Source organism: Hyperoodon ampullatus (assembly GCF_949752795.1).
Source record: "Hyperoodon ampullatus genome assembly, chromosome: 9".
NCBI classification, from domain to species: Eukaryota; Metazoa; Chordata; class Mammalia; order Artiodactyla; family Ziphiidae; genus Hyperoodon; species Hyperoodon ampullatus.
This window is the reverse complement of record NC_136922.1, coordinates 58,092,477-58,164,565: the sequence shown is the minus strand read 5'-3', so window position 1 is coordinate 58,164,565 and position 72,089 is coordinate 58,092,477. Positions and strand designations below refer to the sequence as shown.

Sequence of the window (72,089 nt, the reverse complement as noted above, 5' to 3'; positions counted from 1 at the left end):
GGCATTCGCAGTAGGGTAACAATGCTCCCCAAAGAAATCTCTTCATAAACCCAAATCTTATCCTTTCATGGTCTCCACGTGGGTGAGAAAATTGAGGACTTAGTGGAACCACTTTCCAACCATTTCCTTTAAAAAGTCTGCACACAGTGATCTGGCTTTGGAATTTTACATCTGTCAGATTTTGGTGTTTTGATTAAAACTTCACTTTTGATATTCTTTGCAACAAAGATGGATCTCTACTTGTAAAGAATGCCTACAGCTGCTAAAAATGACATTGTCTCTGTGTCATTACACATATATGTGCATTTTTCTGGGGGAAGAGTTCAGAGTTCTAGGGTAAATTCTCAGTGGAGTTTGTACCCCATAAAGTTTAAGAATTACTGCCACAGAAGATTTCTATTTCTAGAATTATTTTAAATTAACATCTAATTCAATTTATAAATGAATATTGTTATCTGACTGACCATTTAAGTGCTAAGAACATAACGTGCCAAAACGATCAGAATGACTCAAGTGGTTTAGCCTGACCTTCCTCCAAATACTGGCTTTTTATAGTAGCAGAAAATAGAAGCGAGGTGGTAATTGTGCTCTTCTCTTTAGTGTGCTTTCCCAGGCACCTCCTCCCAAATACTTCATTCTCCACCCCTCCTCCTCTCTTCCAACACTTCACTTCATCAAGGAAATTCCATTTGGATTGGGCTTTACCTAAACCTTGGCCAGTCTGTTAAGGTGAGCAAAGTGTGGAGCTTCAGGGGAAAGTTGGGGATGACACACGCTATACGTCGATGATTTTCAAGGAAGGGAACTTCCATGTGCTCTCAAGTCCACATTTCATAAATCATACTGTGACAATGACCTTGAGAAACACAAAAAGGAGAAAAAAATTTACTGGCTCTGGGACCAATTTCTCAGTGAGAAAAATGAAAGGTCTAACAAAATGAAATAGTCAAGAAAGGGGAAAGCGTTGGCCTCTACTTACTTCATGTGTGTTTTTTCTTTTTCCTTTTTTTTCCCTAAAGATCTTCCTGCAAACATTACATGACACTTTTCCTATGCAACTTATCATTTTATTTAATAAGCATACCAAGCTACATGTTATTCCCTAGAAACACGCACTTTCACATTTCTGTGCCTTTGTTCATGCTAATTCCTTCGGCTCAAAGGCCCCCTTTATACTTATCAAAAATCTTTCAAGACCCTGGTCAAATTTGGATGCAGCTGCATTTAACAGAAAAGCTAAATAAAATTGTTTTAACCAAGAGAGGCTTTTCTTTCCCCACACATAAAAATGCCTGGAAGGAAGCAGTTCTGGGCTGGTGTGAGAATTCCACAGTTATCAAGGATCTAGACTCCTCCCATCTTTCTGCTCCATCATCCTAAGCACAAGGTTCCCACCAGGCCATCTCGCAGCAAAAACAAAGGGGCAAAGCACAGGTGTGCTCTTTTTCCAAAGGGCCCCATCCAACAACTTCCTCCTTCATGTCACTGGCTGCCCCAATCTGCAAGGGAAGCTGGGAAATGTAGTTTCTCCTTTGGGCACATTGCCTCAACCACAATGATGATAGAAAAAAAAAGCATGGATATCGGATAGACAACCAGACGGGTCTGCCCAGCCCCTCCTCAAGTTCACTTCCTTGTTGTATAAAATATATAGCATATTTTAAATTTTTTTCCTTCACTAGACCAAGGTCAACGCTATTGACATTTAGGGCTGGACAATTCTTTGTTGTGGGGCTGCCCCGTGCATCACAGGATGGTTATCAGCACCTGCAGTCTCTACCCACTAGATGCCACCCTGCAAATGGGACAACTAAAAATGTCTCCAGACATTGCCAAATGTTCCCTGGGGGGGCAAAATCATCCCTAATTAGGAGCCCCTGCACTAGACTGTCCTAATCTTCTTTGTATCCCATCCCCAGCTAAATAATAATGACTGTTGATTGTTATGATAACTCTGCTTTAACATTTAATGCTGTTTTAACCACTCCTGTTACGTTCATTTTTACACATGAGAACTAAGCTCACAGAGAACATTCTGAAAAAACGGGAGCTAACAAATGGGCTCCACCGAGGTCTGTTTCACGTCAAAGTTTACCCTCTTCCTCTTCCATCCACTATCCTATCCACCACCGTCACCCACCTCCCATCCAGCCCTCAAACACTGTAAGCATTCAGGAAACATTTGTTGAATGAAGCTTTAAGCAGAAAATATGAGTGCAATGGAGCCTAGGAAGAAAGTCTCAATGTTCTAAACATTATATACAGATTTTAGAAAGAAGGAAGGAAGGAAGGGAGGAAGGGAAGAAGGGAAGGAGGGAGGGAGGGAGGAAGAAAGGAAGAAAGAGAGAAAAAAAGACCTTAGATTCCTAGACAGCTTTAACCTAGCCACTCCTTAAGGTATCTACCTTAAGAGCAGGTAGGGAGGTGCCTACCTTATCAGAATGAATGACCATAAAGGGTAAAAACATCACAGAAGAAACGCTGTACCATTTTTAACTTAGACTCTAAGGAAGCAACTAATGATTTTTTTTCCTTACAGCAAACAAAGTGCTATTGTTGTCGATGAATCTCAAATATCAGTTTCTGCTTCAGTGGGAGAACCGTACAGGTCAAGAGAGCCACTGAATTACATAGTCACTGGCAAGTGGAGCGGGAGAAAGGCAACAGTAAGTACGCTCCACTCCTGCCGGGTTAGGTCTCTCACTCCCTGGGTTGTCTGCAGTTTCCTATCAATCCCATTAATGAAGTGGGACAAAGCAATAAGGGAATTAAAATAAATCCGAAGTAAGCCTGTCCCAGCCCGATGACATGAATTGTGGGAGTACTCGGGTGTTGGCAGCCTTTCCCTGCTTCTCACAGATTGATGTTTGTTACTGAAAGCCCTGTGGAAAATATAATCACTTTGCTGTTTGGAGTCAGACTGAATTAGGAAAATATCATCTGGTGAACATTATACCCAATGTTTATTTTAACTTACTACTTATTAAGTGGCCTTGAGTTCCTAAAATGTTTATTAGACATTGCACATTTTATTCACTTTGAGAAGTATTAACATTAAAAAATCAGGGAGATTTCATTTGCCTTTTTTAATGTATTCTATGCTGCTATGGTAAAATATACGTAACATAAAATTTACCATTTTAACCATTTTTAAGTGTACAGTTCAGTGGTATTAAGTCCATTTCACTTACTTTTTACATAGTCGGGCACTATTCTCTAATTATACTCACACTACTAATATTTAAGTAACCATACCCAAAGCTCTAACATTATTTTGCCCGCCAGGAAATGCCTCTGACAACAATAAGGTTGATGCTTTTTAGAGATGCTCTGATTCTGACAGAGTTATTTAGGAATATTAGATTTTTTCACCAGAACATTAAATTTTTCCTAAACTCCCTTGAAGCTTATTTTGAAAGGAAGTAATTGTTGCTAATTTTTTTTCTCCTGAAGTATTTTATGATCTCACTAGTTCATACTATTTTGTATTCACCTGGGGCAGAAGCTAGTGCTTCTTTAGAAATACCTGGGACAGCAAAGGTTCTGTTACCAGTCAGATATGAGAACACATTTATTTCAGAACAGTAATGAAAATGAAGCATTTGATTAGTTTAATTTCCTGAGAAATGGAGGATGGATGACAGCCATTCACCTGTTATGTTATAGCACTTCTCTTTGAACTTCGGGGCTCTATCACATTCTTCCTAATAGCCCATTTTTGTTTTTCATATATCATGAAGTTTTCCTCTCACAATATAACACAAAGGTAATACATATTATCATATTTGTACCTTAGGAAATGGGAAATATTATCACCCATTATTCTCTTCCTATATATAGGAACTAATGTATTATAGGAGTCAAACAGGAAAATCACTATTAGAATGAGGAGTGGCATAATATTATAATGAGATTAATGTGGAATTAATACTCTCTTTGTAGAGATAGAGAAATATTATTTTAATCATGAAGAAAAACTATCTCAAAATTTATTTTACCTCTTGGCAGATTTCCAGGCATTGGTATATTGTGGTTAATAAAACATAAAACTATTGTTTCACTTTCTTAAAATATGCAGCAATACTAATTAGCTACGGCAATGCACCTACATAATTTTCAAACTGCTTTTAAAATATCACATAGCTTTTCCCTTGTAATTTAAAGCACTGAATTGTAACCGATATTGCAAAGTTATTTTTAACCACTAGAGGGAAGAAAATGCTCCACAATTATACGTAACTAATTTTAAATTCTTAGACCAAAACAATAATATCCACACCACCACCACCACAACAAAAAGTCTTTAAGATCCTCTTGTTTTATACTGTACAATATACTGCACACTAAAGGCTCGGTTAACAACTTTAAAGTTTTAAACTAATGCACAATCATCTCAATTCAACAGCTTATAGTAGGCAAAAGTAAACATTTTTGCAGCCTGAGCCTACCTATGAGTTAAGGATTATTAGCATTAGGGAATCAGCACATCCTTAAGGAAAGGCAGAATACTTAAACAAACAAAATAGACAGTACCCATTAAGAATCAGCAAGGTTCTTTCTACATTAAAATATCTACAATGGAATGCAAAGGTCGTATTTATCACAAAATTGAAATATTAAATGAAGTCACAAATTGATCAAATGCTAAAATATTTACATTTGACTCTTGAATTTCTACATGTACTTTCTTTTACCACAAACCAACTGCAGATCTAATTGTGACAGAGATGCTTTAAGTTTCCTCTTAATATAACTTCTTATAATTTTTGTTAATTTTTGTTAATTATTTCTATTAATTTCTGTCCCTCCCAATTAAGCCATTTGCATTTCAGTAACTAAAGCATTACTTCCTTTGATTAGAAACCACAACCTCTTTACTTTTTCACTCTCATTGATTCAAACGTATCACGGTGAATTAAGCCGTTCGGATTTCAGTCTTTGTGGGTGACATTTTAACAACTGTCCCTTCAACCTTCTCTCTGTGTGAATCTTGGCCATGTCCTACATCATAGAGGACAGCAGGAGGGCAATGGTGGCAGCCTGATAGAAGAATGGAGCAGGCATGGAGCCAGGGGTTACACAACACCTAAGTCAGCGATTTCTCTGATGCACGAGCCTTTCACTTGTCAATCAAACCTGATAAGGCTTTTACCTTGTAGAGTTATTCCTGACCTTACCCAAGACACTAAATCATTTCTGAAGCCTTGTTTCTTAGCCTAAGCAAAGCTGCTCTCCCCACTTTTCAGATCTGTGTGCACTGTTCACTCTAATACTAATAAATACAGCACAGTGGTGCAGGTGTCACTTCTTTTGGACTAATGAAAGTGATGCACATCTAAAACCAGAGCTAGTCAGAAAGCCTTCTGTATTATGACCTATTGGCAAAAGTTATAAACTAGCAGTTTTGAAATAAGCTCCTAACAATTATAGTTGCCCAGGAATAGATCTGACCCACATGTGCAACGGAAAGGCGTTTGAGTAGAGACTGGTTATACAACAGATAGGAATATCAAAAATGAGTTATCACAGATGTCATTTCTGCAAGTGTGAAGCTGTACTAATTGACTTCCAAAACCTTATCAATCTTCTTTTAAGATTAATTTTATGTTTAGCAAAGAAATACATGCGCAAGTTTAAAAAGTCAAAAGAATTCTGCAAGGCTTATAGTTAGGGTGACTGCATCCCAGTTTTCCAGTGCCCCCTCTTTCACTCTCAAAAGTGTTCCAGTTGGATGAAAAACCACTGTCTCAAGTCTCAACCACATTACCCCCAATTTCTATTTCCCAGAAGCAATTACTTTTAATACGTTTAGGATTTTTTTCTATATGGATTCAAATTTCTAAGGAAAAGAAAAAAACATGATAATACTACTTGCATCAGTTTAAACTGCATTAGAATTCAAAGACCGGGGGTAAAATCATTGACTTAAACAGGTAGAAAGAGGTGCCCGGAAGGTACATTGTTTGAAGACTTATTCATCTGAAAATGACTTTTCCTCCTTCATACATTGTTGGGATTTTACATCCATCCAAATTCTGACAAACTGTACGGGTAGGAAAAGTGATGACATTGCTGAGACACACTACTTCGATCTCCCTTCAAAATAAGATTTGCTACCCAAGCTGTCAGCCCTGTCAGGGACTGCCTCAGCTGCAGAGAGCTACCTGACCCCACCATAATGCCCTTCCCAGATCAGAGGCATCCAATGCCTGACTGAGGCAGGGGTAAAAAGACCCTTTCCACCCAACCTAGGACTGCTCTGAGAGGCCATCAGTGCTCCAGAGCTCCCCAGAGGTTAGCCAAGGTTTTGTCAGGCTCATATAACAGATGGACTTGTCCCTCTGCCCAATCCTGCTTCCTTTCCCTCTTTCCAGGGAAAGATCTTTAATAAACAGCTTGTACCCCAAACTCCATCTCAGCATCTGCTTCCAGAAAACCCAATCTGCAACAAATAGGTACTATGGTTCAAAATTCAAAAGGTGCAAAAAAGGAATATGGTGAAATACCTCCCTCCCTCCACTGAGATCCAGTTAGCAGTTCCCCTTCTCAAAGTCAACCAGTGTGGCCAGGTTCTTGTGCGTATTTCTAGAAATAGTATGCATATATAAGATATGTATATATATATATATATATATATACACACACACAAACATACACACATAATTTATAAGGAAACATATAATTTCTTTCATTTGCTACACAAATGGTAGCATACTCCACAACTGTTCAATACTTTTTTTTAACCTTAAAATATAACTCAGGGCTTCCCTGGTGGCGCAGTGGTTGAGAGTCCGCCTGCCGATGCAGGGGACACGGGTTCGTGCCCTGGTCTGGGAAGATCCCACATGCCGCAGAGCGGCTGGGCCCGTGGGCCATGGCTGCTGAGCCTGCGCGTCTGGAGCCTGTGCTCCGCAACGGGAGAGGCCACAACAGTGAGAGGCCCGCGTACAGCAAAAAAAAAAAAAATATATATATATATAACTCAGAGGTTGTTACAATATATAAAAAGTATCATCATTCTTTTTAATGGCTGCCTGGTATCCCACTGCATAGAAATAACAATTTATTTGGTGAACATTTAAGTTATGTCAAATCTTTTCCTATTACATACAGTGTTACACTGAATAATCTGTGTGTGCATTAGAGCCCAGTTGTGCATATTTTCAAGCCCTATGTGTGTATGCATGTAGGAAAACTTCCTAGAAGAGGGATTCCTAGGCCAAAATGCTCTAGTCATAATCTTGATAGATGTTGGTAAACTGCCTTCCTTTTATATTGTACCAATTTATACTCCCTTGAAAAATATATGAGCGCCTATGTCCTCATACTCTTCCTTTATTGTATCACTGAATTAATAGAGTCCAGTATAAAATATAACAAAAAAAGACATTATAAATTGTTGGGCTAAAAATGTACAGAAGTTCTAAAATTTTTTCCATGCTCTATTGAATCATCTTGTGCCATCTTGGTGATGGTTCACCCCACTTTGGAAGGCAATGGTTTACTAAACAGGAGAATTTTTCTGAAATCAGGGAGCAGACATTTTCAACTTTCCATCCCCTGTGTTGGACACAGAGTAGTTGTTCAATTAATATTTATGGAATAAATGAATGGAAAAAAATGAAGAAACTTGGTTAGTAGCATATATAAACATATAAAATGTCTCTTTTAAAATGTTTTATTGGAGTATAGTTGATTTACAATGTTGTGTTAGTTTTAGGTGCACAGCAAGGTCAATCAGCTATACATATGCATATATCCATTCTCTTTTAGATTCTTTTCCCATATGGGTTATGACAGAATATCGAGTTGAGTTCCCTGTGTTACACAGTAGGTCCTTATTAGTTATCTCTTTTCTATAGAGTAGTGTGTCTGTGTCAATCCCAAGCTCCTAACTTATCCCTCCTCCCCTTTCCCCTTTGGTAACCATAAATTTGTAAGACGTCTCATTTTAATGTGCATATTTTAACACCAATATGTGTCAGAGTTGTGTACATATTTATGATATATATTGATAAAGTGATATGTGTGTAACTAAAATACACACACAAGAGTTGATGCTTAGATTCCTTTTACTAATTCCATTTTATATATATGTACCACATTTTCTTTAACCACTCATCAGTCAATGGACACAGGTTGTTTCCATCTCTTGGCAATTGTAAATACTGCTCCAATGAACACGGGGTACAGAGATCTCTTCAAGATAGTGATTTCAGTTGCCTGGATACATATATACTCAGAAGTGTAAACGCTGTATCATATGGTAGCTGTTTTTAATTTTTGAAGAACCTCCATACTGTTTTCCATAGTGGCTGCACCAATTTACGTTCCCACCAGCAGTACACAAGGGTTGCCTTTTCCCCACATCCTCACCAACACTTGTTACCTCTTGTATTTTTGATAATAACCATTCTAACTGGTATAAGGTGGTATCTCATTTTGGTTTTAATTTGCATTTTCTTGACAATTTGTGATGTTGAGTGCCGTTTCATGCACCTTGAACATCTTTTTTGGAAAAACTGTCTATTCGGGTGCCTTGCAAGTTTTTAAATCAGATTCTTTGGGGTTCTTTGCCATTGAGTTGTATGAGTTCTTTATATATACTGGATATTTACCCCTTATCAGATATATGTTTGCAAATATTATATTTTCTCCCATTCCATAGGTTGCCATTTCATTTTGTTGATCATTTCTTTTGCTGTGCAGAAGCTTTTTAGTTTGATGTAGTTCCACTTATTTTTGCTTTTGTTGTTTGTGCTTTTGGTGTTATCCAAAATTGTTTCCAAGACCAATGTCAAGGAGCTTTGCACTGTAGGCTGGGCTCTGTTGTCGGGTCCTCTCAGTGTGGCACTGTGCCAGACAGGGAGGGGCAACGTGGTCAGAGTGTAGCTGCTCCTCTTACCCTTCTAATATGATTCTTCTCAGTCTCTTTGGACACAGAGGTGCTTCAGCCTCTGGGCTGAAGATACCTTCTGGGTATCTTCACAACAGTGTCTTATCTATGGATAGTTGTACTAGTTGGGCTTCTTGTGAAGGGAATTGATGTTGGGAATGACCAATGCCACTATCTTGATTATAACAGTCTTTCTGCCTGTTTTTAATTTAAGTAAATGATATGGTGCTTTAGATCTCATTCTGTTTCTTACTTTTCAACATTTTTTTTCTTTTCTAACTATGCATAGTATGATATGTATAGTTAGGAAAGTAGAAACCAAACTAGGCATTTCAGCAGAGGGAATTTAATATAGGAAATTGATTACACAGATGTTAGAGGCCTGAATGAGCTAAAGGAGACTAGAAAAAAAGAACAACAACAACAAAAAACCAATGACAGTGAGCAGTTACACCCCTAGGGCTGGGGAAGCAGAGGAAAAATGTAGGAGTTATCAAATACTGAAGCTCAAAGGAAACCCACAGATCTTGGACTCAGAACACTAGCAGGTGGGGGTTGTGGGTGGGGGGGTCTCAGCCACATAGCAAGACTCTAGGAGGCCTAGAACAGGACAGCTGCTAGGAGCATGAGAGCTGAAGAGAGATTCTGGACATTGAACTGTGCTGGTGAGACATGAACTGTGCTGGTGAGACACTGGCTTTCAGGCTCAGCTAGAGTGCACAGATTCTGATAAACATTCTGGCCATTCAGTTGAGACCCTTTTTTAAAAGGCCATGCTCTAGGAGTGGGGACAAAACTGGAAAAGGCTCACCCTAACAAAGTCTAAAACCAAGCCTCAAAAAACTTAAGGTAATATGCTGGTAATTTAATAAAGTAGATGCAGAAATGACTCATAAATTAGAGCCAAATGGGTATGAAATTAACTGTGGTCAAGATGTTTTAAAATAAACTAGACTTCTAGTTTCAACTCAGACACGTAAAGACCTTAGAAATTCCTAGTCCTGTCCTTACAAAAAAAAGTCTGAACTAAAAACGAATGACTTTTCTTGGACCCCTCAGAGAATTGAAGTCACAGGGCAAACCATCATCCTAAAACCTGAAGACACAGACAAATACAAAAAACCATAGCTGAGTTCTGCTTACCTGGAGCAGAAGCTATTGGAGCCATAAACTGGTGGTAACACTTAAACAATAATTTTGATGAGTTTCTGGAAGCTGAGTGTGGATTAGCAAGAGAGTGAAAAACTTATTGAGGCTGCAGTCTTAGAGGGTTTTATCTTTTGTGGATTTTGTCTCTAGGCACCCCACCAGGTTTTCATGATAAAGAGTCAAGAAAGATTCCCTCCTGGCTCTGACCAGGGTAGGGGAAAAGTAGTCATTTAAAAATATGCCCAGAGTGTTCTCCATAACAAATGCTTACTACTCCTTAGGAGGAAAGAATTTACCAGAGCCTTATCCCACCTGGGGGGGTGGGGGGGGAGGGGAATTGTAAAGGCCACAGTCCAGGAACACAGGCCCACTATAAGACTGAGATTTTATCATAATATTATAGAACACTTCCCCTCCTCCACACCTTACCACATCAACAAGCTCTAGTATAATAATAGCAGATAACATCTGAAAGAGCTGCAAGGTGTAGATTCTATTTAAGAAGGAGTTCTTAGGGAAACCCAAAGTCAATAGGGGAGACAAAATCAAGGACACTAGAGGAATTTGAAGCCCCTAGTACCTACAGCTATAGCACAGAGGACTCCAGCTGAGGTCTGGTTATTGATAAATCCATTAGCTGGAATCTCCTGATTGACCTTTTCAAGCCAGGGATACAAGGAATTGGGATAACATTCTGTGAAGGTCCATCCCATCCTAAAAGGGTCTTTTCTAAAAGCCTTGCAAAGAGGAGTCCGTCCGTTTGTATTTCCCTTGGGTGTATGGGGACAGATCGTATTTAGTAAAGAATGTGGGGGAGTGAAGGCTGTACAATTGACCAAGGTAGAGGTGTTTAGTATGGGGAAAGATTGAAATAAAGTAAGGGAACACTCAGTCATAATAGCCTAATAGGTAACAAACATAGGCTTATGGGTATAATCAGCAATAACACTTGCGATTAAAGAGAAATTGGTTACAGATATGACCAAGGGATGTTCAACATCATGAACAGATCAGAGTTTCTGGTGACAGATCCAACAGTCAGAAAGGTTTCTCCTTTTTGCAACAGATTGGGAAATGCATTGGGATAAGAGCATTATCTTTCTCTAAGAAAGAGAGGGAGAAAATAAGGTAAGAAGCAATGGTGAGAAAAGGATGTACAGGCCTGGTCCAGTCATCTTGTGAAAGCTGTTTCCTTCAGCTCTTGTCTGCTTTGATTCTTGGAAACCTTCAGTTTGAGCTCATCAGTTGGTGTGCAGGTCCAGTCAGGGTTTAGGGCTTTCTTTTGGGTGGCGGTGGGCAGGGGGGCGGGGGGGAAGCTTTCTTTGGATGAGACACATTGATCCAGGAGTCAACTCCTTGAAGTTTGGCAGCACAAGAATTGATCAGTAACACTTGATAAGACCCTTTCCAATGTGGCTGAAGAGAGTCTTTTTTTTTTTTTAACATCTTTATTGGAGTATATTGAAGAGAGTCTTAATGGATATGTCTTTTCCAATAAACAAAATCTCCAGGCCACGACGTATGGTGTTTTGAGGTCTTCATCTCCTGGGAGCACACCGTGGAAAGATCGCTCTACTAAAGCTTGGTTATTTTCAATGGATGAAATATTGCAGTATATACTTTGTAATACTGAAGTATACCTCCTTTTATTAGCTGTGGATCAAAGGAAGCAGGAGCCAGATGCATGAGGAACCCAGCAATTATTTCACCCATGGTGAGAGTTTATGAGTTCCAGTCGGGGTGGATCTGAGATTTAGAAGGACCAACAGCAATACTTTCGCCTGAGGTAGTTGGAGGGTTCCCACAAATTTTGCCAGTTGAGTATCGATGGTGTCATTTGTTCCTTCGACTGGTCCTGAAGACTGAGGATGATATGCACTGGGAAAATGCTATAGGACTGGCTAAAGAGCACAGACTTGCTGTAATATTTAACTAGTAAAATAGGTTCCCCAGTTGCTATGGAGTTCAGGAGGGGTTCCCCAGGTAGAGGTAAACTTCTCTAATAGTATTTTAGCCACTAAGAGGCAGTAGCTTATCTACATGGAATGGTTTTGACCCAGTGGGAAAACAAACAAACCATGACTAAAACATATTTATACCCATGAGACAGGGGACGTTGTATAAAATCCATCTGTCAAAACTCGAATGGTCTATTGGGTAATTTAAAGTGTTTGGGGGCAGTGCAGACAGTTTCCCAGGAATGTATTTTGGACAGATGGGACAAGAAAAGTAGACACTTTGTGCAGCCTTATTAATATTTCCTCACCAGTACTGATTCATGAACGTTATTATTTTATCCACAGACCAATGGTTTAATGCATGTAAAGTTATCAGTAATGGGAATTTTAGAGTCTCTGGTAAGACCAGATTATTTGGCCCAAACCAGAGTGCTCTCTTTTTATAGAACCAAGTTATTAGATTTCCAGTATTGTTTTTTCCTTTCCTGAGTCCAATTGTTGGGCAGCTCTAGTCAATTTTTCTAGATTATTATTTGGGGGAAACACCACTTTGGACCATATCAGAGGTTTGATTGTTGGTCTTTTGAGAACAGCATTCTTGGCAGAAATATCAGTGGCATGGTTTCCTTTTGCCTCCAGGGAGTTGAGTTTGGAATGCCCAGGGACCTTAATAATAGCCAAAGCAGCTGGTAGGAGTATGGCATCTAATAAATTTTGGACACAAGAGCCATTTAAAATTTTATCCTTATTAGAAGTAAGGAAACCTTGCTGTTTCCATAGCATTCCAAAGTCATGGGCAAGCCCAAAGTCATGGGCAAGCCCAAAGGTATACTATCAGTATAAATGTTTGCAGTTTTGCCCTTAGCTAAAGGTGTATCATCTGCAGAGGAGGGAAGAAGGGTGGCAGAGTTAAAGCTATTACAGCAAGAAAGAGTTATGTGGGGTACAGTTAGCAAATGGATTTTTGTAGGAGGTGAGATAACTGGCTGAAAGGTGTTAAGTGTGATGAGAATTCAGGAGGGTTTCTACTGTATGGAGTACAAAGATCAAGATCTTTAGAGGGGATCCCATGACTGTTCTTCAGTTGCCTTAACTAAAAGGATGGGGCTGGAATGGCTCTGAGGCCAGGGGTATCCACATGCCACAGAGTCTACCTGCTGACTGTACTACCCTATGGGGCAATGGTGATACTCATGTTTGGGGATAAGTACTCCAACTGTGTTTCCCTCCTCATATAGGAAGAGGAAATAGTGAAGTTGATGATTAGAGTGTCCAAGGAAAGAAGGATTATCAAGCTTTCCCTTAAGGTATTAAAAGCTAGGTCATCCTGATTTTCCCAAGTAATCAGGTCAGGTTTGGTGTTCCTTAGTAAGGCATAGAAAGGCTGGGTCATGAGAGAAAAGCTCAGAAACCAGTTCCCATGATAGCCAGCCAACCCAAGGAAACCTTGTAGTTGACATCCAATTTGGGGTTTTGGTAAGTTCCAGATGCCATGAAGCCTATCTGGATCAAGGTGAGCCCTTGATCTGAGACCAGGTGCCTGAAATAACTTGGGTTGGAACAAACTGCAGTTTCTCCTTAGAAAGGTTATGCCCCTTTGAGGCTAAAAGCTTTAACAGGTGGATGCTGTCTTCCTGTGAGGAGACCTGAGAAGGGGAGCAGAGAAGCAAGTCTACATATTGCAATAAAATAGTCTCTAGGAAATTTTATATTATCTAAATCTGTTTTTTTTTTTTTTTTTTCGGTACGCGGGCCTCTCACTGTTGTGGCCTCTCCCGGAGCACAGGCTCCAGACACGCAGGCTCAGCGGCCATGGCTCACGGGCCCAGCCGCTCCACGGCATGTGGGATCTTCCCGGACCAGGGCACGAACCCGTGTCCCCTGCATCGGCAGGCAGACTCTCAACCACTGCACCACCAGGGAAGCCCTTAAATCTGTTTTTAAGGTTTGTGAGAAGTAAGAACACTCGCAGTAAAACCCTAGTGCATTACTGTCTAGGTGTATTGTTGTTCTTCCAAATAAAGGCAAATACATATTGACTAGCTTTATCCACAGGGATGCTAAAGAAGATGCTACATAAATCAATCATGGTAAAAAAAAAATTTGCTTTCGATGGGTATGGAGGCTAATAAAATATGGGGATTAGGAAAAATAGGGTGACAAGGGAAGACAACACTGTTTATGACTCAGAAGTGTTGGACCAATCTCCACCCTCCACCACTGGATGTCTTTGCAGGTAAAATAAGGATGTTGCAGGGCCTAGTACAGAAAATAACGAGGCCATGGGTCTTTTAGTCTTCTATTACCAACTTAATGCCCTGGAGGGTCTCTTTATTTACAGAGTATTGACTGATTCTGGGGAGAGGCTTTGAGGAATCTACTTGTACCCTATTGGGAGGGGCACTGGGGATTCTGAAAATATCAGTTGAAGATTTTGCCCATAAGGAGGGTGGTAGCTGATCCATTAGGGACAAATGATTAGTGTCCTTAGAATTAGCTCTAGTGCTGCCAGAGGCAGAGCAAATAAAAGATGTTAAAGGGTCAACGGATTCACCCAGTCAGGTATTTTGGCTGTTATCAAATTCTAGAATTATTTCCTTCTTCTAGGAGAAAGAAATTCCAGGATGATATTTTTCTAAGAAATCTTGGCCCAATAAATGAATGGGGCAGAGGAACTAAGGAGAAAGGGGTGATTATCTCTTAGAGGGCTTAAACAAAAGGGGATGGGTTTAGTAACAGAAATCTGTTGAGATTTATTTGAGATCCCCACTATTGGAACCATTTTAGTATTCCAACGTAGGGGCTGTTTAATAACAGTGGGGTTGAGCACCAAGGGTGTAGCTCCAGTTCAATAAGGACAGAGAGAGATTCATTCCTAATCTGGAGAGTAGTTTCTCCAAGTCAATTAAGGGGGAAAATTGAGAGGAAAAACCTGTAATTCCTTGCAGTCCCATCACTGGGAGTTAAGAGAGCACGGGAAAGGCTGGTTAGACGGTTGAAGGTACCTGGAGTGCTTAAGCTTCTAAGTCTTTCTTCCAGTGTCCTGGCTTTTTGCAATAATGGCAAAGACTGGGAAGGTTTTGTTTTTGTTTACAAGCCTCCATTTGCTGGAGTTGAAAATTGAGGATTTTAGTGGTCTTCCTTTTAGCTGAATCATCTAGGGTGTGGGCAAGCTAGTTTGCTAAATTAACTAAATCTGGAATGGACATAGTTTCTCATTCCATCCTGGTCCTTTCAACTAGAAGAGAAAGATCCTGGTTCAGCCCGTTACTGAACACAGAGTTAAAGGCTACCCAAGTGGGTTCAACATTCAAAGGAAGACCAGAATTTTCTTTAAAGACAACTTAGAGCCAGGTATGATAGTCATACAAGGCTCACTGGGCTTCTGGGTACAAGCCTGAACTTTATTCAATCGACTGGCTTTGGGAAAGCCCTAGGAATTACCAAATGGAGTCACCTGGTGATTCCCTGAGCCTCATCATACGATAAAACAGCAACAGCAAGGGTTTGTCTCCAGGTCTCGGGACCATCCCAATTAGTAGTTTCATCCAGTGTTGGGCCTGGCCTTCGCCAACAAGCATCTGAACTAGCTGATATAAGTCAGAGAAACCAGAAACCAAAAGGAAGTTTGAATGACTATGTTACATTCCTCAGCAATCCTGTGGGGATCCTCACTTACTCTGAGAAAAATCTTTGACTATGGCACATAGTTCAGCTTTAGTCCAGGGAACATAAGAAATTAAGGGTTTAGCATTTGGATCCTCAGAGGGTCTGATTTTAAAGGGGCAGCTTTTAATAGGTTCAGGAGAGGGGGAGAGGGAGAGGTTCAGAGAAAAAGGGAAGTTCAGTGAGAGAATTAGAATGAGGAAACAAAGGTGTAGAAGAGGGGGATGGTGCAGAAGGAAAAGAAGAATATGGTGCTGAAGACAAAGAGGAGGAGTAAAAGAGGCCTCAGAAGACTTTTTCATTTTTTTTTGCAACTGTTTGTTTGCCTTAGTTAATTTAGAAATGATATTTTGTAAAGAGGCGATTTTAGAGTATTGAATGCATTTGGAAGCCTCCAGGTACCAATTAAAATACACATCCTATTCGGTTTGTTTAATTTTAGAGCCATGGTCTTCCATTTAGTTCTGAGAAAAACAAGTTTGAAGAGGTCGAAAGTTTCCAAAAGTGACCCCTGGAGTTATAAACTATTTTTGGTTAAGTTGGTCCACTTAGTTAAAAATATGCAAAAGAAAGGACCATAGTTTTTGAACATAAAATCAGCCGTGGTCCCAGAAGGAGGACTCTTGAGAGAATTTAGAGAATTGGGATCCCATACTTCAAAACCAGAGGTCCAGAAAACAAATGAGTACTCACCAAAAGGGCAATGACTTCACAAAAACAAAAACAGATCCCAAATAAAGTTGGAGAGCTCAATCAAAAGGAGGGAGTTTGAATCTGAGAGGAGACTTACCGAACCAAATGGAAGTGGGGAGCACAAGGTGATCAAGTGTGTACCGTGCATGATTCCAGGGATCATTAATTCTTCAGGGGTTCATCTTCGGATCCCCATTCTGTAACCAAGTAATGTTAACCTTTAAAATAAAAAGGTAACGGTTTAGCCAGCAAAATCAAGTTTATTTGGGAATAGCATGTGATTGCAATTTGGGCCATGGAAACTACGGCAAACCACAGTTTGGAGAACAAAGGAAGGCATGCTCGTTTATAGAGGAAAATAGGAAGTTGGGAGGGGTTGTTTGTTTAAAAGCTCACTGGAGGGGCTTCCCTGGTGGTGCAGTGGTTGAGAGTCCACCTGCTGATGCAGGGGACACGGGTTCGTGCCCTGGTCCAGGAGGATCCCACATGCCCCGGAGCGGCTGGGCCCGTGAGTCATGGCCACTGAGCCTGCACGTCCGGAGCCTGTGCTCCGCAACAGGAGAGGCCACAACAGTGAGAGGCCCATGTACCGCAAAAAAAAACAAAAAAAAAACAAAACAACTCACTGGAGGAGAGAGATTTCAGGGTTGTAGCAGTTTCTGATCAGCTGGGTTATTTCTAGGCAAGAAGAAAATCTTCCTTCTTCCTGCTGTAAATTAAGCTTCTTCGGGCTGGGATGTGTAAACTAAGCTGTGATGAGAGGTATGTGTGTGAAAGCTCCCCCTTAGGCCTTCCCAACTCCATTTTGAATGAGGTTTCCTTTATTCATTTTCAAAATATATATATATCAAGTCATTATGCTGTACACCTTAAACTTATACAGTACTATATGTCAATTATATCAATAAAACTGGAAAAAAGATTAAAATAAAAATATTCATATCTGGGACTTCCCTGGTGGTCCAGTGGTTAAGACTGTGCCTTCCAATGCAGGGGGGGCAGGTTCGAACCCTGATCAGGGAGCTAAGATCCCACATACCTCGTGGCCAAAAAACCAAAACATAAAACAGAAGCAATATTGTAACAAATTCAATAAAGTCTTTAAAAATGGTCCACATCAAAAAAAAAATTCATATCTGCCAAGAAGTACTAAGTCCCTCAAAACCTTATTTTATTCATTATCAAATGCGACTTGGTTAACTTTTTAAAAGGTTATAGACTATAATTCATGCTTTATGTTATTATATATTTCCTGCATATTCTTTTCTTAAAGGTTAAAGGTCTTTAGTAGTTTGGGATTTCTGTCAACTCAAACACAATAGTTTATGCATACATTTTTTTTCATTTCCAAATTTCATCTTCTGTGCTGTAAGGATTACTAGTGATGCAAAAAAGCAAACAAGAAATACATTAAGGTAAATGAGGTAGTGAAAGAGAGGTCAACATGGCAGGAGAAGTAGCAATAGAAAGGGGATTTGAGCCTACTGACCCCACTGGTGGCCACGACATATATAAGAAGTCAATCATTTTGAGCACACCTGGATAGGAGGCTACTATGTGTTGCTGGGGGGTCACATACACATCACCTGATGGCTGAAGCAGTGTGAACTGAATCATAAAAGCCTACGTTTGGGGCTTCCCTGGTGGTGTAGTGGTTGGGAGTCCGCCTGCCGATGCGGGGGACGCTGGTTTGCGCCCCGGTCCGGGAGGATCCCACATGCCGCGGAGCAGCTGGGCCCGTGAGCCGTGGCCGCTGGGCCTGCGCGTTCGGAGCCTGTGCCCTGCAGGGGGAGAGGCCACAGCAGTGAGAGGCCCGCCTCCTGCGAAAAAAAAAAAAAAAAAAAAAGCCTACGTTAAGGAGTGTTGGTCAAATAGAACCAATCCTGACATCCCTAAGCATCTTCCAGATGTAGAAGCATTTCCAAAGAAAACAATTGTTTTACAAAGATCTGGCAACAAATATTTTCTTGCCTGTAAATTTTATTTGAAAATAACAAAGGTAAAAATAATTACATTTTCCTACCCTTTACACTCACTTGACTGAAAATAAAATTTCAAACCCACTACAACCTGGAGGCTATCACTACATATCCTGGTCAGTCAACCTGGAGTTGCCTCAACTTCCCTAGTATCACAACCATCCACATTCATACTAACACGTGGCTAGTGACACAGCTTCATCAGATATCCCCTACTGAATCTATTACAGAGTTATTACCTTCCAGGAAGAATCAAGCCATGAGGAAACTGGACGAAGGTCAAGCATGGGAAAAGGTGGAGTATGGAAAGTACTGGGAGGCTACGTATATAAAATGGGCTGGGCTGGCAAGATAATTTCATGGGAGACCCTGAAAGCACAAAGCAGCAAAAAGGTTAGGGTGAACTTCTAGGAGAAATTTTTGAAAACCAAAAAAAATATGTTGGGCTTCCCTGGTGGCGCAGTGGTTGAGAGTCCGCCTGCTCATGCAGGGGACACGGGTTCGTGCCCCGGTCCGGGAAGATCCCACATGCTGCAGAGCGGCTGGGCCCGTGAGCCATGGCCGGTGGGCCTGCGCGTCCGGAGCCTGTGCTCTGCAACGGGAGAGGCCACAGCAGTGAGAGGCCCGCGTACCGCAAAAAAAAAAAAAAAAAATATGTTAAAGGGGTCAAAGAGAAAGTCAAACTTCACCTAACTCACAAGTCTACCTCCAGAAAAATCTACTCTTCCAGGCTTAGTGGCTGATAACCACAGGAGTTGGGGAGAGGTGCAGGGACTAAGAAACAGACCAGAGGTACAAAATTACCACTTTGCGTACTCTAACATACCTTTCTTTCTCTCACGTCAGCTAACCCTCACCTAGAAGGCACAGCACAAAAATCGATACTCACTGGTGGGCTGATTTAAAACAGGCAGAGAACGGCTCTGTTACACCTCTCTTCTAAGAGGTGGTCACTCTTGCCCCCAGCTTTTCCTGCGTTCCCTCAGGATCAGTGCCAACCTCTAACCAAAAGGTAACCTTCCCACATCCGGGTCCTCCTCAAGGGCCCTGTTCTCAGCCATCACAGAATCTCAGGGTTCTGTAGGTGTAGGAAGGTTGTGCACACTCGTTTCTTTGGAGAAGATCTGGCAGGGGGGTGGGGGTAAATGAGGTAATGGGCGAGGTCTTTGGGGATTGGGTAGGGCAACCGCAGGCCAACTGCCCGTTTGCCCTGTCCACACCCAACCAGGGGAGGAAGAGCCATGGCTCTGCCTGGCGCAATCCAGGGGTTGCACGTGCTGAGTCCTGCGGAAGCCACCCTCGATTAGGCCGCACCGTTCCCCACCGGGGGGGTGTGGGTAAGGAACACGGATGAGTCAGAGGCTCCCACCTCACCAGAATCTCCTTGGCCCTGTTCCTGTCCACCACCCAGTGCACAGGAGAGAACGCCCTGGCCGGGAGCAGAGCTAGGACAATCAGCCCTCGAAGGAGCGCTTGACGCGGCCTGCAGAGGGCGCCGGAGGGCGGGGCAGGACCAGGGGCGATGCAAGGGGCGGGGCCCAGGGCTTGGGGCAGCCGAAGAGCCCTTTTCGCCCTGGACTGGGAGTCTAGTCCTCTTTCCCCACCTTCCGTCCGGCTTCCAATTCCTACGGGTCCCAGAGCTCGTGGGCTGGCTTCTTCCGAAACCTCTAAGAGCCAACCGCCGCCCATTCCCGCCTCCCCGAAGCCCGCCGCCCCGCAAGAATGCATTACCTGATGCCACGGTCACGGTAGCCGTCACAGGCACCCTCAACCCCACCCCTGGCCTGCCTGCGGTCCCTCGCTCTCCTTCACCCGCACCTGCACGCAAGCTCCCCCGGGCCGCAGGTGCAGACGACAGCGTAATTCCACGCCCCGCAGAGGCCCGCCAACTCTGGGGAGGGGAAGAGGAGGCGCGGTCGCCTGCGGTTCGCAGGCTGATGTCCCAGGTGCGTCCGAACCCCCGAGGCACCGCTGGGCGGGGCGCTGATGATTGGCCCTGGAGGCTAGGCCTCAGCGGTCCTAGCCAAGGTGCATCTTTGGCTTTCCCCCTCCAAGTCCCAGGAAGGGGTGGGATTCTCACTTTGGGGTCCCGCTCATACTGCACCACTGATTCTCCACCTCTCTGCAAAGAACTTCTCGTTCAGAATCCCTGAAGGCTTTAGAAGCACAGCTGTTGATTCCGTTGGATGATGAGTCTCCCTGCTTTTTAAAAAGACCTGGGCCGGGGGGGCTCAGCTGAATTTTCCCGAATAGTTATTCTTAAACTTGAGGCAAGAGTCCAATGTCAGTCAGTGTCTGCGAGGTAGAGGCCTTATATGGGCCCACATGTCATCCACCTAGTGTTGAGACTCTACTTTAGAACATCTTCCACTTTGTGGATTTGTTTCAGTTGAAACTCATTTCCATAGAACTTAAGTTGCTATTTATTACTGCCATGACACCCAATGATCCACAGATACGGCTCTCCCTGAGGAAGGAAGCCCATGATTTCTATGCAGCGTTGGGTTGAACAATTTAGCAGTACAAAGCTTGTTTCCTGCCTGCCCTGAGGGAGGGTCAGTGTGATAGCAACCAAGTCAGTTGACTCCGTAACCAAGTGTGCCCTCCTTTTCTTTTTCCAGATTGTGCCTTTTTAGCCAAGAAGCATGGAGGTAATTCATGGCAGGCCCTACTGCTGCAGGGAGCTTGAAGGAGCTGACATACCGTCAGACACCTTTTACTCTAATGAATTGCACACCCCACTACAAACAGCTCGCCCAACTGCCTCAGAGGACAGGTAAAACAAAAACCAGAGAAAGCAAACAACTAAGAAGGGTTTAAATATATTAGTGTACTTTTGTCATGTGAGAAAAAACATTTAAGGTTATGAGCCTCTTCTGTTTATCACATCATAGGGAAGGCATAACCTGACAATTAACTAAAAACCTTGAAGTGTCCACATCTGTTAGGAACTTGGCAAGAAGTAAAAAGTTAGTGTGTATTTTTTTTTTTTTTTTTTTTTTTTTTGCGGTATGTGGGCCTCTCACTGTTGTGGCCTCTCCCGTTGCGGAGCACAGGCTCCGGACACGCAGGCTCAATGGCCATGGCTCATGGGCCAAGCCGCTCCGCGGCATGTGGGATCCTCCCAGACCGGGGCACGAACCCGTGTCCCCTGCATCGGCAGGCGGACTCTCAACCACTGCGCCACCAAGGAAGCCCGAGTGTGTATTTTTAAAAGGCAAATATTAAATTCATCTACCACATTCTAGAACTCTAGAATAAGTTCCTTCATTTGTAAATTAATGTTTTAATCAAACTTTTTTTATTTTATAAAGAGTAGTAGAGTGGGTTCTTATTATCTGCTAATATCATCTGCTCAGAAATACTCCTAGAATCTGTTATTCAGAGTTGCTATCTAAACTTCTGCTTTACCAAATTTCCTGTAAAACATTAATTGCAGATTATGCTTAAAATTGCATCTAACATACACTGAGTGATTGCTGTGTGTTGGCACTGTACCAAATGCTTTGTATGTAGTAATTCTTTTAATCTTCATAACAGCCCTATAAGTACTATTCTTACCCCCATTTTACATATGGAGGAACAGGTACAAACAAGTAATTTTCCAAGATCTTAGTGCCAGCTTTTTTGTCTGTATTTATTTGAATCATTTTTTTAAATTAATTAATTAATTAATATTTATTTTTGGCTGTGTTGGGTCTTCGTTTCTGTGCGAGGGCTTTCTCTAGTTGTGGCAAGCGGGGGCCACTCTTCATCGCGGTGCGCGGGCCTCTCACTATCACAGCCTCTCTTGCTGCTGAGCACAGGCTCCAGACACGCAGGCTCAGTAATTGTGGCTCATGGGCCTAGTTGCTCTGCGGCATGTGGGATCCTCCACGACCAGGGCTTGAACCCGTGTCCCCTGCATTAGCAGGCAGATTCTCAACCACTGTGCCACCAGGGAAGCCCCTGAATCATTTTAAGAAAAAAACAAAAAAAAATCTCAAAATCCTTGGTGAAAAATAGCCTGTGTAATTGTTTTCCTGCTTTTGCTTGTTTGTCTGTTTTATAATTTCACTTGGTCAAATCTCTCATCTAAGAAGTCTTTCTCACTTAAGAAAGTGGTCAAAAGGTATGAACACCCAGTTATGAAATAAATAAGTTATGGGGAGGTAACGTACAGCATGGTGACTATAGTTAATAATATTGCATTGTATATTTGAGAGTTGCTAAGAGAAAAGATCTTAAAAGTTCTCATCATTAGAAAAAACTCTAACTATGTATAGTGATGGATGGACTTATTGTGGTGATCATTTTGCAATATATACAAATATTGAATCATTATGTTGTACACCTGAAATTAATATAATGTTATACAATTATATTTCAATTTTTTTTAAAAAGAGACTTCATTTCTTAACAAATCAGACAAGTCACCTGGCTTCAGTTTAAACACTTCCAAAATGGGACATCACTACCACATTAATGCACCTGATTGTTAGATAATTTTCTTTCTACTAAGAATATTTCCTCCTTCCATCTGCTGACCCTGGTTCTTCCCTCTAAAGCCATGCAAAATAAGAATAATCTGTTATCTTCAGGATAGCAGCCCTCAAGAGTTTAAAGATTCTTTTGGCTGTCTCTAAGTTCTCTTTGCCAGACAAACACTGGTTCTCAACAGACTTTACTCTTTCTTCTTGCATCGAGGCTTTCACTGTCTTGATCAGACTTCCATGGATCTATTCCAATTTGTAAACATACTCTTCATATGAAAAAATAAAAAGATAGCTTTCCCACTAATCGAAAACTAACATATTTCCATATAAATAATATAGAAATCATGGCAATCCACAAAGAAAACAAATTTTCCATTTTTCCAACCGAAGGAAAAATTATGAAATTAAAACACGAGGAAGAAAACCTCTGTACTTCCTTTATCCAGAAACAATAACGGTTAATAGCTCAATGTGTCCTCTCCAGTTTTTAAATTTAAAGATCATATTCAACATATTTTTTGTAAGCTGCTATTTTCACTTAATGAAAAGAAATATTTTCACATTTGCGGGAAAGAGGGCTCAGCTCACTTCTACTGACTCAGTCTCTGCTGCACCTGCTATTACCTGCTTCCCAAAAGTGGCTGTGAGCCCTAAATTCCTACTCAGCTCCGAGGACCATCAGATTAGACAGGGTTTCCCTGGAGTCAGAGGAAACCCTTAGCAGATCGTGTGTGATCTGGGGATGGGCAGTTGTTCCTGGATCAAAAGCAGCAATGTGAGGATTTATATTTGGCCAAAAGGGATCTGAGTAGGCGTTTCACTGAAATTTTGATCCCCTCTACTTAAGTGGTCCTACGGTTGGTGAGTAATTGGCTCCAAAACCCTTTAACTGGCATGAAATCTAAGAGAAACATCTTTGAGAAAATATTGCTTTTCATTAACTGACTATAAAATTAAACAGCACATATTCAATTACCTATAAACTATAATAAGGTATTATTCGAAGCAATATCTATGTACAACCATGTTCCTAGCTCCTAATAAATAAAATTTGCTTTCCATTTTATTCCATGTGAACTTTTTCCTTTCATAGTCCCCAAATGGGAAAGCCAGGATGATCATGTATTCTCAGAACCCCTCCATTTAACTGCCTTTTAAAAAGCATCTGGGCAGCTTACAGAAATAGAAGTTCTCTTTTCTCTCAGTGGTGTTCCTCTGAACTGCTCTGGAAAGTGTTATCAGGGTAATATTGGTAACTCTGCCCTATCAATGCTGAGGCTTACTTCTTACAGACCAGGTTCAGGGTCTATAGCTCCCAGCTCAAACCTCAAGGTATCTCAAAAACAAAACAAAACAATGAAAAACAAAATCTCCTGGCTTTTAGGGATTACCTTCATAATGGTAAGGATGAACGTGAGTCCTAGCATGTGTTAGCTCTCAGCAGCTTAATTTTCTAAACATGGATGTACTTAAAAGGATGATTTTTTAAAATATTATAATGTATTTTAAACTAACTTGGCAATTTTACAGAGATGCAAAATTATTTCCTCACATCCACCTATTTTTTTTTTCTTTCCAGAATAGACAACACAGTCTAACTCCATTGTTACCCAGCATTGGTTTGACAACTGGGCACATCAAAATCACATGAGGAGTGTTCTGAAAATACAGATTCCCAAGCTCTATGTGTAAATATTCTGACTCACTGGGTCTGAGTTGGGTCTAGGGAATCTATATTTTTAGAAGTTTTTCAGCTTATTTTGAGAACCACTGGGCTAGCAGAAAGCACTGTAAACAAAAAGAAAACCAGGATTGCAGTTCTGGCTTACCCAGTGACCAAGGGCAAATTAATCTTTGTACTTCAGTTACTTTCTTCACTGGTATATTTTGGAACAATTATATTAGTCACTATTATGTATAATTACTTGCTCTCCTTTAAAAATATTAATAAGCAGGTGGTATTCTTTTGTATTTCTTCCATTGAAAATTTAAGAATGGCAGGTACAGATACTCAAAATCACAGACGCCTACCTCCTTTTTCCATTCAGTTGACATCTCCTTACCTCTAGCAAGTTCCCTAGTCCATTAGGAAAATAAACATCAATTAAGGAAGTGTCTTGAGAATTGCTTAAGATTTAAATATAAGTTCCCATTTTTGTTTCTGGCTTCATCCCATTGCTTTCTGATTCCTGAATTTTTTTTTTGGACTGTTAGCTTCCTGTCTAAAAATGTTTGTTCTAGGCTTTCCTTTAATCATGTCTTCCAATAATTACTGGCCAAATTCAGCCCCCCTGAGTCAAAATTCTGTACAGTGACTCCAAAGCAAGATATTGATTCATCCATAGGGAATGTATCTTTCTCAAAAACAAGTAAACATTAATTTTATGTGGCTAAAGAGTGCAGCACTAATCATTTATTTTTATTTGCTTTGGAGACATGTATTATTTAAGCTATGAAGTTATTTAATCCTAAAACTTCAATATTTAATTTAATTAGTTCCTTCTACAAATTCTGTTAATATTAAAGCTAGGGCAGGGCGGGGAATGTAAGACCCTAAAATGAAAGAGAAATATGACTTATTTTTGCTTTGCCTTTTATTTTAAATGGTTTCCTGCAACTTACTGGCTTTAGATGAATGCCAACCCAAATGACTGATTAACGTATGCTACTGGCTCATCTTCCTAGGCTAGTGTAATATATGAGGGTCAGATGCTGAGAAATTAACTCATCTAATTTAAATGTAACTTTTAAAAACTTAGATATTAAAGCTTAGGTTGTCATTAATCAAATGTATTTAAATATTTTTCACTTGTCATGCCCCCCAAACTGTGGCTGTTGATCACAGTCATAGATCACACCTCAGAGGTCTGAGAACTGAATACCTGCATCCCTTCTACAGCACCCCAAATCAGTGGTCACCAGGTTCTCCTTCACTAGCTAATGCAGCGGTTGACAGACTTCTTCTGTAAAGGACCAGACTATAGGTGCTATAGTCTCCATCAGACTACTCAACTCTGCTGTTGTAGGGTGAAAACAGCCATAGACAATAGCCAGTATATAAATGAATGGTCATGGCTGCATTCCAATAAAATTTTACTTACAAAAATGGCAGTAGGTTGGATTTGGCCTGTGGGCCATAATTTGCCAATGCCTATCTAGTGCAACCCCTGTCTAGTGACTTTATGAGCTAATGCATTCCATGAATAAGACAGTCCCAAGTGTTACTCCTTCATTTCATTCAGCAAATATGTACAGGGGGATTACATTAAGCCAAGCGCTATCCTGGTACAAAGAAGAAAGCAGCTCTACAGTCCACACCTCTCTCTCTGAGCTCCCTTCCCATGCTTCTAACTGGCTCCCCATTGCTCAGACGGTATAGTCCAAAGGGCCCATAAGGCTGTGCAGGATATTGTCCTCGTCTTCCTCTCTTGCTTCCCCTCTCACACAGCTCTACTGATATAACCCAAAATTCAACTGTGTCTTCTCAGCCCTTAAGATCCAGATAAGTTCCACTCAAATCTTTATTCCGTGCCTTCTGGAAATCCAAAGGCTTCCTCAAAATTTATCCAAATTCCCAGGATGGGGGTGGGGGGTTGGTCATTACTGACTTTGGGTTCCTGGTTCCACCTATACTGATTCTGTTCAACAACGTTTTGACCCAGGTGTGAAACTCAGTCATTTTTTTAGGTTCCTCCAAAGACCCCATCCACACAGAGCACTTGTGAGCCTGGTAAATTTCACTCATCAGTTAGGGGTCAAAAGGAAGAATCATATCACACCATACAATACATAACTAAAAGCCCCTTATTAGCCATAGCTTCTGTATTTTTAAAATTTCTTTAGCCCAGCTGTCACCAGAGTTCTCTCACTGGCTTTTCACCCAATGCAATCCCTTACCATCCTGCTGGCTTCTTTTCTTCCTCTCCCTTTACTTCCCTTTCCTCTCATCTGCCTCTCTCGAGAGCAAAAAACCAAATCCCTTCCACTGCAGAGCAGCTTAACAAATCTTGGGTTGCTTGAGTCCTTACCAACACCCGTACTTGCAGAGTCTCTGTCTCTTTACCAAGCGACCTAACAAAATATTTTATAAAACAAGCAAGTCCTTCCCCAAGAAGGATTCGGGAGCCAGCACTGTCAGGAATTTTCAATTCCATAACCTTTCTAACCTCTAGGCCTTTTTACATGTTATTCCCCCCTGCCTAGGGTATTCCCTCTCTTGCACCTAGGTAAGTCCTACTCATCCTTTAGAACTCATCCTGGACAATGATTCCCACAAGAATCCTCCCTCCAGAAGGGAATCCTGTTGGTCTTGCATATATATGTACAGGAGGTATCCCAGACCACTTAAATCTAAGTTCAAGTCATGGACAGGTGCAAACTTGGGCAGAAGACAAGAGAGCTGGTTTATTCCTGACTCACTTTTAACATGAGAGGGAAGCCTTTTAAGGTCCCAGCTTATTGCAGAGATGGTGTCCTTTCAGTTCCTCACCTGCCTGATTTCTGTGCTCCTCACCCTGCAAAACCCTTAAAACAAAAATTCGCCAGAATCAGCACTGCCCTAAGGGCAAAAGTGGCTTCTGTGCTTGTTTACCTCTCTGGATTCCTGTTTTTCCTCTTATGGAGCCCTGGTATCCCTTTCTGTCTTATTAACAATGAGTTGTTTTTAAGAAGATGCTTTTCTTTTTTTTCTTTTCAGCATTTTGTTTTCATTTTGTCTTCTCCCAGCAAATCAAAACAGTCAAGTAAAAAGAGAATTCAACTTCTCCAAGAAAATTTAACTCAAAGTACAATTGGTTCCCTTTCTAAGATTATCGTGTCATTGTCTGCTCTCAAGGAAAACCATCTAGTCAATGAATATTTGTTGAGCGCCATATATTTGCAAGGTACTATACTATATCCTGGGGATTCCGTGGTGAGTGTGCCAGAGTCCTTGTCTACAATGACCTGTCCTCTTTTTGCTGTGTTGTGGAAACTGTGATGAATCAATGTTCTTTATTCTCTAGAACCCTGTACTGTTTATCTTTTGGTGATAGATTACAGGTTTATTATAAAAGGATATAACTTAAGAACAGCCAGATGGAAGAGATGCATAGGGCAAGGTATGTGGGAAGGGGCGCAGAACTTACATGAGGTCTGAGGGCGCCACTGCCTCCCCATCTCCACATGTTCACCAACCCCAAAGCTGCTTTTTCAGCATTTTTAGTTATTTTCAGTGGGAAGGTTAGTCCAAATATTTCAGACTGCCATTAGTGGAAACTGGAAGACATTAAATCCTTCCTAATTAGGATGCAGATCTTTGGCCAGATATTCTTAAGAGTTTTGTGAGGGCTTCTCCCTAGCCTGAAGCTTTCATTCTGTGTCATAAGTTGCAGTCCAGGAAACAAATCAGTCTCTTTGGCCTTGCTCATTCACTCAGGCATGCATTCATTTAACAGACATCCACTGAGTACTTCCTGTAAAACATGGTTACAACAGTGAGTAAGCATCCTTGCCCTTTATTCCCTTGTTAAGAAAGAACAGAGAAAGTCATCTGAACTACCAGTTTTCAACATCACACTAGCCCTACCCGCCAAATTTAGGAAACTTCCATGTTTCCAACCTACTGAATGGTACAGCTGTAAAGGGTGGGACTATTGGAGACCTGTTTTCTATGGAAGGTAACTGTTGAACAGAGCAGTGCATCTAAAACTTAAGCATGCAAAAGAATCATCTGGAGGGCTTGTGTAAAACAGATTACAGGGCTCTACCACCCCCCCCAAATTCTGATTCCTAGGTCTGGGATGGAGCCTGAGAATATGTATTTCTGACCAGCTCCTTCTCGCTGTATCCTCACATGGTAGAAGGGCCTAGCAAGCCCTCGGGAGTCTCTCTTACAAGAGCTCTAGTCCCATTCATGAAGGCTCCTCATGACCTAGGCACTTCCTGAAGGTCCCACCTTCTTATACCATCACACTGGGCATTAGGATTTAAACATATAAATTTGGGGGGACACAAACATTCAGACCATAGCATTCCATGCTGAAGCTATTTCAAAAGTCTCTCTTTTTTCCCAGGTATCAGGAATTAAGGGAGTCACTCCAACGATGTAGGCTTCCGTGGGGCACTGAAAGGGAATATGGTGGCATAATACCCATTTCACTCCCTGAGGAACACAGGCCAAAATGTGAACCTCCTCGTGTCATGGGCAAAGGACACCAGCATTATGGATTTGGTGGAGAAACCTGGCCAAGGTAAATAAATTTTCAGTCCCTCACACAGAGGTCATTATTATTTGATTATCTATATTTCTATTGTGAGTCCTTTGTTAACTTAAATCTACTCCCCAACTTTTACTATTTATGGAAAGACGCAGATGGGAACACTAATTATAAAATTTCTAATTGTGAAGTCAGTAAAAAAATCTGCTATAAATGACTTTGCTTTCCTTAGAGATGTTTAAGTATGTGATCAGAAATTTTGATTAATTTAATTCCCTTGCTAATCACATTTTATCTAAAACTAAATAGGAAGGCTCCTGAGAGAGATTAAATTATTATTATTATTTTTTGGCTTGAGCAAATAGCTGGCCTAATTTTACAGATGTTCTTGACTTTCTTTTTTTTAAATATTTTTTATTAATTAATTTATGTATTTGGCTGCATTGGGTCTTAGTTGTGGTTCGTGGGCTCAGTAGTTGCCCTGCAGCATGTAGGATCTTAGTTCCCCGACCAGGGATGGAACCCACGTCCCCTGCATTGGAAGGCAGATTCTTAACCACTGGACCACCAGGGAAGTCACCCAGATGTTCTTAACTTTTGATTTGTAATGTGTTTATCAATTAGAATCTACTGGGCATTGTTTTCAAGTATTAAAATATTTCAGTCATCATTTATAAGTCTTAAAGTTACCCTTTCAGCAACTTTATTCAAAGTACAGGTTAAAACTGAAGAGAAAGCACAAAAAAATCTGAGCAGTAAATTAGATGTCACATTAAGTACTAAGAAGTATGAAATTTACTCAAAGCAAAATCCATCAAACCTTCTCCACACAGAGCCTGGTTATTCCTGCTTTATCCAATCTTGGTTACCCAGTGTACTAACAATCTAGCTAACTAGATTAAAAGAAATAAATCAGGAAAGACAAGCCACAGCTAGAGAGAAAAACAGTAACAATAGTGACATGTGGCAGCCTTATGAACGCCTCAATAAAGCAATAAAACGCAGACAAATGAAAAGTCCAATTGGAAAGATGCAAATATTGACACATTATAGATAGGACTTCAAGTTCATTAATTCATCCAACAGATTTGTTTAAGCCCCCACTCTCATGGAACTTACTTTCTAATATAATATAGATTTATGGTATCTTTGTAAAGTAGATATTGTTATCCTGGTTTTACAATAAATAGAGACCCAAGAGATTCATTACCTCTCCTTGGGTCAGACAACTATGAAGTTTCAGAACAGGGATTTGAGTCCAGTTTTATTTAACTCCAAATCCCACATTCTTTTCATCTATTCATTCATTTGCTTATTCCAGCTATTCATTTATTCAGTAATTTGAGTATAGCAAGCATTGGTCTAGAGATTAGGGGTATAGCTCCTTAGGGAGTTTACAGCCCTGGTCCCCAAAATCTGTATATTTTAAAAATGCATAATATTCTAAAAGAATTAGAAGTATACTCACAAAATTCCAGTGTGTAAAAAGAAAGCAAAAGACTAGCTTCTTAAGGAAAACCCAGCTTGAAATGAGAGGTTTGTGTTTAGTATCTTATTGAATGCAGCCCTAGGATACTGGGAGAGGAAATATTTGTTCCAATTAAAATGTCAGCCATCCCTGATTCAGAAATGCAGGCTAATGTATTCGGATTCTCTTCACACCCTTTTATGTTAAATGTTATCATTTTGGCATATTTATCTTTTTTTTTTTTTTTTAAGTTTCTGCTTTATAACAAAGTGAATCAGTCATACATATACATCTGTTCCCACATCCCTTCCCTCATGCATCTCCCTCCCTCCCACCCTCCCCATCCCACCCCTCCAGGCGGTCACAAAGCACCGAGCTGATCTCCCTGTGCTCTGCGGCTGCTTCCCACTATCTATCTACCTTACGTTTGGTAGTGTATATATGTCCATGCATATTTATCTCTTAAAAATATATTTAAGACAAAGTATAAATATCTTCTGATACAATGTAAATCACTTGGCAAACAACTACAGAATAGGTTTTATCTTATTTCCTAACAGGGAATAACTTCTATCACAATATTTTTCTTTTTCCCCAAGAAGAGCCTTTTAAACAAACTAACAGAGTATTTTTCAGTTCTCTGACGGGTCAAGCCTCCTCTGGCCCATGTAAAAGCTTGTTCTCATAACCACACCCTGTCACCTTCCCTGGAGGAGATTTTTGGTGGGTGTTGTGATACAACTCACCCCACTCCCTGTGGGGAATAGGATCACAGAATATCCCACTCCTATCTCCTAAAAAATGAAACAAATACAAAATTTACCAGCAGCCCCCAAACAATAAAAAGATGCCATAAAATTATGCCATTAATTTTAATGTGCCAAGGAAAGATAATTCTGTGTAGTTTATTCCAGTTCCTAAGTGTTTCTCAAGACGGCATTTTGGACAGGGCAGTTCTTTGTTGCACACATTGCAAGATATTTAGCATCTTTGTCCCTTTACCTATAAATACCGGTAGCATCTTGCATTCATTGTGACAACCAAAATGAAACCACCCACACATGTTTTCAAACTCTCCCTGTAAGTGTTGGGAGTACAGGGGGAAGCCACACTATTGGTTGAGAGGCATTATACCTAACCCCACCCCTACATTCCAAATGCATACTGAGGCAAGGTGAGTCTACAAAATCTGCTAATTCTCCAATTTGAAGGGATTAAAAGATTGAGTAGATAATCCTATTAGAAAAGACAAAAAGCCTCAAGGGTAGAAGCCCCTATTTTAAAACAGCAAGATTTCAAGAGAGATGAAGCTCTGCAGAATGTGTGCTCTTCCGGAATGCAGTGATGACTTCAGGGAATGAGCAGAAGCCCCTGGGTATGGGCACTTCCCTGACTGGAAGGAGTGGGAATTTTCCCCTGTAGAGGGAAAATTATTATTATAGAACCAGTGTTCTACAATAATGTTATAAGCCCTGGCAAAGTACAGATTATATAAACAACCAAAATGGGGAGATCAGGGAAAGGAAACAGAAGCCAGTGAAACTGGGTTTTATCATCTTATCTTTCATGCCTGAGAGTCAGTATTATCTAAAAAATGATGATTCCAAAATCCTAAATGTTTCAAAAACTTTTTCCTAAATTTCTAAAATATCTGTATAAAATTATATCTATGTAATAAAGAGATATTTATCTATAGTTCAGGAATTCCTTCAGGTTTACCTTTTCATCTGTTAGATGCTAATAAAATTAAAAGTATTTAGGGAATTCCCTGGTGGTCCAGTGGTTAGGACTCCATGCTGTCACTGCTGAGGGCCCAGGTTCAATCCCTGTTGGGGAACTAATATCTCGTAATCCACATGGCACGGCCAGAAAACAAAATAAAAAATTTAATTTTCTTTTAGAAATTGCATGGACTTTGATCCAATTCTTGAAACTTTAGTTCTGACTAGAGCTGTCCATCTCTCCGTTCTTTACTTCTTTACATCTATTTTTTAGAGAGATACCTAGAATCATGTTCTATATGAGGTTACTTGTGCTTTTTTTGTACTTACTGAAATGTTTATAATAAGGATGTGCCATTCCATAAAAATAAGAAAATATCTTTTTTAAACAGCAGCATTAATCAAGAATTTTTATATACCACACATTGTGCTAAGTGTTTTATAGACATCTCATTTAGACCAAATTACATTTGCTTTTTTTAAAGTTCATGTTTCTAATAAAACTACTTTTGTTCTTTTTTTAAAATATTTTTTTCTGCCCCTTTCTCTCACTCCTCTTTTTTTTTAATGAATTTTAAAATTTTATTTATTTATTTTTGGCTGCGTTGGGTGTTCATTGCTGCTCGCGGGCTTTCTCTAGCAGCGAGCAGGGGCTACTCCTTGTTGCAGTATGCGGGCTTCTCATTTTGGTGACTTCTCTTGTTGCAGAGCACGAGCTCTAGGCGTGCGGGCTTCAGTAGTTGTGGCACGTGGGCTCAATAGTTGTGGCTCGTGAGCTCTAGAGCACAGGCTCAGTAGTTGTGACGCACAGGCTTAGTTGCTCGGCAGCATGTGGGATCTTCCCAGACCAGGGCTCAAGCCCATGTCCCCTGCATTGGCAGGCAGATTCTTAACCACTGCACCACCAGGGAAGTCCCTTTTTTTAATTAAATTTTAATTGTACAACTTATTCATTTGTATGCATTAGGATTTTTAGTTGCAAATAACAGAATCCATTCTGGCTCATTTAAGAAGAGGTTATTAGAGGATAATAGGTTAACTCACAAAACTGTAGGAGGGCTAGAGAAATAGTCTAATTGCTAAGCTTCCAGAAATAGCAGGCAGACTCATTCCCAGGACTGGCCTCATCCAGGGAAGTGCCTCTGCTAAAAGTGGACACCTCTGAAGTGGACACCTCTGATTCTACGTAATGAGCAATATGGATGCCCCACTTGAAGCCTGTGTTCTGAGGCTACTCACATTTAAATCAAAGTCTAGTGCAGATGTGGATGACAGCAGAACTTAGGGTACACATTTGCACCCTGGTTGCTAGGGAGGCTGGGAAGTAGATTTTCTGGATGCTACCTAGGGAAGTGGGGTGTTCAAAATGTGGGAAGCTAGCAAAATGTACAGAGGATATGGTAAAGATGTTAGATAGCCATCAGTGCCAGCTGACTGTCACTTTAAACAATAGCAGAAACAACAGTAACGTGCTTTTCTATTGAACAAGTGGTCCATGGACCAGCAGCATGAGCATCACCTAGGAAATGGTGAATGCAAAATCTTGGACCCCACCCCAGATTTACTGAAACAGAATATGCGTTTTAATAAAATCCCTCAGGTAATTCTAACGTGCAGCAAAGTTTGAGAATTGCTGCTCCAGTGTAAGAAAATGCAACATTTTTCATACAAATGAAAATGCACTCACCTCCCCAAAAGGGGAGATCCAAAGTCTCATCAGTTCCTGCATCCAGCTCCAAGTCCAGGATCACTTGGTGATGGTCACTCCTCTCTATTTCAGTCATAATATTGTCCTGATAGTCCACACTTAGGCATTAAATAAAGTAAACCATCGCCAACACACCCTATATGAAATAATAAGGAAAAGGGAGAGGAAATAAAGTTTTATATATATATATGTATATACATATATATATATGTATGTATACAGGACATGGCAAGGAAGGAAATATGGGAAGTGACTGCAGTCTACAGCTGGTCATGAGGCTATTATTGGTGTTATAATTTCCTTCCTCCACTACCCATTTCAAGCTCCCTTGCCCTTAGCTAGTAGGAATTCATTACCTTGTGGGGCAGCCCCAAATTTGTTCCTGAGAGATCTAAGCTCTTAGTGGTTCTGCCTGTGCAGTAATAGAATACTACAGTATTCTATTAATTTTATGCCACTGGAAGCTATGCTAGGAGGTGTCCAAAAGATGCTTTAGGTTCTAGAAATACTCCTTTCCCCCAGCATGGTATAGCAGCAATCCTCTTACCCTTGATATTTAGGATCAATCATCCCAGCCTACTTGGAATAATTCTTTCTTGGCTGTTTTCTCCAGAATCATAAGGAGCCCCAGATTACGACCCCATCAGTTCAGCTTTCCGTTCAATGGGACCGTTGTTGTGTCATCTGATGGAAGCATTTCTCCCTTAACCTCTAAACCAGCAAAGCCCAAGGTGGCTGGGGAGGAAGTAAAGATTTCCTCGAGTGTAATAATAAGAGGGAGAGGCATCACTCCCACCTCCCCCCATTGCTTTTTAGACCATGCATTCTGGCTATGGGGGAAACTATTTATTGGTCACCGCTTCACAACATGTGCCACACTTCAGGATAACATTCAGCCATAGCTGAATTGTCAATAGGCTATGCTACCATTCTGTAAATATGACAAGGCCAGTGAACCCTTAAATTCAACCACTGCCTTATTTTTTGTGTGATAAATTGAGTTCCTTAGTCAAGAGTAATATTGTTTAAGATGGCATGCAGTGAATAAAGCATTCAGTTACATTCCACTGATGATGTAACTGGCAGAAGTGAAGTGAGGAGGAAAGGGAAATCCATAATTAGAAGTGTCCTGTAAGGATATATCATCTTTCAAGATGGAAGGGGTTCAATGTAATCAGCCTCCCACCAGGTGGCTGACCAGTACACCCAGAGAGATTTTTCTTTATGAATTACTTAAGGTTGGTAACTACTGCTGGTAAACTCACATGTGGCCAGGTCAGCTTTGATGAGGTCATGTTGCTGAGTCCATAAATAAGAACTTCTGCCCCTGCCCCCATGATAATTTAGTTTATGAAGCCACTGAGCAAGCACCAGGGTGACTGGAGAAAGCCTGGCTGATGCCCACAGACTTGATCATATTATCTACCTAATTACAAACATCCTCAGTGTGGGGTTCTGTCGGTGAGCGTTCTTGTGGGGTATGAATAACCCTCATACTTTAGGGCCAATCTCAAAGGCTGAGAAAGCAAGTTTTTTGGAATCTACATTGGGTAGATGAGATACAGGGTGGGTGTTCAAAAGATATTGAGCAGCGAGGAACAGTTCAGCACTACAATATATATTAAAACATCATGGGCTTCCCTGGTGGCGCAGTGGTTGAGAGTCCGCCTGCTGATGCAGGGGACACGGGTTCGTGCCCCGGTCCAGGAAGATCCCACATGCCGCGGAGCGGCTGGGCCCGTGAGCCATGGCCGCTGAGCCTGAGCGTCCAGAGCCTGTGCTCCGCAACGGGAGAGGCCACAACAGTGAGAGGCCCACATACCGCAAAAAAAAACCAACAAAAAACAAAAAAAAAACCATCACAAGCTCCAAGAGTGAAGGCTAATGTAAACTATGGACTTCAGGTGATAATGATGTGTCAGTGGAGGTTCATCAGTCCTAGCAAAGGTACCACTCTGATGGGAGATGTTGATAATGGGGGAGGATAAGCATGTGCAGGGTAAAGGGTGTTTGGGAATCTCTCTGCCTTCCTCTCAACTTTGTTGTGAACCTAAAACTGCAATCTAAAGATTGTAAATACAATCTATCTCATTCTTTTTAATTTCTCACAGTGTTCTACAATATGGATGCATCAGATTATTTAGCCATTCTTGTATTTTCTTTTTCTTTTTTTCTTTTGTATTACCTGAATGTAATAAATATCTTTGTACAGGCCTCCTTGAGCTCAATACACAAATGAGTGCTTCTCTAGGGAAAATCCTAAGTCGAAGTTATGGGTCACAATATATGAATATTTTTAATTTTAGTAGATATAGCCAAATACTTTATATTCTCATGGTAGTGTCTAAAAGTATCCATTTCACCATACTATTGGCCAATTGTATTATATTATCAAACTGTATAATTTTTGCCTATCTAATGAAAAAAATGTTATCATGGTTATCAGAATGCATTTCTCTGATTAGGTTAGTACTTTTTTTCTTACGTTTATGTTTTCTTATGTATGACCGTTTATATTTCCTTTTCTGTTCTTATTCTTTGCCCATTTTTATTGCTTGTCTTTTAGTTATAGATTCTTATTGGTTCTTTATGTTCTGGATATTAATCCCTTATGTATCTTTATTGTAAACATTTCTTCCAATCTTTGTTTTATTTGAGCTTTTTAATGCTGTCTTGTCTTCAGAAGTTTTTCACTTGATGTTATCAAACTTCCTTTTGATTTTTGACTTTTTTAAAATCTTATTTAAAATGTTTTCCCTACCACTAAGAAAAAAAACATATTCTTGTATATTTTCTTTTAATATTTGTATGCTTTTCCCTAATTCTTTAGATTTTTAATCCATCTGAAATTATCTCTGTGAGTAATATGAAATAAAAATCTTTTTTTCCAAATGGCTAGTGAATTTTTCCTGCATTGTTTATTGAAAAGTAAACTCTTTCCACTGATTTAAAATGCCACCTTTTCATATACTGAATTACCATATATACATCGTTGTATTAGTCTATTTTTATCTTTTACTATCTCACCATTACACTGTGTTATTAAAAAGATGTTCAATTTAATCTTTTCTTTCCTTTCAGAAAGCTTCCTCTTGAACAATTTTATTATCTGTCACAGAACAAAAAAAGTGATGTCTATGGAAATGATTCTTTGTAAGTTTGAGGTTTCTTTTCCTTACATGAGATCAAATAACATTTTCAAGTGGAAATGAGTTATATGCAAAATAAAAAAGCTCCAAAGTGGGAACTTATAGAAAAACAAGTGTTCCTTTTTTTTAATAGAGATAATTGATTATAGAAACCAAGACCAAAACAACAAAAATAAAACAAATAGACTAAAATCCACTAACAGTTTGTTGCATTTAAACAAAGAAAAAAGTAGGAAATATGGAATAGTAATGTTTGAAAAGATTCATACAGATCGTCTTGGCCCATTTCCCTGCCTTTGACCTAGTTATTCAATCTAATAAGAATCTGTTACGTTTCTTAAAAGGTTCATATAAAAAGCCCCAGTGCCCTCAACAAAATTTTTAATCAGAATTTTATGAGAGAGGTTGTTATGACAATCTACAAATAACTCTTAATAAAATTACTCCCTAAGTCTCTTTTTTAGATAAAGAATACTTAATTTACCCTTTGCTTAGAGGAATTATTTTCTACTATATTGTTTTTTGCTCTTTGAAATAGTTTGTTGTATATATTACAAAGGCATGCTTTTAAATTTTCAGATAAAAATAAAACACCAACAGCACTGAAGTAAAAATGAAAACATTCGTTTTTACCTTTGTTAGAATTGTTAGGAATCTGTTTATAGGTAAGAAGTTAATATAGAGTTCAGCCACAAGAGGGAGCCAAAAAGACATGAAATTTGTGGTTGCTGGGCCTTGTTATATCCCTTTGGGATTAGTAAACTGAAAAGTATTAGATAGAGTGGCAGTAAAATCATGGATAGGCTCAGGTCAAGGAATTGCTGTCTCTGAGCATTTTTCATTTTCATTTTATCCTTTCAAACTTGGAATTTTTAAGAAAGTTTTCTTTTTTAATTTTTCTTATTTTTCCATTTTTTAAAATTATAGTTCATTTACAATGTTGTATTAGTTTCAAGTGTACAGCAAAGTGATTCAGTTATACATATATATGTGTGTATATATGTATAATTTTATCCATGTTGAATCAAATCAATTTTAGGCATGTACTTGTCAATATCAGCTAAATTTGTCACATGAGAAAAAATTTAGCTGCTGATTTAATGTTTCATATATAATAGCCAATCTGGTAACTCTAGATCTCATAGATTCTTATAGTCATTGCTTCCCATTCCCCTACTCAACCAGAAATATAACTGGAAAACATGCTTTTTTTTTTTTTTTTTTAGTTCCAACAAACTTAGAGTCCAAATAAAGAAAGATATAAACCTTTTAAGGTTCACATGAATTGTCTGTTTATAATACATTATGGACTAATAAAATTACATGGCTTATGTACCACTTTCTAAATAGAGAAACATATAAAAAAAGCAAACAGTATATTCAATTTTACTGCCTTTACTATTAACTGATAAGTCAGTTCATTTTTCATAACTGAAATATTTCAGAAATATTTGCATAGGCTGAAACTAATTGCTGAAATCCAATGAAAGCAGAGGACAATCCTTCTCTAGTGTGGACTTTGTCCCTGGGCTGCATTGTTATTTCTTGGCATGTAGGGCTCAGAGTAATTAGTAAGTACACAACCTTTGAATGAAGTGATTCAGAAAAGGCATGCCTCTGGGATAGGGAGGGTGGGAGGGAGGGAGATGCAAGAGGGAAGAGATATGGGAACATATGTATATGTATAACCATTCACTTTGTTATAAAGCAGAAACTAACACACCACTGTAAAGCAATTATACTCCAATAAAGATGTAAAAAAAAAAAAAAGAAAAGAAAAGAAAAGGCATGCCTCTGGGAACTTGTTCAGTTTTCTTCTAGCCTCTCTGCAACTGGGCAATATTTACTATCATGAGAGATGAGCAATCCTGGGCAAAGGGACAAAGCACACACCGTACTTATGTATTTTCTCCAACCAGGCCACACTCAGATCACTTTAGGTCATGTAATTGTACCCCATGCATGGTGTCAGGCTACCTCAGAACACTTTGGTGCTCTACCTGTGAGAGTGAACGGTCAGTAAGAACCAGAGCTCTATTATCATTAGAAGAAGTTAGAAATGCAAAATCATTATCTTAAAGACACTGCAGTTTGCAAATGGGATACATCTTTATTCTTAAGCAAGTTTCTAACAGGAATGTAAGCTTTAAAAAGTCCTTAATATAAATTAGGGTTTGTTTCCTGTTTTTATTCTAGGATGCCCACACCATCTAATTCAACACTAGGGTAAGTAGACAACTATATTTTCCTTCTCTGTTATAATCAAGAAAAAAATATTGGCCATCTGTATATCTCAGACAGTGTGAGGACAAGTGAGACTTTTCACAGAAGTTTTTTTTTTTTTTTACATCTTTATTGGAGTATAATTGCTTTACAATGGTGTGCTAGTTTCTGCTTTATAACAAAGTGAATCAGTTATACATATGTTCCCATATCTCTTCCCTCTTGCGTCTCCCTCCCTCCCACCTTTTTTTTTTTTTTTTTTAAACAAGCAGGAGAAGAGGCTGGTACAAGTCCAAAGTAACAGTATTACTGATTTCCCCCAATTATATTCCCTGCTAACCTTTTTTTAAATAAACTTTTAAATTTAGTACTATTTTCAATTTACAAAATTACTGGGAAAATAGTACAGAGTTCCTATTTACCTCATATCCAGTTTCACCTATTATTAACATCTTACATTAGTACGGTACCTTTGTCACATTAATGAGCCAATACTCATGCACTAGTATTATTCGGATTTCCTCAGGTTTTCCCTAATATCCTTTTTTTGTTCTGGGATCCCATCCAGGACACCACATTACATTTAGTAGTCATGTCTCCTTAGGCTCCTTTTGGCTGTGACAGTTTATCAGACTTTCCTTTCCTTTTTTTTTTTTTTTTTTTTAATGACCTCAATAGTCTGAGGATTATCTGTCAGACATTTTGTAGAATGTCCCCCAATTAGGATTTGTCTGGTGTTTTTCTCAGGATTAGACTGGAGTAGTGTGTTTTGGGGATGATGACCACAGAGGTCAACTACCATTTTCATCACATCCTATCAAAAGTATACATGCTATCAACATAACATCACTGTTGACACTAACCTTGATTACCTAGCTGAGGTAGTGTTTACCAGTTTCCCCCAGTGTGCAGTTAACCTTTTTTTTCTCCTTTTTCCATCCTGTACTCTTTAGAAGAAAGTCACTGTGTGCAGCCCACACTTAAAAGTCTGGAATTATACTCCACCTTCTTGAGGGCAGAGTACCAACATAAATTATTTGGTATTCGTTTGTAAGGGAAATGTGTGTGTTCTCCCTCATTTATTTATTTAATCACTTATTTATATCAGTATGGACTCATGGATTTTATTTCGTACTTTGATACTTTAGTAGTAGTTCTGTACTACTTTGTTAATTTTGTCACTCAAATTGGCCATTGGGAGCTCTTTCAGTTGGCTCCTATATCCACACCCCTATCATTGTGGGGTTTTGCGTATAAGGGATTTTTTTGGGTTTTTTCTTTGTTTGTTTTTGAGTACTTCATCACTTATCACTGTGGGGTTTTTTTCTTTCTTTCTTTTTTCCTTTTAGCACTTCCTTACTTTCTGGCACTACAAGATACTGCAGGCTCATCTTATGTATGTCCTGCCCCAGCCCTAGAACCAGCCATTTCTCCAAGGAGCGCAGCTCCTTCCACTGGAGAATGGTATGAGAATCCACGATCTGAGTACTAGGTGTGCCTGATACTACTGGAGTCCCTGTCAATCTTAACCGGAAATACTAAGCTGGCATTTAAAAACTGTGTTTCAATTAAAGCAAAGATCTGCTCAAAAGGCTATTAAAATTACAGTCTAGGTTGTTTGGGGTTTTCTTTTTTAAAAATCAACTATGTAAAGACCTTTGTTTTGGACTTTTCAAATTCTCTTTGTAGCGACATGAAAAGTAAAGCCCTTTTTGTTTTTTTGTTTTTTTTTTTCTCGGATCACCTTTCTGCTTGTAGCCTGATAAGTTCCAAAGTCTCTTCCTTTGACCTCAACTCCTCAAACATCCCCTTGGAAGAGCTGTGTAAGATTTTGATTAAAATCTTGGTAGACCTGCTCAACAGGGAAGATTGAGTTCAGAGACAGCCCATGCCTCTAACTGAATGATTCAAAGAGAAACTGAATTCCTTTTAAATGTGTATGTAGTTAGGTGAGTGTTTGATATTCTGCCTTTTCCTTATTATTTCTTCTCTATTTAGGGACTCAAAAGTAATATTTATAAATCATTTAATATAACAGGAATATAATATAATTATTTTCTACACAGTCTTTATTTAAAGGAATAAATATACATTCTGGTCATTGTACTCAAAACTTGAATGGGTTACAACTTGAAAATTTAGTTGAAGGTATAATTTGCAATTTTTTTAACAAACAAAAATAACCTTTGCAACATATACAGGATATTAAATTAAATTTCATAATGTAATAGACACAAGACACACAGAGTCCATAGCTTTCAGGTCTTAAAAGTAAAAAACATTTTCCTAAATCATTACCAGCTATAACTTAATGCTATTTGCTAGGAAATATACATTTCTAGAATCTGAGGGGAAGAAAATTTTGGCCTCAATCCCAAGTGATAAGAATTAATTGGGGCCTCTCCCTACCTTCCTAACTCCCACCTTTACCCCTTCTACACAAAGCAAAAATCCAGGACACAGACAAAACCAGAAGATCCCAAGAACTGCCGATATACATTTTGCAGATTTACTTCCTATCAAGGGGACCAATCCCCAGAAAGAAATAGCTTATCGAATCCTCATGGTTCTTTTTTTGGTGATTTAACATGCTCTTGGCCTTTAGAACTTATTTTCTAAATTAACAAGTTAATCTCTACTTTTTGGTGTCTCTGTAACAAAAACAAGATATAATGAAAACAAATGTAATGGCTTTTGTTCAGGAAGTTCTTACCAACATCAAATTAGTAAAACATGGGGTCACCTTGCCCTGGACTCTGGCCTGGGGCTAAATGCATATCAGCAGGTTATTCTCTGTAGACAAAGTAGTTAGCACAGGGCCTGGCACATAAGTGCTTTATTAGCATCATAGTTACTGTTGTAGTTAACAACATTTAAAGGCAGTGTCCTCTGAGTATAATTCCTGCCCATGCAGCAGTTACAATGTCTGAGGACCTTCCCAGATTACCTACTGAGATATTTTCTAGGGACAGTGGGCAGACATGACCGTTTTGGGAAGTACTCATACCACATTTCCTTAAACCGCATCAAGTCCATGGGAAAAGGTATCAGAAGTTCAAAATTTAATCCCACGGATTCCACATAACTACTGATTCTTACACCTTAGCTCAACCTGGCGCATACTGGGAAGAACCCAAGAGAATCAAAATGAATTTTCTGCCCAGAAAAAGTTAATTAGCACTAAGACAATCTTCGCATTCGATTTACTCCATTAGCCATTCTTTCTTTTTTTTTTTTTTTTCAGTACACGGGCCTTTCACTGTTGTGGCCTCTCCCATTGCGGAGCACAGGCTCGGGACGCGCAGGCTCAGCGGCCATGGTTCACGGGCCCAGCCGCTCCACGGCATGTGGGATCTTCCCGGACCGGGGCACGAACCCGTGTCCCCTGCGTCGGCAGGCGGACTCCCAACCACTGCGCCACCAGGGAAGCCCAGCCATTCTTTCTAGTGTGTTTTATTTTTTTTTTATTTTTATTTTTTTTGGCTCACTTCTCCATTTATTAGATAACCACATGTGGAGAGGCACCAAGCACTTAAGTTTTACATAACTACAAAGTTATCACAAATCCCAAACTTTTTAGCCACAGATACTTCACCTACTCTGTTTAAAGAAAAAGCTTTCAAAACATCTGAGTTAGCCTGATACAGAGACCCTGAATAAATGGGAACTACATATTTTTAAATGCTTGTACTTCCTGTTCTAATAATGTCTTCTTTAAATTGAATCCAGCATAAAAGGGATGGAAATATGTAAGGTCATGATGCAAACACTTTTGAGAGATAGTGAAATTAATCTGTACAACATGGAAAAAGATGTAATGTGCACAGAAGGTCTGCAAGGATTCACTGAGCCATCTGGGCTTCCATGGCTTGTGCTGTCCATTCTGGTGCTGTCTGACTGATTTTCTCCAAAAGGTTATTCACTTGGAAACAAAGCGATTGGATCTGTTTGTCCCATGTTGGCAGGGCTTCTCGTGTTTCAAAATGAACTATTCCATCAATCTGATCAATAAATCCATTCATACGTCCTTCTGTTATCATTTGCGATGCTATCTTTTCTGCCATCAGCTGTAGTTGCTTTCTGGTGAGGCATCAGCATGGCAGCAAATTCTTGAAGTTGATTTCCTCTGATGATCCTATCTAGGTACATTTTCTCGAGGATTCCATAAGCAGCAAGTTGCTGGCACCTTTCATCCTTAAAAAGAGTAGCAAGCATCCGAGAACGCTGCTGTCCTGCTGATGCTAAGATGGTACAGTGCAGAGCATGTTTTAAGGCCTCTAGTCTTTCACTTTCGTGCACTATTGTCTTGTAAGAGAGCTCATTGTACCTTTGTGCAGCTTCAATGAATTTTCTTCTATAATCAAGAACACGTGCATAGCATACCTTATAATGTATCTGTAACTGTTCATTGGTTGATTCATTCTGAAGCAATGATGCCCAATTTATGTAAGCCTCTGCCTGGACTGGATCATCATCCTCCAGATATAGCCTAGCAATCTTCAGGTATGTCTCCAATTTATAATCTACATTGTACTGTTTTTGTCCTGTTTCCAAAGGAATTCCCACCAACACTTGGGCTGCATTTCTCCAATCTTCTTCTTTTTCATATATGGATGCAAGATGCTGTCTTATGGAAGCAACCTGCTCCTCAAATGAAATGACTCTAGGCTGGATCTTTTCCAAGGTGAAATGATAGATTTCTTTGGCTGTGCTATCAGGTAGGTTAGGGAGATGTGTGCAGAAATCAGTCAGCAACTGGCGAGAGATCACGAGGCTGACATTCTCATTTACCATTGCTTCCACAAAAGCTTTCAAAGCTTCTAGTTGTTCTGCCCCAGATAACTGAATGGCTTTTTCCAGGATCTGACGATACTTGCCCGCCAGATCTTTATGAGAGCCGCTCGAATTCATGAGCTGGGCCAAATCCTGTCGCACGGCTGCCGCCATCTTTCTCCACTCTAGTGTGTTTTATGACTCAGTGTCTCCTGGCTATTGGACAATATTGGAAGCCCAGCCTTTCTCATTCATTCCTCACTGTCCCTAGGGTTTCCTTCTTCCCTGCTTCCTGACTGCTCTACCTGAAGGTGAATGAGGCAAGTCTCCAAGGCTTTGCATGTGCAAGACCTCCCTTAGAACATGGGTTTTACTAGACCACAGGAAACTCCATCCTTTCCTGACTCAAGTAGACTGGACACTCTCCATAAGCACAGACATGTTTGTTCCTGCTTTATTCACACAAACAGTTTGCTCAAACTATAAAAATGCTCACTTATTTTCAAACAGATTGTTAAGAGGAAATAATTTCCTCTCACAAAGGGGGGTTAGTTCACCATAGAATCCATTGAATTGGACACTGGAAATATTTCTTTAGAACAAATGAAAATCATTGTGTAGCAAATAAAATGAAGTACAGCCAGTATTGCTTCAATGAAAGAGTAGTCACTACACCAGTGTTTTCATGACTCCCAGTCAGTTGGAATTCAGGAATGCCCTGATTCTGTGTTCTCCTGTCATCACAGAGTTGACAACCTTATATTCAATACCTTGTACCAAGCTGTCTAGTAGTTGATGTGGCACTTTTTAAGCAAAGTAAATAAACTGGAAAAGTGTTTAGTGACTAGCGGTAAAATAATGCTATACCCAATTCAAAAATGTGTTCAAGTGACAAGAGCAAGAAAACCGAATCACTTTACACAAAAACAAAAAGAGCTGACTGGCCTCAGAAATGACTTTTGCCTAAGAGTCCAGGCTTTTTCTCTTACAAATCAATCTTAACTTCTTGTGGCGTCTGTAAGAGACCAGGAACTTGCTAAGAATCTTGAACTGCGAGGTATTTCAGAGAGCCCACCAAGATGCCAAGGCTGCTAAATTCAGTACAGATTTGCATCAGCGTCATGAGAACACATGGCCAAACCAACCAAAAATGACTGGGATTGAAAAATATCATATGATGGAAAAGCAATGAGACATTTAAAAATATGTTTCTTATAGAAATTATTCTCATTATTTCATAGTCACACCATCCATAGTGACTTGCAGAAGCTATTATATAAACTCTGCCAATATGTATATGGGTAATAGTGAAAGAAAAATTTCTGTAACAAGACACTAACATGAACTTTTACGGCATAACCTGTACATTTATTTTGGCCTGGTAAATACAGACATTACACAGCTTTCCCATAGCTTCTGTGGGTTCTCATTGTGAGCACTAGGAATGCAGTTCATCTCTGAAACCCTTTCTCTAGCTCTTCTCCTTTAAGAGCCCAGAGCACCTGTACTCCTGATGTGTGTTTCCTGTTCACTGCTTGCATGTGCTCTGTTGGAAGTCTGAATTCTCTCTGGTTGTATTTGCTGGGGAAAAAAAAAAAAAAGACAGAAATGTACTGTCTCACAGTTCTGGAGACTAGAAATTCAAGATGAAGGTTTCAGCCAAGTTGGTTCGTTCTGAGAGCTGTGAGACACCCTGTTTCATGCCTCTCCCCTGACTTCTAGCAGTTTGCTGGTAATCTTGGGTGTTCCTTGGCTCACAGATGCATCACCCTGATCTACCTTCATCTTCACATGGCATCCTCCCTGTGCACGTCTGTGTCCAAATTTCTCTTTCTTATAAGGATACCAGTCATATTGGATTAGGGGTTCACCTTATTCCAGTATGACCTCATCCTAACTAATTACATCTGCAGTCACCCTCTTTCCACATAAGGTCACATTTTGAGGTACTGTATGTTACAACTTCAACATACACATTTTTTTGGTGGAGGGACATAATTCACCCACTAACACTGGTCTTGGATTTTTTACTTTATTTTCTAATTATATGTAACATTTCTCTATTCCATGGACTTCCTAATCTTGATTCTCTTCTAATTTAGACAGCTCTCACACAGTTTTTTTTTTTAAACCTCTCCTAGTTCTTTTTAAGAACTCTGCTAGTTCTTCAAATGATAGGAAAATTGTATCCCCATGGCCTTTTTAAATTGTTGGGTTTTTTTTCCTTTCAGTATATGAGCTATTTTTTGCTTTTTGATTTCTAAACAGTACTTACTGTGTACACTGTGTATATAAACAGGTGGCATATTTTGTTGATTGAGTGCTTAAAGAAACAGATGACCTGGTTGAAAGGTCAGTCCAAGATGGTAAAGGATCATTTTGCACATTGAAATTGAATGTCTAAAAGGATTCCATAAAATAAAGTACTGGGATCCTCTAAAAACAAGGGGCAGGAATGGAAAGCAAAGAGAAATTCTTCCTGTAATGTTCCAAAAACTACAAAATTCATATATCTTCCACTTCATATTTTTATATCAGTTGCAAAAGTTATGCACTGATAAAGAATTCAGCATGATTTATTTTAAAAATAAAACTTATTTTTTATTTATCTTGAATAATTAAGAAAATTTCATATGTTTTATGGTATATATTCCACCAGAATGCTAATTCCATGAGTACAAGGACTTTGACTCACTGTCATATCCCAGGGATTAGAACAGTACCTGCCACAAAGAAAGGGTCCCAATAAATATTTGATGATTAAGTTGTTTCAATTGTACTTCTTTGTATTCTGTTTTGTTTTGTTGGCTCAACTAAATCTCAGAGAAGTCTGCTGCCCGTACCCGCCTGAACACCTCTACCACACACACAGCTCTAGCGGAGCCACGTTCCCAATGTCTCCATCACCTGAGGGTCTCTACACTGGCGTTAAAGACAAAAGCCAACAGCCACTTCCTCCCACTGTGCCAGCAAGGCCTTACGATGCAGCAGTTTTGAAGACAAGAGGTAAAATGTGATTTGAAATCAGAACAGCATTAATTCTTTTTATATTTGGAGTTTATTCAATAATAAAATTAAAGAAAGGACCCCGTCACAGACCAATGAAATCAGATTCTCTGCAGATGCCCTTTCTTCTTTAGACAGAGCTTCCAATGATAGAACCAGAAACCAAACATTGTAGAATTAGTTGTTTTTATTCTACTTGTATTTTCAATTTTTATTTCCTTACCATTCTATGGTTTAGCTTTTAAAAATTCCATCCTAGCTCAAGTGATCAGCACAAAGGTCAATGTTTGGTTCAGAGCATCAGAGTCTAGACATGGGTGTAGCTGTTGTGATAAAACTGAAAAGATCATCATTGAAATAAGACTCAGGAAGTAATGAGAACAATTTGAAACTCATTCATTCACGTTTATGCTCATACCTCCTTTTGAAAATACAAAACAAACTCTATTTGTAAAGCAGTTATGTCTACAGAATGAAATTTTTTATTTGAATTTCAGTGACTTAACCTTCGTCAGAAATCCATAAAAGATATCATATGGTGTCATTTCAGGCAGGGAAGGAGAAGTGGGAGGCACACAATTTTGGCTAAGCTGAGCCAAAGGAGTACCTCAGAGACCTTTATATCTTTAATAAAATTTCACGGGAGGTAGAGGATTTCCAGGGACATTTCAAAGTATATTTTGTATATACTATATACTATAGTGCCTTAATAAAATAAATATATGAACACTGTCCCTATATGTAAATGTTTGTACAAAATAACATTAGGTACAAAGACAAAACCTAGTTAATTGAGGGATAGACTGCTCTACAAACTACATTACCTTAATAAAGTAAATGTGTACACCCTATTCCTTTATGCAAATATGTGGACAAAATAAGTTAGTAGAAAAGACGAAACCCAAAATGCTCTGCATGCACGCATTCTAAGTTGGATGTTTCTTTTCCTTTAACCTTCTGATATAGAAACATAACCATTTCTTTTATGAAGAAAAAATGATTTCATTGTGAAGACATAGCAATGGCTTTAATTAGTAACTGATGAACTCTGTGGCAAGAAAGGATGGTGTCTTAGTCTGTTTGGGCTGCTATGATGAAATACCATAAACCAGGTGGCTTATAAACAACAAACATTATTCTCACAGTTCTGGAGGTGGGGAAGTCCAGGTCATAGCACTGGCAGATTTGGTGTCTGGTGAGGGCCTACTTCCTCATTGACAGGTGTATTCTCACCACAACCTCACATGGTAGAAGGGGCAAGGGATCTCTCTGGGCCTCTTTTATAATGCCACTAATCCCATTCATGAGGGCTCTGCCTCCATGAACTAATCACCTCCCAAAGACCCCTACCTCCTAATAATCTTGGGGGTTAGGATTTCAATATATAAATTAGGTGGGACACAAACATTCAGACCATAGCAGATGGCTTGATATCAATTATTCTAAAGCCAAATATCACGATTTTTTTTTTTTTAATTTTTGGCCACACCACACAGCATGCGGTATCTTAGTTCCCTGACCAGGGATGGAACCTGTGCCACCTGCAGTGGAAGCACAGAGTCTTAACCACTGATTGCCAGGGAAGTCTCTAAATATCATGATTTTTAGAAAGTGTCCACCAAGGGTTTAGTTAACCCCTAAATGTGAGTCAACTCATTTACTATGCCAAGAGGTACATTTTAGACACAGTTTACCATGGAAAGTTCATGAGGAATTTCTATGAATGTTTTGTTGAGATTTTTTCTAAATTTTTGGTTTTGTTTCATGACCAACATGTCGTTTGGTTACACCCTCTTTACAACTATTCTCGGCTAAAATTATGGAATTTTTTCCAAATTTTATGCTATAGCACTAGTTATATTAGTTATATTAGGTATTGTAGGAAGCAAAAAGTTACATGATAAAATAACATTGGGGAAAACTGGGGGCAAGAAAGCCAATCACATGACTTAATCACAGGATTCTCCATAGCCTTTAACATGTAAACATATTTGCGAATGTCTAAAGTGAGGGGGATAGAGTGCACGTTTCTCAAACTAATCTGATCCTTTTATCACAGAGCATATCATCAGACTAGACTCCCAAAGAAAAAACTTTGGAAGATGCAACTCTGCAGTATAGGAATTTGGAATTTTAACTGAACATTTTTCCCTGAGTTGCACTGGGGCACAGGGTTGCAGAACTGCATTCTGACTATGGGTATTCACTCCATCCGCCTCTAAGCAGAAGTGATGCAACCTTCTCTTCAGACATCTGTCTTAGACATCCTCCTCAACTCTCATAAGAGGATGTCAGCTCTCCTCCTAAGTCTGCTGGTTGTTAAAACTAATGGATCTGGCCTCATGTGGTGGCAGAGAATATCTACACTCCAAGTCTTGCTCATCACAAACTCAATTTTGAAAAATCTTTATGGAGGCTTCCGGATTAAGATAGATTGACTCCATGCGTCTAATTTCACTCACTCTAAAGAACACATTAAAACTACAGGAAAGTCTTTTAGCTTTGTTTTTTGTTTGTTTGTTTTTTGTTTTTACTGTATTTTGGTTTTGTTTTATCCAAAGCATAAACTAGCCAGGTCAGCTGGGGGAGCAGAGCTGGGACATTAGGAACATTTTAGAAAAGAGATGATGAAAGATAGATCCTTGCTGGCTAAAGACACTAGGACCCTATACTGGCAGTGGGCAAAACAGCCCAGTTTATACAGCAGAATCCTCAAAAGGCTCTGGAACTCAGTACCAGGAGTGACCGTGTCTGGGAGTAAAGGCAGGGCGTAGGGCAGGGGTGGAGGGTTGCTAAATTAAGGAAGATTGGGTGAAAGCTAAGACACAATTGATTCTTAGAATCTCTCCCTGCCCCACCCCACCCCATTCCCCAGTGATAGACAACTGCCCACCCTGCTAGAAGTCTGGAGGGATTATTTTCCAAAGAAAGGTAAAAAAGAGTATTCCTGGTGTGGAGAACACCAGGCATAGCTGAGGACTGGATACTGTTCTGAAAACAGGGGAGTAAGTATTTGTATCAGTCAGGATCCCAGCAGGAAACAGACCCTCAAAGGATTTCACTGAGGGGAGTTTAGTGAAAGGACTCTTTACAAGATGTGGGCAGAGTTAAGGGAGCCTCCAATGAGGTTCCCAGGAACTAGCGATTGCAAGACCACTCCCATCCCTTCAGGAAAAGGGAAGGGCCCACTGTTACAGTGCCTCCCACTAGCCAAATCCAACCAGAAGTCAGAGAGCAAGGGGACCCAGGTGATGCAGTCCTTAGATAACAATGTCCTAAGGCAAAGAAGGGGGAAATGGATCTATATAGGCAAAAAGAGGACAACCAGCACAGTGACTCCTGAGGGCTGAGAGGTGCAGCTCCCTTCCCCGCTAGGCTACCAGAAAACTGACAGACATCAACTCTCCAGGAGAAAGAGTTCCCAGCTAAGGTTGAACAAGACAATGCTCTCCCTTCTTGTCTCAGCTCTCATATTGTAAACATGTGTCCTTTTTGAAGTCTACTTCATGCCACGTTTTTCACATTTTGTGCCCTTTGTTGGTGATTTTGCTGTGTAAAATGGCCCAAGATAGTGCATGTGCACTGTTCCTAAGTGCAGGAAGTCTGTGATGTACCTTACTGAGAAAATATGTCTGTGCTTCATTTAGGCTTGAGTTCTTAGACTTGACACAAAAAACATGATCGATAAAAGAAAAAACTGACAAATTGAACTTCATCAAAATTTAAAACTTTGGCTGGTGAAAGGATGAAAAGATATGCTATAGACTAGGAGAAAATATTTTGCAAGCCATATATATAACAAAGGACTAATATCTGCAATTTATAAAGAACTCTAAACATTCAACAGTAAAATAACAAACAATCCCATTAGAAAATGGGTAAAAGACATAAAGAAACATTTCACCAAAGAGGATATAAATGGCAAATAATCATAAGAGAAGACATTCAACATCATTCATTAACCATTAAAGAAATGCAAATTAAAACCACAATGAGATATCATGACACATCTATCAGAATGGCTAAAATAAATAGTGAAAACACCAAGGGCTGGTGAGGATATGGAGAAACTGAATCATTCAAACATTGCTAGCAAGTGCTGGAAAATAGTTTGCCAATTTCCTAAAAACTAAACATGCAACTTCCATATGATCCATAAATTGTACTGATGGACATTTATCCCAAAGAAATGAAGACTATGTTCACACCAAAACCTGTACATGAATATTCATAGTAGCTTTATTTGTAATAGTCCCAATTGGAAACAACCCAGATATCATTTAATGGATGAATGGATAAACAAATTGTGGTATATCAATACAATGGAATATTTGGCCATAAAAAGGAATGAAGTTCTAATATATGCTACCACATGAAGGAACCTTGAAAACATTATACTAAGTGAAAGAAGCCACAAAAGACCATATACTACATGATTCCATTGATACAAAAATCCAGGATTTAGTAAGCTATAGAGACAGAAAATAGATTAATGGTTGCTTAGGGCTGGGGGATTGGGGTGATATGAATGGGGGGATAGAGGGGCAGAGGAGTAATAATTAAATATATGGGGTTTTCTCCTTGATGTGATAAAAATGTTCTGAAATTGACTGTTGTGGTGATTACTCATATCTCTGACTATATTAAAAATCACTGAATTATATAATTTAAATTGTGTGGAATGTGAATTACAGCTCAATAAATTATAAGGTTAAAAAATAAATTTGTGAGGGCTTCCCTGGTGGCACAGTTGTTAAGAATCCACCTGCCAATGCAGGGGACACGGGTTCAACCCCTGGTCTGGGAAGATCCCACATGCCGCAGAGCAACTAAACCTGTGCGCCACAACTACCAAGCCTGCACTCTGGAGCCCATGAGCCACAACTACTGAACCCCGTGCACCTAGAGCCCGTGCTCCACAACAAGAGAAGCCACCACAATGAGAAGCCTGTGCACCGCAATAAAGAGTAGCCCCCACCCGACACAACTACAGAAAGCCTGTGAGCATCAACAAAGACCCAATGCAGCCATAATTAATTAATTAATTAATTAATTAATTAATTAATGCTTTAAAAAAAATAAAACTACAGAATTTAGGGAGTTCCCTGGTGGTCTAGTGGTTAGGATTTGGCGCTTTCACTGCCATGGCCCGGGTTCAATCCCTGGTCAGGGAACTGAGATCCTGCAAGCTGTGTGGCCTGGCCAAGATTAAAAAAAAAAAGCAAAACAAAACAAAACAACAACAAAAAACTACAGAATTAAGTTCATTTAATATAACAACTGATCTAATTGGGTTTTACTCTACCATCTTACAATGTGGTGTTTTTTTTTCTGCCTGTTTAAGTTATTTTTCTCTTTTTTCTTGTCTTTTTTAAAAAAATTAAACAGCATTTTGTTTTTCCCATTACTTTGAAAATATACTATTTTAATATGGTATATTATCTTATTAGTTCCCCTAGAAAATAGGGAATTCCCTGGCAGTCCAGTGGTTAGGACTCATCACTCTCACTGCCAGGGGCCCGGCTTTGATCCCTGGTCAGGGAACTGAGATCCACAAGCTGCATGGCCAAAAAAAAAAAAAAAAAAGAAAGAAAGAAAGAAAGAAAATATACCCTCTTCCTGGATAATGCAAGGATCTTAGAATATTTCAATTTTATTTACTTTTCTATTGACTTATATGCTATTGCTGTCATGTATATATTTCAACTACAAAGGACATTACTATTTGACCAGTGTTCATTTGGATTCAACCACATATTTACCTATTTTATTGCTCTTAAACACATTATTGACTGGAGACATATTAATACATTTTTAGAGAGTGATACAATTAACATCACCATGCAAAGTTGTTAGAGCTTAACATTTATCAAGGGTTCATTATACAACTTGTGATTGTCGTTATCATTCACATTTTGCTCCATTAGGTTTTTGTTCCAACCTTGTGTATATTATAAAAGTAAAATTTTCAAAAATGACGCATCACAAAATTTTGAGTGAAGAAGAATTTTTCAGTGAATTTTATGCAGATACTTTCTCTGATTGTCTCAGCAACATATATACTAACGTCTCAGAAGATGATAGTTCTTCGGAATATAGTTCTGATTCCGACAATGTGAATATTAGGCCAAGAAAAAGACAAAAAAACTTAGTGATTGATTCTGATGTGAAAAGTGAAAATGAAACTCACGGTGCTGGAGAATGCTCCTTTGCTTCTACAGAAGAGTGGATTGAAGACAACATTTCATGAAAATTAGAAGACTTTACAGGTGTGTCAGGTGTAACTATTGAATGTAAATAACCTGCAAAGTGATAGTGAAATAACAGAATTAATTTTTAGCCAGCCAAAATAAAAATCGCCGGTCATGGGTATTAGTTTCTGCAAAAATCCCCTGGTCAATAATGAGTTAATCTCGAGACTTCCCTGGTGGTGCAGTGGTTAAGAATCCACCTGCCAATACAGGGGACATGGGTTCGAGCCCTGGTCCTGGAAGATCCCACATGCCGCAGAGCAACTAAGCCCGTGCGTCACAACTACTGAGCCTGCGCTCTAGAGCCTGCAAGCCACAACTACTGAGCCCGCATGCCACAACTACTGAAGCCCACGCACTTAGAGCTTGTGCTCCAAAACAAGAGAAGCCACTGCAGTGAGAAACCTGTGCACAACAAAGAGTAGCCCCCGCTCCCTGCACTAGAGAAAGCCCACGTGCAGCAACGAAGACCCAACGCAGCCAATAAATAAATTTTAAAAATTAAATAAATTAATTAATTAAATTAAATGCCAATATGATCATGTATTTTAAAAAATGAGTTAATCTCTAACTTCGTCTCTGATCTCTCAATCTGGAATCATTCTCCTTTTGTCTAAAGAACACCTTTCAGAATTTCCTTCAGTGTGGATATGCTGGTAGCAAGCTCAGTTTTTGTTTGAAATGTCTTTATTTTTCTTTCATTTTTAAGAGATATGTTTGCCAGATAAAGAATCTAACTTGACAGTTATTTTATTTCAGTACGTTGACGCTATCCATATACTGTCTTCTGGCTTCTACTGTTGCTGTAGAAAACTTAACTGTCTATAAGGTCTTCGAATGTGTTTTTCTCATTTTGCTTTAAGTTATTATCTTTGTCTTTGGTTTTTTACAGATTTGGGAATCACAGGATTTCTTGAATCTCTGGACTTATATCTTTCAAATATTGCTTCTACCCCATTCTCTCTTCTCTCCTTCTGGGACCCCATGAAAAGTACATTATACATTATCACCATATCCTCCTAATTTTTTTCCTTTTTTTTGTATTATTTTTTTAATCTTGTATTCTCTTCTGTTTTTTATCAGTTCCAAAATTTCTATTTGATTCTTTTTCACATTTGTTATGTCATATTTTTTGAAAATATACTTTCCAGTTCCCTTCTAAAATTTTCAAGCCTGGCTTTTATCTCTAGAACATAATAAACAAATGTTTTATAGTCTGTCTGATAATTCCAAAATCTGGAGTTCCTATGATCTCTTCCTTGCTTCTGCTGGTTCTCACTCATATTGTGTATCTAGTTATCTTTCTTTCTTTGCTGAGCACTTTATCTTAAAACTTTATTGTAGAAATAATTTGAGATCTAGTCTGATTTTATCTTCTTCCAGAGAGAATTTTCATTTGGTTTTGCCAGGTGGCTGAAGGCAACAGAATTCCTTACTCCATATTCAAAATTTTAGGTTTCCCTTGGCCAACCAGAAAAGAAGTCAGGCTACAAACCTTGTATGAACTGTTTTCCTTCCAGTTCACCCTCACACCCAGGGTGCAGCCCTTTGAAATGCTGACCTAATGCAAGAGTTGTTTACCAGGTACCAGGTTCCATAACCTCTGCAAAAGCTGAATTGATATTATAGAGATATAGGTAGATACCTAGATATCTATAGATAAATAAGCATGTGGCTATTATCACCTAGTGTGCCCAGTGATCTCTGCATCATAGTATTTACACACTTGGGAAGGCCCCTCCTACATTGTACCAGCGTTAGTCTCTGTGACCAATGGTAGAAGTGATGGTATATCATAAGATTATAAAAGGTTATAAAAGACTGGCCTCTGTCTTGGGTTCTCTATCTCTCAGTCTGGGGGAAGCAAGCTTCTACAGTGTAAGCAGTCCCATCCAGAGGCCTTCAGCAAAGAGCCAACAAGGAACTGAAGCCTGACAACCATACAAATGAGCTTGGAATTGGATTCTCCAGTCTTATTTGAGCTCTCTGTCCAACAGTTTGTGACTACAAACTCCTGAGACCCTGAGCCAGAATCGGAACACAGCTGAGTTGCTTCCAGATTCCGGACCCACAGAAACTGTTAGATGATAAATATGTTTGTGTTTTAAGCTGCTGAGTTTTAGGGTGACTTGTTATGCAATAGATAACTAAAACACCCAGCTTTTCAAATTGTCTTCAGCAAAGAGTTCATCTGCATTAACTACTCTGTTGTTCCTGGAAGCAGAACTTTTGACATTCTGTTTATTTTTCTCCTTCCCTAACATCTTCAGGATTGGGTAAATTTTTAAATTCCATTTTACCTTTAAGTGTTTCAGAAGTTATACACTCTATTCCTATCCATTTAGTGGTTATGCTTAAAGTTTTAACATGACTACTTCAAGAACAATATATTGAACTTAAAACTAAACTCTGGGGGCTTTCCTGGTGGCTCAGTGGTTGAGAATCTGCCTGCTAATGCAGGCGACACGGGTTCGACCCCTGGTCTGGGAGGATCCCACATGCCGTGGAGCAACTAGGCCCGTGAGCCACAACTACTGAGCCTGTGTGTCTGGAGCCTGTGCTCCGCAACAAGAGAGGCCGCAATAGTGAGAGGCCCACGCACCGCGATGAAGAGTGGCCCCCGCTTGCCACAACTAGAGAAAGCCCTCGCACAGAAACGAAGACCCAACATTGCAAAAAATAATTAATTAATTAATAAACTCCTACCCCCAACATCTTGTTTAAAAAAAAACTAAACTCTGATCATGCTCTCCCATATTAAATGTTACAGTGAATATTTTAACTACTTTGGCTTTTACTTTCCAAATTAGACATTTTTATTTTTTATACAGTTAATGTTTTCATTAGATTTATCCACGTATTTACTTTATTTTTATTTATTTATTTATTTATGTGGTACGCGGGCCTCTCACTGCTGTGGCCCCTCCCATTGCAGAGCACAGGCTCCGGCCGCACAGGCTCAGCGGCCATGGCTCACGGGCCCAGCCACTCCGCGGCATGTGGGATCCTCGCGGAGCGGGGCACGAACCCGTGTCCCCTGCATCGGCAGGCGGACTCTCAACCACTGTGCCACCAGGGAAGCCCCCACATATTTACTTTTTTCACCCTTCCTTCTTGAATTTCAGGCTTCCTTTGGGATAATTTTCTACCTTTTTTGAAGTACATTCTTTAGAGGTTTCTCTAGTAAGAAACTGTTGGTGATAAACTCTCACTTTGCCTTTCTGTAAATATTTTTTGCCTTCATTCTTGAATAAAAGTTTAGCTAGATACATAATTCTGGCTTTACACCGAATTTTTCCAATCAGTTGAGATGTTAAGGACTTCTATTTTTTACTCTACTGTTTTACTTTACTATTCAGCTACTCTACTGACTTCTGGTTTTCATTGTTGCTATTGAGAAACCTGTTATACGTCTATTTGTGATTTTTTAAGTAGATAATATTTTACAACTGATTTTTTTTTTTTTTTTTTTGGCCACACCACATGTGGGATCTTAATTCCCTGACCAGAGATCAAACCTGGCCCCCTGCAGTGGAAGCACAGAGTCTTAACCACTGGACCCCCAGGGAAGTCTCTATACCTGATTATTTTATTTATTTATTTATTTATTTTTTTTTTTTTTTCGGTACGCGGGCCTCTCGCTGTTGTGGCCTCTCCCGTTGCGGGGCACAGGCTCCGGACGCACAGGCTCAGCGGCCATGGCTCATGGGCCCAGCCGCTCCGCGGCATGTGGGATCTTCCCAGACCGGGGCACGAACCCGTGTCCCCTGCATCGGCAGGCGGACTCTCAACCACTGCGCCACCAGGGAAGCCCTATACCTGATTATTTTAAACACTTCTCCTTGTCTTGAGGGTTCTGATGTTCCACCAATATGTGTCTTAATGTTGATTTTGTTTATCCTGCTTGCATTCATGTGCTTCCTGAATCTGAGACTCGTGTCTTACATCAGTTTTGGAAAATTCTCAGACACTATATTGTCAAACATAGGCGTCTCCCCAATTTTCTCCATTTTATTGTTCTGGAACTCTAAATAGACCTCCTTGTTCTATCTTTCCTATGTCTTAACTTCTCTAATTTCTCTTTTCTATAGTCTACCATTTGTTTTCTATATTACCTTTAGTAATTTCTTTATATCTACCTTCCAGTTCATTATTTCTTTCATTTGTGTCTTTTTTAAAATGTGCTTTGAGGCCCATTCTTTTGAGTTTTTAAATGTGGGATGGCTGGCCATATTTACTTATTTTATATTTTTTAAAAACCAATTAATCTATAATCCAATCACTCAAATATTATCAAAAACCTCTATCTACCTATATGCTCCTCCTCATTCCATTCCCTGGCCTGCCCTCTCAGAATTACAGTATGTATTTGTGTTTATCATTTCCTTTAGTTGTAGCTATGGCTTAGATTTGCTTGTCCTTGAATTTTCTATAAAGCTTGTCATACTATATTAAGTTTATTTCAATGATTATAACTTTCATTTACCGAAATTATCTTTGGCTCTTTTTAAAATCTGCCACATTATTTTTGATAGTCCCTTGTTTGTTGCAAGTTTTTGTTTATCTAAATGTTTTCAATGTCATTTCATACTATACATTGTAAAGATAAATAAAATTTTTTTTTTCTGTTTATAAAGGAAAAAGAAACGATTTCCGCTCTCTCCCTCCTTCTAAGAGTGTTTCCTAGGAGACTCTAAAGAGCCTAAATTCTCACTCTAACCTTCTGGAATGTAAATAAGTCTCTCTGAAGGCCTGGGCTTCAACTGTTTTGAAATATAAACACCTAGGCAGATACAGCTTCACCTTGGGAGCTTAATGTAGGTGTAACCATTTGTTTCTCAGGAAAATAAAAGTTTTATTTTTCTTTTGGATGAGGACAACTAATTAAACAAATGGCTACCACAAATCCCAAGTGAACTTAGGGTGAAGGAATGTGAAAAAATAAAAACTTAACTAAGAAGGATCTGGCCACAAACTGTGATGTCAAATCCTCCTATGGAAAACAAGTTACTATTAATCCAAATAATAAGTGATAGTCATGCTGCCAAATGGAAAATAGGGTACTACTGATCCCAAAGCCTCATGTTATATGCTAGCTAAAAATAGCATGAGAGAAAAGGATTATAATTAGCTTAGCTGTATAAATTGTGTGAGGTCTTATGCTGATTTGGTAGTTTCTTGTGGATTACCTATATACAGCTATTTTATAATGTGCTTATTCAACAATAAATGTGTTTGCTTTCTTTCCACAGTGATGTGAAGAGGTCTCTCTTTGTTGGTAAGGTTTTTACTTCCCCAACGATATCTAATAATTCCAACACCTATGGACTGTAATTTTTCTCTTTGTTGTTTCTCATCATCATCTCATGCTTGGCATTTCTTAAGAGTGTGGGAATTCAAGGGGCCTGGGTTGAGACATTCCTCTGGAAATTTGAGTTTGTTTTTTGCCAGACACCAGAATACACTGCCCATACACAACTACTTTGCTCATTTTTCTGCTAGAGGTTCCTCAGACCATGCAGGTAAAATAAAATCAAACCCTAAACCTGCATGAGGGCAGACCTGTGGTTATGAATTATCAGGGGATACTTTTTCCTCCCACCCAGTACCTAAGGCCAAGCCAGACGAGACTAACTCGGTTCTTCCCTTTGCCAGTAAGCAGACTGTATTTTATCCTTTAGGTTCAAGTGTTCCAGCGTTATGCAGGGGTCTCAGCCAACCTTCCCCTCCCCTCTCCCCCACTCCCCCCTTGTATAAGCTTTACTTCTATTCCAGAGCTGCTCCTAAAGCCTAAGGCTCTTTCACTTCAGCAAACGTCCATAAGGTGGCTCTAGAAATCAGCTTATGCTTATCACAGTTTTCAGTTCTTATTCCCTGCCTCACCCCTGCCCCCAACCAGATTTCCCTCACTTTCTTGCAACCTCATTATATTTTGATTTGAGGGGGTGGTATTTTACTCGATTTTTTTCATCACAAAGGTTTTTAAAAATATGTCACCCATTGTGTTGCTGGAAGGAGAAATCTAAGGCATTTGTTTTATAAGGGTTATACCTCTTACCAGCCACTACTCTAGGAAAAGATGGATGTGGAGAGAACAGATATATGAATACGAAACAGAGCAACTTGCAGAATATTACTGTTCTCCTCAACTAATTCTCTCAGGTATCTTGAATACACTGTAAGCACTATGAATCTCTTTAGAACCTGAATACACGATATTAAGCACAAATTTTATGGTATCTGCTTTACTACAGGAATGTACCAAGTGTTCATTTTTGCTCTTGTTCTCTTTCTCCTCATTTTCCCATTACTTTCAATAACAAGACTCTTAATCCACAATTTCCTTAGTTAAAAGTATTAAGAACTTCTGGTTTTCTATTCTCCCCCTCATAGGAATAAACTTGAAATGTCAATCAATTCACTAAGCCAGTTGATTTATTGCTACTTCTACATGACCTGCAGTACCAGCACTATGCTGTTACTCCCCATCAGTCCACTGAACAAAGACTAGTAACTTCTGATACCACAAACACAGAAGATTTTAATAGGACAATTACCTATTTAAGGACCAAGTATTCCTTTAAGGGATATGGGCGGCAATTTCAGGACTTGGCTTCAGAAGTATAGGCTGAATTTGCAAACTGTTGCTAAGTTTGGTCTTTCAAAAACTTGGGTACCTAGCCAAATGAGCCTACTTCAGTAGTACACTTAAACACAATCTTGGTCCCCTCCAAAAGGCACAAAATGTCTTGAATATTCAAGTTGTGATTTCTGCTCTGTTTTATAGCACACTTCTGTGGCAGCAGTGTGTGAGATTAGAGAGAGGGAAATGGGAAATCGGGACACAGTTAGAAAACAATAAAAATAATCTAGTCATATGGGGAAATAAATGGTCTGGAGCAAAAATTATAGGAACTGTGGTTTAAAAGGGATCTGAGGCAATCTAGGTTAACCTCCTGGTATCTATTGCTTAATCTGGAGGCGAGAGGAAGATGGTAGAATGTTAGCTCCACCAGAGAAGAAGTCCCCGCTGATTACTCCACGTTTCTAGACAGTGCCTGGCACATAATATGCATTCAGTAAACACTTGACTGAATGAATACGGCAGCGTTAGACAGAATATGGGAAAGGAGGAAAATGCATTCGAACTCGGGGGCTTAATTTGAGGGAGAAGGGAGTCGAGAAATTTCCCACTGACAAAACGGAGCATGTCAGGAAGGGGAGCTAGTTCTGGAGGAAAAGTATGATTACCGGAAGTTGTAGTGATCAAAACTGGATTTCTAATATTAGAATTAGAATTTCTAATATTAGTTACCCAATCAGGGGTTATTTATCTAAAGGCCAACCACATTAGCTTAATTGAACATGACCTTCGCCTAGGTTAGCTGGGATGCAAATTCTCTCTAGATTTCCAAGAATTCTCTAACCACGTAAAAATGTTTCTTCCTGGAGGCTGTTCGCACCCACTCCTCGCTCTTTCTGCACACAAACGCGAGAAGCAGGTGTTGGCAGAAAAGAAGCCGGCGGCTGAAGGACCGGAGCTATAATCCAGTCTCTGCCTCAGCTGCCGCACCTGCCCCAGTCTTCTAGGCTCCATCAAGGGGAGATTTGGAAGAAGATCACTTAAAGTCATAGGGTGGAAGCAAAACAAGCACAAGGTCGGGAGCTCGTGTCCAACTCTTGAACTCCTGGTTCCGGATTATTTCTTTGGGGTGCAGCTGGCGCCAGCCGCGGAAATACGACCGAGTCTGGGTAAAGGTCGCCAGGTGAAGGGATGATAGCCAGGAGACCTCTAGGTTTGTCAAAGTTGACCGTCTCCCTCTAAGCAGGCAAAACGTGCGGCGCAAACAGCATTACATCAACCAGCAGGAGACCCGTTACCTTACAGGCTAATGCCCTCGATCCACCCCTCGACTCCGCTCCACCCTTCCCGTCGGGACGCGCATGCACCCTAAGGCCCGAGGTGATGTCAGCCCCTCCCGGCACAACCCCGGTGTCGTACCTCTAATGGCCTGTCGTAACTGCCGGGAGGAAAAGGCCGGGAGAGGAAGGGCATTCACGCTGTTCCCCTCACAGTACTAGCCGGCATGCGCGCGCGCAGGGTCCTAACTCAGCCCCGGAGACCCGAGCCAATGGGGCGCGGCGACGTCACTACGTATCAGTTCGCCGGGCCTCACGTCAGGAGGGCAGAGGGCGGAGCCAGTTTGGTTGCATTTTCACCCATACTTAGACGCGGACCGGCGTGTCCTTGAGATTAGAAAGCGGGACATTTGGCTTGGGAGCGGGAACGGCTTAGTCGTACACGGAGAAAGAACGGTGGGCGCGGGGCGCGGAGGCCACGGCGGGCGAGAAACCGAGCCATGAGGGCGCGCGCCTGCGTGGGGGGCGCGCGTGTGGACTGAGGCCCGTGAGCGGGGGCCGGGTGGGGGACAGGGAGTGGGGGGCCCCGGACTGCGCCCGGCCCGGCGGGCTACGGCGTGAGGTGGGGCGGGACCCTAACTAGGTCGTGGCGTGGTCTCGGTCAAGGTCCTGAAAGCTCGGAGGCGGCTTGTTCGCGGTTCCTTCCGAGACGCGGGCCCTCCGTTGTCGGGACTGCGGGGCTATGGCAATCATAGGCGAGATTTCCTCCGGAGTGAGGGCGGGAGTCGGGGGACGGTGCGCAGCGCTTCACGTCCTCTTTCCAAGAGAGCAAAAGCTGCTGCTCTTCCAATAAGTCATTACTTTTCTTGGCCACCTGTCGCTTCCCCCCTTAACCTGCTCAGGCACCTCGGAGAGGTAGGTTTCATCACAGTCTCCTTGAAACTGGCTTGGATGGATGACCTCGTGGTCTCCCCCGGGGATCCCAGAGCTGGAGAATGGGCATTCCCGGGGAGACCTCAAAAGCCTGCTGCTGGCCTCCCACCCACAGCAAGGCAATTTAGAGGGACCTGAGCAGGCTGAATCAACCATTATCTCCCTTTTTGTAAAAATGTATTTTGCCTTATCTTCAGAGAGAGGTGGCTTTAAATTGTAGTATGAATAATTAGACCGCCTTAAAAGTTGGAATTTTGGTGGTTTGGGTTTAATATATTCATAGTTAAGCTTATTCAGATTTGTGACTTTGTGACCTTGATGTCATCTTTTGAAATGGTTTTGAAGTAGGTTCCTAATTTGCTTTCATCACTTATGTCAACTGGAAAAAAATGCACAACGTAAGAGTTGTAAGTTCTATTTGGGGCAAAATGGGGACCAGAGACTGCGAGACAGCATTTCTTTTTTTTTTTTTTCTCGGCCCCAGCATGTGCTTGTGGGATCTTGGTTCCCCAACCAGGGGTTATTTATCTAAAGGCCTGTTTTGCCAGTTTTTCCCAGACCACAGAGTGCCTCATTCCTGATCTCTACCCTGAACTTTTCAGGATGTGTTGAAGGTCAGCAGCTGCGGTGGCTTGTGCCTTCATGCTCATAGAGGCAGATGTCAAGTGCCAGTTTTTAGTTGACACACACACAGAGACGTGTTTTTAAGGAAGTTCTACCAGATAGTGTTTTTTGTGTTAAAGAATCTTTTGCAAGTGAACTAAGTAAAACAAAATTCAACCTGGTATATAATGTCATAAGTTTGCAGTGAGTTAGTGGCTAGAGTTGATCACTGGTTTACACTTTTTTTACTTGGAGAAAAAATTAATTGAGTCTTTCATTTTTAGATTTAAAAATGGGTGACGTTGAGAAGGGCAAGAAGATTTTTGTTCAGAAGTGTGCCCAGTGCCATACTGTGGAAAAGGGAGGCAAGCACAAGACTGGGCCAAATCTCCATGGTCTGTTTGGGCGAAAGACAGGTCAGGCTGTCGGATTCACTTACACAGATGCCAACAAGAACAAAGGTAAGAGGGGGGCCATTGTTAACTAACATAAGCACAAATTGCATGAATGTAACCTTTGGTAAACACTTTTTCAGGAGTGTGACATACTTAACAATACATCCCTCCTTGTTTAGGCATCACCTGGGGAGAGGAGACGCTGATGGAGTATTTGGAGAATCCCAAGAAGTACATCCCTGGAACAAAAATGATCTTCGCTGGCATTAAGAAGAAGGGAGAAAGGGCAGACTTGATAGCTTATCTCAAAAAAGCTACTAATGAGTAATAGTTGGCCACTGCCTTATTTATTATGAAACAAATGTCTCATGACTTTTTATGTGTACCATATTTAAATTGATCTCATACACTAGAATTCAGACCATGAATAGCTGATGTAATATTTCTGTCCTGATTTAAATAAGATTGGCTTGTGGCTAAATGAATATGGTCAGCTTTTTGAATTTTGATAGTAATTCTGGTTCAGCAAGTACTATCCCTGTTTTCCCCTTCTAAAGAGATGATTAAACTTGAATAAGGAACATTAAACTTTTCAGGGATATGGTGAATGCCTTCTCAAACCCTATAGGAGATTGGTTTTATATTTAGATTTCTATAACTGGTTATATTAATATATTTAAATATTGAGAAGCTCCCTTCACTGTCTCATAGACCAGCAAGATTCACCTGTGTTTCAAGTTGTGTTCATTCACCTGTTAAGGCAAGGGCTGAAGATACACTGACAATGTCCACTTTATCTTTTTGGTCCTAAACATGCCAAATTAATTAAAATTCTCCATCTAAAATATTGCATTTTACTTAATGAAGGGCATTTTAGTGTGGTTTATGTATAGCATCAGATAAAGAATATTTAGTACTTCTCACATTTTATAGATGATCTTTAAGATCAGATGCTTTTAAAATTCACTGTGACATGATAGGTTGGGAAACTTGCTTGTGAATTCTTTACAAAGTCAGATTAAGTTATAATTCAGGATTGTCTTTTAAACAGGTATTCAGAAACACAACTGTAGAACTACTGTAGATGTGTGATTGGTAATGATGCTTTTGCCAACTCAGAAGGGTTACGGTAGAGGAGCTCTATCATTAGCACAGATTTGTAAGTTATCTGATCATAAGGCTTGAGAATTAAAAACAAAGTCACAGATCATGATTTTTCTAATGTGCTTGATTTAATGACATACCAAGATGGTTGAAAAATATAATACCTCAAAATACGCAGCATTATTATTCGTCATAGTACTAGATTGTGTTTACTTGGTCTTCTAGGACAGCCTGCCCCAGAACACTTCAGTAATCCACCTGGTTTCTTTGGCCAGAATGAGCACTGCAGCATTTATGCCAAATGTAGAAAGAAGAATGTGTTTCTGGCCATAGTTTTGTGGTATGTACAGTACATCGTTGTAGTATATGTACTAAATTATTTTATACACAGTTTGTGCATGTTTAGAGTAGTCCCTAGAAACTTTATGGAATGGTGAGCTTGAACTAAGCCATAAAGAATGCTGAGAGAAATTCTCGGTGGGGGAAGTAAGTCTGTGCCGGTGGTGAGAGCCATCTCTTTGTGTAACAGTGAGGAAACCAGGAAGAAGCCTTATCAACAGTGATGGGGATGAGTAGGTGGGCCTGTAAGGCCTGGCAAAGCACTTTGTAACTTGTGAATCTTATTTTCAATCATTGGAGAAATGTGAGAAAGCAGTCTGTCTGGAAACATGTGCAGAAACAGTTTGAGGAAGCAAAAGAAAGCCTGCTGTAATTCAGATGGTATCCAGAGATGGTGTAGGAATTAGCTTCTGAGAGAGTTCTGGACCAATATGGGAAGACATGGAGACCAGGGAACTGATTTATTTCTGTGTTTCCCAAGTCAACTATGGCCTATGCTGGCAGAGAATTGCTGAGTCCCTGCTGCTTTCTAGGCCAGTTGTACTCAATAAGTGCCTCTAGTGATTTATAAGTTCCTATAGTTAATTCAAAAGAAGGGACATTCCTAGCTGTAAGGGGTGTGTGCTCTCTTAGAAATAAAGAAACCCAAAAAGCTAGCACTGTATAACCCACATGTCTTCATTCCTAGTGTTTCTTCATAGGTGGCTTGGTGAGTAGTATCAAAAGTGAGAGCCAGGGGTATTTAAGAAGTGTTTCTTGCAGGTGCCCCCTATATTCTGGATTTTGTCTAGAATAGCACTATCCAATACCACTTTCTGTGATGACAGACTGAATATGTGCTGTCCAGTTAGCCACCAACCAGGTGTAGTTATGGAATTTGGGTAGTGTGGCTACAGAACTGAATTTTTAATTTTATTCAACTTTAATGAGTTTAGGTTTGCGTAGCCACAGATGGCGAGAGTGTTGACAGCACAGGTCTAGAACTAGAACCATGCGTGGTCTATAACAAAAGTGCTTCCTCTGAACTCTTTGTTTTCTTAATCTAGGATTCTTACAAGTACACTAAGTGCCCTTGAGCACTGATTCCAATTCCTGTCTCTAAATCTGATATGCTCACCTTTATAATTTTACCATACATTCTACATATTCCATTCATAAGTTGGCAATTTATTTTAGTTAGGTGTTATTCTCATGGTATGTAGGGATACACCTTTTTGTCATCCTTTTCCTCAAACTTTTCTTCAGTTTCTTTTTTTATTTTTTATTTTTAATTAATTAATTTATTTTTGGCTGCTCTGGGTTTTCGTTGCTGTGCACGGGCTTTCTCTAGTTGTGGTGAGCGGGGGCTACTCTTCATTGAGGTGCACAGGCTTCTCATTGCGGTGGGTTCTCTTGTTGCGGAGCACGGGCTTCAGTAGTTGTGGTTCATGGGCTCTAGAGCTCAGGCTCAGTAGTTGTGGCACACGGAATTAGTTGCTCCGTGGCATGTGGGATCTTCCCGGACCAGCGCTGAAACCCGTGTCCCCTGCACTGGCAGGCGGATTCTTAACCACTGCACCACCAGGGAAGTCCCTCTTCAGTTTCTTTATAGACATTATATTGTACATTTTTGCTTTAACCCCTAAAGATTGTTGTAAATTGAAAATGGTGTGATGAAATTCACATGCTGTCTATGAAGAGGCCTTAACAGTGGCTCGCCCTCCCCAGTTGACTAGGCTAAAGCTATTTCATATCAATCAAGGTCACACAAGAGTAAACCAAAACCAACTTAGCTACAACTTAGCTTCATTTCTAGTGATGAGGTCTTTTAGCTCTTCATATTAGAGTACCTTGAGATACCAAGTAAGATTGCTGAGCACAGAATAAGAGTGGCTATTAAGGTACAGTTCATACAGGCAAGGCTGATGCCTATATGAACTAAAGTTGGCTATTTTAGTCACATTAGAGGTCTCAGTATTGGAACTGGAAGAGATCTTAGAGATTCTTAGAATCCAGCTGCACTATTACACAGATGAGAGGTGAAGTTAAACTTATTTAGGCTCAGGAAACTATGGGAACTACTCAGTTGAGCTGGACCACTAACAGGACCTGGTAGTCCAACCTAGCAAATCACAGAGCAGGGGAACAGGCATATGGCAGATACCTGGGTTTGGAGAGGGATAGGGTTAGTAACATTAGTAACTCAGTCCTGAAACACCCCTACAGTGAGCTGTGACGCCTTCCCCTTGAGGAACTGAGGTATGCTGTGGGCAGGAGGCAAGTAGCCTGGGGTGGGACATAGCCCATACCCTTTCCAGAGTGTTGCTCCCTTCCCACATGTGAGGAGCCCTCCTGCCTGGGAGCTTACTTGAGGGGTTCTGGACCCAAAGTGGCCATAGTCGGGTGCTCTTGCTCCAGTGACCTGGTTACAAAGTCCTCACTTAGGGGAGGGGAACATGCCCTGCCTCCTTTTCCATCCCTCTGGATTTGTTTTTTTTTTTTTTTTTTTTTTTTTTTTGAGGTACGCGGGCCTCCCACTGTTGTGGCCTCTCCTGTTGTGGAGCACAGGCTCCGGACGCGCAGGCTCAGCGGCCATGGCTCACGGGCCTAGCCGCTCCGCGGCATGTGGGCTCTTCCCAGACCGGGGCACGAACCCGTGTCCCCTGCATCGGCAGGCGGACTCTCAACCACTGCGCCACCAGGGAAGCCCCCCTCTGGATTTGTTAACCATTTTTCTTGCACTCAACACCTGCCAATAAAGATTGTCTACACTGTAAAATAGATAGCTAATGGGAAGCAGCTGCATAGCACAGGGAGACCAGCTTGGTGCTTTGTGACCACCTAGAGGGGTGGGATAAGGGAGGGTGGGAGGGAGATGCAAGAGGGAGGAGATATGGGGATATATGTATATGTATAGCTGATACACTTTGTTATACAGCAGAAACTAACACAACAATGTAGAGCAATTATACTCCAATAAAGATGTTTAAAAAATGTATACTAAGAAAGATTAAAGAAATTTAAAAAAAAACATTATTCACACTGGAAAAAACTAGCTGAGTGACATAGCTGAAACCCCCACCAAGATACTTCGACCACAGTTTGGTCTTAGTCTAACCCCATTTTACCAGACATATAAATGGGCTGCTTCCTTTTTGCTCTTTATGCATTAGAAATGTGCCTGTGTTCACATTGGTGCCATTAAATATGTGTCTATAGCTGGAAGTGTCCTTTGAAAAACAACCATTGGACTAGTTAATTTTATTTGTGGTGTAACAAAGAATGCTGGGTTTGGGATTGGAAAATACCTGTTTAGAGTAGGGGTTAGTAAGCAGCCCATTGTCCCAAAGTTTTTGTAAATAAAACTTTATTGGAACATGGCCACATTTATTCATTTATGTCTTATCTAGGGCTGCTTTTGTGCTACAACATCAGAATTGAGTAGTTGCAACAGAGACTGTATGGCCCACAAAGCCTAAAATAGTGACTGGTGCTCACAGAAAGAAGTTCTCGGCCCCTGGTTTAGAGCTTTGCAGTTACATTTTTTCTGCCATCTGGAGAATAGGAATAACCTGTACCTCATAAGATTGCTGTTGAGCGTTCACTGAGTGGCATCTGAAAGCTCTTAACTGGTAAGCACTGAAATAATTTGTTTATTTTATAGCCTCATCAAATTCCTTGAAAGTCACATAGTGGAAAATTAGGTTAACAGTTACCTAATTGTCGTGTCTAGCTTTCTTTTCTATTCTCAGATGGCTCTGATGACTCTAGGACATTTGACACCCTAGACTGCTCTTATTTTTTTTACCTCCCTCATTTAAATTAATTTCACATACTCATGGAATAAAATACATAGGCATCATAAAACCTTTATACATATATAGCTGTAACTGTCTGTTAGTAATCCAAATCAGCATGGCATTTTACCCAAATTCTAGTCCCATCACTAAATTGCTTTATAGTTATAAGGTATATTCACATTTCATTTCATCCTCACTAACTCATAAGGTATGTGTAACAAGAATTGTCCCTATTTTATAGCTAAGTAAACAGGCTCAGGTCGTTACTGCCAAAGGTCACACACAGGTACATTACCTTGGTAGTATCACATGTACTGACACTGCCTTTTCATGGTTATGAAACTTCATATTAAGTGAGTCATCTCTATTAGCCTCTTTTTTTTTTTTTTTTAGTTTATTTAATTTATTTTTGGCTACGTTGGGTTTTCATTTGCTGCTTGCAGGCTTTCTCTAGTTGTGGCGAGCGGGAGCCGCTCTTCATTGTGATAGGCGGGCTTTTCATTGCGGTGGCTTCTCGTTGCAGAGCACGGCCTCTAGGCACACAGACTTCAGTAGTTGTGGCACGTGGGCTCAGTAGTTGTGGCTCACGGGCTATAGAGCGTAGGCTCAGTAGTTGTGGCGCATGGGCTTAGTTGCTCCGCGGCATGTGGGATCTTCCCGGACCAGGGCTCAAACCTGTGTCCCCTGCATTGGCAGGCAGATTCTTAGCCACTGCGCCACCAGGGAAGTCCCTATTAGCCTCTTTATATAACTCCCACACCTCCTTTTGTTGCTAAAGACAGGGCTTTCTCCAGGCCTCTGCACTAATGCAGCCCTCACAAGTGGAGTCTGCATGTTCTTCACACTGTCCACAGCAGAGGCTTTGTGGTCTTGGTATCTTCCAGATCTGCATTCTCCATTTCCACACCTGATCCGGGTACTGTTTGAGAAAATCACACACTTCTATTGATTGCGCCACTGTAAACTTATCTTTGATTCAACTGAATCAGCAGAAACCCTTTGCAGTTGTCCTTTTATATATTCATTCTCTCCCTGTTTTCCTCGTGGTTAATTTAGAAGGTCATCATACTCCTCAAGCTTATATCACTGGTCTCCCCTGCTCTCATTTCAGATAGGAATTTTCTACTTCCTGAATACAAGGAAGGTTTTTGTCAAAACCTTTTAACTTCACAGAACTTCTTTCTGTGAAGTTCTAGGCATCATAAAACCTTTTGTCCCTACCTTCAACAATGTTGTTCTTAATTCAGATACGATTCAGAATGTTCAATTACATTGAAACGTAGCTCCAGATGTTACGGACGCCCCAGCATGGTCAATCTAACACCCATTCCCAACCCCCTTGTCCTCTGCCTCCCTCTCCCATAGAAAATGAAAGAGAGAAATGCTTGCTTTCATTTCAGTGCAGAAACTTTGCATTGGGAGCTACACTCCAACAGAACAAGTTCACTGCCTAAGTTCTGGAAATTATGGCTTTTCTTATTCAGTTTATAAGTTTAATGAAATTCAGGATACCTACCTGAATCAGGCAGGGGTAATACGTCTGGACCAAGAGATGACAAATCTTTCCAATTTGGGATGATAGGGGAAATCTATAGATTTCTGAGTCACCTGCCTATGGTATGAGTTGGGGCATACCGTATTGTCTGTAAGACAAGAATTTCTTGTTCTTTTTACTGGTTAATGTTGGAAGAAGATAGCGTAAGGGTCTGATTTCTCTGCTGATGTTGCTTAACAGAATCTTAGACACATTAGCTCTTCTGTGCCTTAAGTTTCCTCATCTGCAAACTGACCTTAATTATATTAGTCCTTAGGGTTATTGTGAGGCATACACAAGTGAATGTGCTTGGCGTGTTGCCTTGCACTCAGTAAATCCTTAGATGTTAGCTAATTTTGAACTGGTTGGACAGGGCAATTTGTCAAATTAGCAGTTGGGCAGATTGCATGGAGGGGAGAGGACGCTTACTGGAATGACTTTTTTAACTGAAGTGATTTAGTGGGAGAGAAGTGCCTGGAATTAGAGATTTATATCCATGACTCAGGTCCATAATTCTAATAACTCACTCATTAGGTGATGTCTCATTCTCTATTAGTGAACAGGACCAAGAATCAATGAAGTACAACCTTCACCAATGCCATTTACTTTGAGAGCTTTTTTGAGACATTGGGTCAAAAGGCTAAATGGGCACCTAATTTTCATAGACTCATCATCTAAATATGTCTAACTTTTCCAGTAACCTAACAGACATAGTTTTTAATACTGTATTTACTAGGATTATGCCAGCCCTAGCCAACTTGTCCTGAACCTTTGAGGGTAATCTCAAGAAAGGAGACATATCAATATGGAAATACATGCATTAGAGGCAGTTTAGAGTAGGAAATGTTTAGGAGGCTGGCTCCAGCCCACCACTATTCCCTGTCCCAGAAAGATTTATCTGTAGGCTTAATCCAGGTGATAGCAGAGTCCACCTGTAAGCTTCTTACCTCACAATGGTTGCTAACTTGTCTTGAGCAATATTCAGTAGTTATAGGGCTAAAGAATGTTGGTTCTGGAAACCAGCACCTCATATAATTCTTGGATGGGGCATGTGTGATATAAGAAAATATCACTATGCTAGCCAAACAAACACTGTACGCTGTGTACACAGGTTAGAGACTGGGACGAGATCTATGAGAAAGATTTTTAACTTACTAGCCTCCTGAATCAGACTAGGTTAGGAGACTTAATTTTTTGGTATGCACGTAATAATATTAAGGGGAAAAAAGATATTTAAAGAACCAATGCTTACAAATAAATAACCTAAGTTTACACCTAAAGGAACCAGAAAAAGGAGAACAAACAAAACCCAAAGTTAGTAGAAAGAAAGAAGTAATAAAGATCAGAGCAGATATAATGAAATAGAGGCAGAAAGAGAGGAAGAAAGAAAGAAAGAAACTAAGAGTTGGTTCTTTGAAAAGATAAACAAAATTGATAAACCTTTAGCCAGACTCATCCAGTAAAAAAGAGAGAGAGCCCAAGTAAAATCAAGAATGAATGAGGGCTTCCCTGGTGGTGCAGCGGTTGAGAGTCTGCCTGCTAATGCAGGGGACACGGGTTCAAGCCCTGGTCTGGGAGGATCCCACATGCCGCGGAGCAACTGGGCCCGTGAGCCACAACTGCTGAGCCTGCCCGTCTGGAGCCTGTGCTCCGCAACAGGAGAAGCCACGACAGTGAGAGGCCTATGCACCGCGATGAAGAGTGGCCCCCGCTCGCCACAGCTAGAGAAAGCCCTCGCACAGAAACGAAGACCCAACACAGAAAAAATAAATAAATAAATGTAAAAAGAAAAAGTGAAATGGTCATATAATTACCATTATAAAAAAAAAAAAAAGAATGAATGAGAAGCCTCTTTTAACTGACACCACAGAAATATAAAGGGTCATAAGAGATTACCATGAAAAACTATACACCAATAAAATGGACAACTGAGAAGAAATGGATAAATTCCTAGAAATATACAAACTCCCAAGACCAAGTCAGGAGGAAGTAGAAAATATGAACAGACCAATTATCAGTAATGAAATTGAATCAGTAATTAGAAAAACAAACAAAAAAACTCCTAATGAGCAGAAGTCCAGGACCAGATGGCATTACTGGTGACTTCTACCAAACACTTAAAGAAGAGTTAATTCATCCTTCTCAAACTATTCTGGAAAATTGAAGAGGAAGAAATGCTTCCAAACTCATTCAATGAGACCAGCATCACCCTGATACCAAAACCAGACAA

At 40.1% G+C, this 72,089-nt stretch overlaps 3 protein-coding genes across 4 annotated transcripts; 2 read left to right on the top strand and 1 right to left on the bottom strand.

Moving 5' to 3' along the window:
• Positions 1–20,986: 20,986 nt before the first annotated feature.
• On the top strand, positions 20,987–60,859 carry SPMIP4 (sperm microtubule inner protein 4; the record flags this gene model as incomplete). The annotated part of the gene is made up of 6 exons (XM_079711834.1): positions 20,987–21,117; positions 28,870–29,046; positions 36,992–37,063; positions 39,256–39,285; positions 46,880–47,061; positions 60,765–60,859. 6 exons carry the CDS (start codon positions 20,987–20,989, stop codon positions 60,857–60,859), a joined length of 687 nt encoding a protein of 228 aa, XP_079567960.1.
• On the bottom strand, positions 42,259–44,229 carry LOC307058157 (COP9 signalosome complex subunit 4-like; the record flags this gene model as incomplete). Its single annotated transcript, XM_079711571.1, is given in 2 exon segments — positions 42,259–43,341; positions 43,343–44,229. Coding segments are annotated over 2 exon segments (1,104 nt in total). The 3' UTR covers positions 42,259–43,124.
• A 685-nt stretch (positions 60,860–61,544) lies between the features above and the next one.
• CYCS (cytochrome c, somatic) lies at positions 61,545–64,302 on the top strand. Of its 2 annotated transcripts, none has more exons than XM_079712009.1 (3): positions 61,545–61,628; positions 62,993–63,169; positions 63,283–64,302. In XM_079712009.1, exons 2-3 carry the CDS (start codon positions 63,001–63,003, stop codon positions 63,429–63,431), a joined length of 318 nt encoding a protein of 105 aa, XP_079568135.1. In that variant the 5' UTR covers positions 61,545–61,628; positions 62,993–63,000; the 3' UTR covers positions 63,432–64,302. The 2 variants fall into 2 exon arrangements, with proteins under 2 accessions (XP_079568135.1, XP_079568136.1); XM_079712010.1 differs by lacking the exon at positions 61,545–61,628 and adding an exon at positions 61,962–62,087.
• Positions 64,303–72,089: the final 7,787 nt, after the last annotated feature.

Excerpts from the sequence above, each read along its gene's own strand:
- CYCS (XM_079712009.1), top strand. The coding sequence starts at position 63,001 with ATGGGTGACGTTGAGAAGGGCAAGAAGATTTTTGTTCAGAAGTGTGCC. Across the intron at positions 63,170-63,282 it reads AGATGCCAACAAGAACAAAG|GCATCACCTGGGGAGAGGAG; the intron begins GTAAGAGGGGGG and ends CTCCTTGTTTAG.